This window comes from Arvicola amphibius, chromosome 8 (assembly GCF_903992535.2).
Source record: "Arvicola amphibius chromosome 8, mArvAmp1.2, whole genome shotgun sequence".
NCBI classification, from domain to species: domain Eukaryota; kingdom Metazoa; phylum Chordata; class Mammalia; order Rodentia; family Cricetidae; genus Arvicola; species Arvicola amphibius.
The window spans coordinates 54,047,499-54,119,587 of record NC_052054.1 but is presented as its reverse complement, the minus strand read 5'-3'; the positions used below and the strand labels follow the sequence as shown (position 1 = coordinate 54,119,587).

General features: G+C 44.3%; 1 protein-coding gene across 2 annotated transcripts; it reads right to left on the bottom strand.

The window, feature by feature from the left end:
* Positions 1-33,414: 33,414 nt before the first annotated feature.
* Positions 33,415-62,099, bottom strand: Ostm1 (osteoclastogenesis associated transmembrane protein 1). 2 transcript variants are annotated; one of them, XM_038340189.2, is made up of 7 exons: positions 61,922-62,099; positions 60,592-60,804; positions 55,251-55,365; positions 44,250-44,347; positions 39,772-39,939; positions 38,123-38,288; positions 33,415-35,410 (listed from the first exon to the last, which is right to left on the bottom strand). In XM_038340189.2, the coding sequence occupies exons 1-7, from the start codon at positions 61,979-61,981 to the stop codon at positions 35,355-35,357; spliced, it is 876 nt and encodes a 291-aa protein (XP_038196117.1). In that variant the 5' UTR covers positions 61,982-62,099; the 3' UTR covers positions 33,415-35,354. The 2 variants fall into 2 exon arrangements, with proteins under 2 accessions (XP_038196117.1, XP_038196116.1); XM_038340188.2 differs by lacking the exon at positions 61,922-62,099 and having other exon boundaries at positions 60,592-61,067.
* Between the last annotated feature and the right edge of the window lie 9,990 nt (positions 62,100-72,089).

Sequence of the window (72,089 nt, the reverse complement as noted above, 5' to 3'; positions counted from 1 at the left end):
GTATAATTTATCATCTCAGTAACGAAAGTACCAACTTTTATATGTTTAAAAATAATATTCCTTAAAAACTGGTTTGGAATATGCCCTTGACTGCCTCTGTCGCCTTGGCTAAGTCACTTCAAAGGCACTTCAGAGTGAGGCGTATGTGTGTTTTTTGTCTACAGAAGGATATAATACTACACACCTTATTTCCTTCAAAGGATGCCATGAAGGTCAAATCAGACTGCATTAAAATAGTTACAATTTTAATTGCTTGCATTTGCATAGTACCTTATCACCCACAGAGTGTTTCTGCATATATTATCCCATCTGCATGAGAGAGTTTTGTAAAGTTTGAGAGTGGTGTGAAAGGGTAGGACCGAGGTTTAGGCTCTGGCTCCTTTTCTCTCTTCTTCAGGGGTTCTTTAGTGGGGAAGCGGCAGAACCCAGCTCTCAGGCTGGAGAGAGGGTTATGCCATGCGCTGCATAGGAAACTGTTGGCTTGCTGGGCAGTGGTGGCACACGCCTTTAATACCAGCACTCAGGAGGCAGAGGCAGGTGGATCTCTGTGAGTTCGAGGCCAGCCTGGTCCAGGACAGGCTCCAAAGCTACACAGAGAAACCCTGTCTCAAAAAACCAAAAAGGAAAAAAGAAAGGAAGGAAGGAAGGAAGGAAGGAAGGAAGGAAGGAAGGAAGGAAGGAAGGAAGAAGAAACTGTTGGCTCAGGGTCTACATAAAGAAATATTCAGCAAGATTCACCTTGTTCAGGTTTATATGCAAAGCCTCCTCCTCAAGGCCTTCCCAGACTTCCTAGCTAACCAATGTCCTCCCTCCACATCACTTTCTCACCTTCCGCCCTAATTTATTTGGCTGGGAACTGTGTATAGACTTATTTGCTTAATGTCTCGTGCCCAAGAATGAAACCTCTACAAGGACAGGCTTTTGCCAGCCCCGGTCATCTGTCCCCAGCATCTAGTCTGTAGTAGAGGCTCACTAAATCTCTCTGGAGGGACTGAAGCCACCTGTTATAGTTGCTGCTGTCACCAACCCACTCCCATCACCACCACGTTCCCTTTGACTCTCTTCCCTCATTATGCGCGCTCAAAGTATTGTTCTCAACCAGGTTTGGTGCCCCAAGTCTGTTGTACCGGCCACTTGGGAAGCAAAAGGATCCAAATGATCCAATCTTTCAGGGTATTTCTGCTTCCAGTATGGAGACCCACCAGCAGATGGCAATCAAGGAATACAAAACCGGACCCTGCCCCATCCAGCACGATTCTTCATAAATAAATGAAAGCTGTGATAACTTTTAAGGCAAACAGGTTTGTTTTGTATTTCCAACAACCACCCAAAGATTCCCCCACAGAGAGGAAGCTGGGAAGAAACTACTGTTCAGCTGAGACTGCACGTGGCAGACTGACCCAGAATCTAGGTTAGAGAACCAATTTTCTTTAGAACGTCCCGTTTTCTGGATTCACTTCCATGTCTGTTGTGAAAGTGAGCAGGAAGCTAAAGCCCAGAGCATGCCTGACAACTAATCACAGGAGCCATAGGTAAGGGAAAGACTTCTCTTTGTCCTTAGAGAGACTGGACCCACACTGGGCAGACAGATGAAAAATAAGTTAGCGGAAGACACTAATCACGAGATGCACAAACAAGCACAAATATCTCACATTCTTGAAAATGGGTTCTCACAGGAAGGTCAAAGTCCCGTGGCATTGATTTAGGAAATATTCATAAGAGGAAATGATTACTGAGCAACATTTTTGAAGAGGAGAGGGATGTAATTTCGGAGATAGACAAAGGAGAGTGGGGTGAGGAAGGGTGAGGAGGGAGAGCAGCAGAGCAGCAGGGACGTTGTCCCTGAGGGCCAGTGAAAGAGGCGCCATCAGTTAGGTGTGGGGGTGGGAAGCAGTTAATTGGTAGAGACCCTTGAAACCCATGATTAGGACTTTTAATTTAATTCAAGAGGCAAGTGGAGCTCTTGGAGACGTCTAGAGCTACCCGTGTGATGAGGGCCATGGTTCTTGCAACTGGGAGCTGCAGAGAGGAAAATGGAAACGCTCAGGCAGGCGGGCAAGCTGAGCTGGGGCTGTTTCCAGAACCCTGTGTGAGCGAGGCTGGCCAGGGACAGAGACCTAGGAGAGGGATAGAAGGAGTAGAGCTGGAATACAGAACAGAAAGTAAACATTTGGGGGTTTTGCTATTGTTGTTTTGGTTTGGTTTTTCAAGATAGGGTTTCTCTGTAGTGCCTAACCCAGTGCCTGAGTCTAAAAAGAATGAATGTTGCAAGATGGTGGTGGCACACACCTCTAATCCTAGCACTTGGGAGGCAGATGTGGGTGGATCTCTGTGAGTTTGAGGCCAGCCTGGTCTACAAGAGCTAGTTCCAGGACAGGCCCCAGGATGCCATGGGTAACAGGCACAGAGATTGAGACAGAATTAGACAACTATACTATTTGAGACAGGTGCTGTGATATTGAATTAGACACATTTGAGAGACTCCATCAAAAGCAGCACTCAAGTATTGGGAAGGGACACAGGGTTCAGGTCGGATTTATTTATTTTTGAGGCAAGGTCTCACTAAGTACTCTGGCTGTCTATGTAGTCCAGGCTGGCCTCAAGTTTACAGTAATTACAGTAGCCCTCCTACCTCTGCCTCTTCAGTGCTGGAACCACGGGTGTGTACAGGCGAACTGGTTTTCAGGCTCGGAAATGAAGGGACAGCCATTAAGAGGAAAGAATGCAGCTGATACAGACTGCATTGGCTCCTCTTGCAGAGGACTTGATTTCAATTCTCAGCACCCATACGAGCGCTCACAACCATCTGTAACTCCAGTTCCAGGAATATGACCCGGAAAGACACCCAGATGGCCTCCACACCTCAGACATGCACACGGTACACAAACATACATGTAGGCAAAAGTCCATCACACAAGAGGGAGAAAAAGACTGAAGAGCCATTGAGAGAAATGTTCTACCAGGAAGCTTCAAGATGAAAGGACAGGAAGGTTGCACGAGGGACTCCTGCAGGGTGGAACAGATCAAGAAGGGCCCCTGGTCTCCAGTATGGAGAGTGGTGGGCTTTATTAGGCTGTAGGAGACTGCAGGAGAGAGGAGATTCAACCGGTTGTGCCAGCACACACAAGCCTGTGCAAGCTAAAGCAGGGCAAAGGTCCCAGCATGGAGGGGAAGGTGGGCATGAAGCCCGGCCCCTAGCGGAGGAGCTCTTAACAACTGAGTGCTGCTGGAGAAGAGAGTTTGGAAAGGTGCAGCTGCTCCCTTGGTGCCAACCATGCCCCAGGAGATGCCACACACCCGGGAGTATGTGTGCAACCCAATGGGACTCCATGGATTTGAAAGGGAAATGAGAACACCACGTTGGGTTGATGTAAAAGTGAGGAGGTGGATTCTGGAAGGGAAGTGGATATGATCAATGTAAAGATATGAAATTCTTGGGGCTGGAGAGATGGCTCAGTGGTTAAGAGAGCCAACTACTCTTCCAGAGGACACAGGTTCAAATCCCAGCACCCATATGGCCACTCACAACTGCCTGTAACTTCAGTTCCCTGATTAAAGAAGTTCCTACTGGGCAGTCTGTGCTCACACAGACATACATGCAGGCAAAACACCAATGCACATAAAAAAGAAATGCACATAAAAATAAAAAAAATCATTAAAAATATTTAAAAAAGAAAAAAGGAACAATCATTTTAAAAAACAAAAGGAAAAGGAGGGATGGTTTGTTTTAGAAAATTCCTCTAGCTAAATTGGAGAGAAATGGATTAGAGGTGATGGCAAGGTTTAGATTGGGAAGCTGGTGACACCATGACAGTCTAAGGGAAACATGACTGGAGAGTAAAGGTGGGAGCCAGGCAAGACAGCACATATCTGTAATCCCAGCACTCAGGAGGCAGCAAAGCATCACCCCAAGTTTAAGACCAGCTTGCTCTGCTTACAGAGCTCCAGGCCAGCCAGGGTGTGCGGTAAGACCCTATCTCAAAGACAAACCTGAAACACAGAGATCTGCCTGCGCCTGTCTCCTGAGTTCTGTGTTTACAGGCGTGTGCCAGCACCCCCAGAGGGTGTTGCTATTTTCTGAAGGTCACCTTGTCACCTTGTCACACTCAGGCCGCCCAGTGGTAACTTCTTTTATCACAGTGGTTTCTTTTCAATATTGCACTCAACATCTTTACTCTTTTGCAGATAATAGGATATGCCAGACAGATGAAGAGTTCTTTGATAAACCGTCAGCCCCTTAAGACATCCTGATTCTGAGTAGCGGAAAATCATTTCTGAGAACAAAATCTGGGTGCTGAGAATACATAAAGGCATCAATGGGAAGACAGGAGTGCCACAGTGGAGTGACTCTCACGATGGCGTGGGGAAGATGCTCCTTTTCACGTTAGGATTCGTATTACTATTGGTCAATTTAGCATGTACCTACTCTGGATTTATTTCAGTTGATTGAATTTCTCTTCATAGAGAGTCATATGTTCTTTATTACTTGCTTGAGTCAAATGAAACCTGTTTACTTCACAGCAGCCGGTATGGGGGTGAGGAGACAGAGAGAGGAGGAGAAAAGGAGAGAAGGACCGTGGTCCCAATATCTCTTCTAGGGGACACCCTCCCCACCCCTCTGCAATGGCTTAGCTTTCTTCAAGTACATCTTGTTAAAAGTTCCAACAAACTCATCAACCTTTGGGTGACATTCCAGACCAAAAGTATTGCACATGTAAAAAGAGACATAAAATGGTAAAATGTGAAATCATTCTCTGTGTAACATATACATGTGTGTACATGTCTGTGGCATGTGTGAATGTGAATGTGTACATACGATCAGTGCCAGTGTGGCAGTCAGGGTACAACTCTGGATGCTGGTACATGCCTTTCACTTAGTCTGAACAGAAACTATCTCTTGATTGCTGCTGCATTTGCAGGCTAGCTGGTCCATTAGATTTGGGGGATTCTTTTGTCTCTGTCTTGAATCTCACCATAGGAGGAGTGGGATTACACTTGTATACCCCAGCACCTGGATTAATACAGGGTCTGTAGATTTGAACTCTGATCCTCACATTTAGATGGCAAGTGTTTTACCCACTCAGCCATCTGTACAGCCCAAGACATACATACATACATTCTTACATACATACATTCTTACATACATACATTCTTACATACATACATACATACATACATGCATACATACATACCTAGAGACTTGTGTGTACCACTGATGCTTCTATGGGTTTAGCTGTATTCTACTGTGCAATCCATCTCTCCCCCCCCCCCGGGGCTGATGATTGACTTTCTCATTCTGTCTTACCTCCTCTTCCCAGTATCCTTCTCATCTCATAAGTCCTATGGCCCAAATAGTTCCTGATCCATCTGCATGTTTCCATCTCTCTTTTTGAAAAAATTACATTATACTGGGTTACCTAAGGTAACTTTTGTATAAGTATATAATGTACTCTAAAGGTTTCCCCCATACCTCTCTTCTCTCTGTCTTCTCCATTATACTCTATACTCTTTGGTTTTTATTGATTTTGATTAAAATTTATCATTCATGAGTATTATTTCCCAAACCACAGATTTATGCTTTACACTAGAAAAAGTGAGTGGAGCGGTGTTGGTGCACACCTCTAATCCCAGCACTCAGGAGGCAGAGGCAGGCGGATCTCTGAATTCAAGGCCAGCCTGGTCTATGACATAAATTCCAGGGTATCCAGGGCTACACAGAGAAGCCCTGTCTCAAAAAACCAACCAAACAATGACAAAAAGAAGGAAAGAAAGAAAGAAGGGAAAAAGGAAGGAAGGAGAAAGAGAGAGAAAGAAAAGAAAGAAGAGAAAGAAAGGAAAGAGTGGACATGGAGAAAGATATAAAGCAAACTGTCCTGAAGAACAGGTGTTCCTCTGCTGGAAAACAAGGCCAGATCAGTTTAGAAGAAGTAGAAGGAGGCCAGAGGGTCTCTCTGGAGCCAATGAGCACCTGAGTCACCTGCAGCCTCCCAGCCAGAGCCACACATTCTCCAACCAGAGTTCCCTCTGGCAGGCTGACCCAACTAGGCACTTTTAGCGACTTTCTGAGCCTCAGAGGGAATGAATGCCTTGGCCCAGTAGAAAGACATGGGTGGCTGCCACCTTACTCAATGTACGCACCAAAAACGTAACTCCAGGGAGATCTGAGAATGAAAGTAAGAGGGAGAGAAAACCGGGCAGGGAAGACGGCTCAGTAGGTAAAGTGTCTGCTGTGTGAGCCAGGCACCACAGCGTGGGTGCGCTTATAACCCCAGGACTAATGAGACAGAAACAGAACAATCCCTGGAGCTTGAGGGCCACTCAGCCTAATCCATAGATGAGCTTCAGGTTCACTGAGAGACCCTGTCTCAAAAAAATAAGGCGGAGAGTCATGGAGGAAGACACCAGACATCCGGCATCATCGTAGAGCCTCCGTGTACACACACACACACACACACACACACACACACACACACACACACACACCACATTCATAAGAGTGCATGCGCAAATGAACACATATACTCATCACACACACGCACATGTGCACACTAAGGGGCAAAGCCAAACGAGCTCTCTGGACTCCCTCCATGGCTTCCACTACCACCTGCTGAGTGTGCTTGTGCTCTGAAGCCTGTCCCCAGCAACATTTTTCAGGCAGTTTTTGCCTTCTCATGGATAATTTTATTTCACCACCAGTCGCTTCCTTCTCTCAGGTTTTGTCACTCCCTGACACATCAAGTAGTCCTTCAATAGACTCTGGGATTGGTTCCAGGCTCACCCTTCACCCCAAGGGTCGCCAGTTTCTTATACGAGATGACATCTTTTCATATAACCTTCCATAATACCTTGTATACTGTAAATCACCTCTAACTACTTATTTCTCTAATTTTTTAGTTACTTTTTTAGGTTCATTCTATTTTATGTGTATGAATGTTCACTCACATGTATGTCTATGCATCAAGTGCATCCTGGATGGTTGTGAACTACCATGTGGGTGCTAGGAATTGAACCAGGATCCTCTGCAGGAATAAGTGCTCTTAACCATCACTAGCCCATCTCTCCACAGCTCTGGTTACTTATGATACCACGTAAACACTATGTAAATAGTGGATATACAGTATTGCATAGGAACAAAAAAAATGACACTCTTCTAAAAAACGTCTCTAATGTATGATGTAGGCACAGCCATCCTAGGTCTACCTATGTAGTTGCAGAGGAAGAAGCACAGAAAGCAAAGCTCAAACCAAACATGCTGAGAGAGAGAGGGAAGGTCTGGAAATGGCGGCCTTTGCAGCAGGATGTCCCTCCATGTTGTCTGTCCTCACTCAGAGACACTAGGGGCGTTACCGCAGGATGTCCCTCCATGCTATCTGTTCTCTTGGATGCAGAACGGTGCTTTATATTGCTTTATAGAGCTTTCTGGAAAACACTTTTCCAGTTTTGGGGATGTGATGTTGCTTTGTGGTTTTCATTTTTGCTTGTTTTACAAGAGCATTTCTCTTGCAACCAAGGCTAGCCTCAAATCCGTTGTGTAGCCTAGGCTAGCTTCAAATGCATGGATTCCCATGTTTGGGCCTTCAGTGTGCTGGAATTACAGGGGTGCCTCACTATACCTACTAAGTTTATAGAATTTTATTTTACAAATTTCACTGCACGTTGTTTGAATACAAGGGTACGGAATATAAGATAGGAAGGGGCAACTCCCATGTTTACTTATTTACGTATATTTTTTGTCTCCCCACTAGTCTCCCAGCTGGACCAGTATGAGAATGTGTCTGTTCAAGTCCCAGCTCCCACCTAACACAGTGCATAAAACACTGGGGAAGGAAGGATGGATGGATAAATGAATGCGTAATTACAGAAAGATTTTAGTCATGGGATGTTTATAATCGTATTTACATTTTGGTAAGGTCTCTGCCAAGAAAACTGAGGTCAGAGCTAGCAGTCAAGCTCCAGGTAATTCAAAAAAGAGCTAAATTCCAGAAATACTTATGGTCAGGATAGATCAAGAGTAATTAACTGACCGACTTGGGTTAGAGTTCTCAATAGAGAGTAAATTCAAATTAACCCAGCAAGTACTTAGTGAGTATTTTCAGTAGGCAAGACATCATGGGACAAAGGGATGAAAGCATGGACCAGATCACACCCCAAAATGTCATGGGACAAAGGGATAAACTCATGGACCAGATCATACCCCAAGATGTCATGGGACAAAGGGATAAACTCATGGACCAGATCATACCCCAAGATGTCATGGGACAAAGGGATAAACTCATGGACCAGATCATACCCCAAGATGTCATAGGACAAAGGGATAAACTCATGGACCAGATCATACCCCAAGATGTCATGGGACAAAGGGATAAACTCATGGACCAGATCACACCCCAAGACATCATGGGACAAAGGGATGAAAGCATGGACCAGATCGTACCTCAAGATGGTTATGATGGACTGAGAAGAGGTTGAAAGAGAAGTTTGGTGTCTGGAAAAGCAGGGGAGAAAAACATTTGATTCTATCAGTCTGTGAAATCAGAGAAGGCATCATAGAGAAGAGGGTATTTAAGCTGGGTTTTGGAAAATGGGTACAATTTCAAAGGCAGAGAGTAGTGTGTGACATGATAGGGTTTGTGTTTATTTGTTTGGTTGGGTTTTTAAATTGGGTGTGGGTTTTTTTGAGACAGTGTAGCCCTGGCTGGCCCTGAACTAACAAAGATGGGTCTGTCTCTGCCTCCTGAGTGCTAATGTTAAAGGCATGCACCATCACTCCTGGCATGATAGATTTTTGCTTCCTCTCTAATCACTTTACATGAGTTTAAAAAAATAACAGATTTTTAATTAATTTTAATTATGTGTACTTCTGTGTGTGGGTGCATGTGGATGCAGGTGCACAATTGTTGAAGGAATTGCTGATGATTTGAAAAATAGGCTTTGACTGATTGATTTTAAAGACAGAGCCTTTGGCACACCAGGCTGGCCTTGAACTCCTGATCTTCCTGCCTCCACTTTCCAAGTGCTGGATTTACAGATATGTGTCACCACACCAGGCAGCAATAATGTTTCTGCCCCCCATGAAATAAAATAAAAATTAAGCATGAGGGAGAAAGTGTAATAACATCCATCCATAAACCGAATATTTTATCCAGAGAGAATGAACTACACCAATGAGATTTTAAGAAGAAAAACAAGCAAAGAACAGTTCCTCATCCAGATGTGTCATAAGGGGAACAACTAAAGACTTCCAAGCTAAGCTGCTCTGACTCCCAGCCTTCAACCTGTGAGAGCGATATTGTTTAGCAGACGCGTTAAGAGCCTTGATAAGCAGGATTCCAACATAAGGGCTGACAGTCACGTCGGCTTGCGGAGCTTGCCTACATTTTTAAGAAAACTGTCATACTAAGCCATGCTTGGCTGCATTATGTTTTTAATACAAATTCTTACCTGTCAATTAGTTAACAGGCTAGTAAAAAGAACCCAGCTTAAAAGATTGTTGCTAATGAATATAATGCTTTGTGCTCTGGCAAAACATATGCTTGGGTTATATAATTAGAAGACGGCCCCCTTCCTTTCTCCCCACTGGCAGAACATGTGCAGCCGGATAAAGGAGCTTATTATACCTGTGGAGGGTCAAAGTCTGTGGGTCTGTGGCTTATGGTATTATGACAGATTACAAAATCACTCCATTCTGTTAGTCAATCTGCTTCCAAGCACCTAGCCAAGATCTTGCTGGGCAGTAGAAACTGAAACAGGAACGCCTTTGGCAGGCCAGCTGCTGTTGGCATCCAGCAGCTCACATCAGGCAGGGCTTTTCTGTCTGACTTCTGTCTCTCTTGCTGCTGAGCTGTCCTCAGAGAGAGGCTCAGGACTCAGGCCACACCCAGATCCCAAGGAAGACCATCAGAGAAGCGGGAGTGGTGGCTCCATCCTGTAATCCCAGCTTCTGGGGCGCAGAAACAGGAAGGTTGCTGCTACAGTCTGGGCTAAAGCAAGACCCTGTTCCAATCAATCAATGAATCAGCCAATCAGTCAATCTGAAATCCTTATGGTCCTATCACTGTTCCTACTGAAACAGAAAAGAAATAAAACATTGGAGTTCAGTGTGACTTGCCCTCCCTCCTTGACCTTTCTTTTCTCTCTGGAATCCTCATCTCTCTCTCTCTCTCTCTTTTTTCACCGTGGGGACAGATTTCGTATAAAACACATTTAGGAAGACAGGAGATGCCTCTCCCTATCCCCACCAAAACCTTTATGTTGAAGTTGTTGGTCGTCGTCTCAAACCAGAGCTGTGGGAAGTTGTGTGGCTGAACAGGAAAGTCAACTTTATTTCCTCGCTTCTCTTCGGAGCTGTCCTCTCTTATGGTCTGCTTTCCCAGCAACATCTGCCATTGGTAGATGCTCCACGTGGGAGGGAGGGGATGGCTGTCCATACGCCTGCAGCCCCTGGCCTCCCTGCCTCGTTTCTTTAACTGCCCCAAACATCATGAGTTTATGAAGAGGAAATCTAATGGGGAATGGGACAAGTAAAATCACCTTCATAAAGTGTAATGAGTAAGAGTAAAGCCACAATTTCCAAGAACTGCAGTAATACCTAGGAGAAAATATAAGAAACCTATCTCCACGAGGATTTGGAGAGAGAGAGACAAAGCTGCTTCCCTGAAGTGGAGGGAGAGGCTGTCCCCAGGAGGAAGCGGAGTATTTGCAAAGTCACTCTGCTTAGAAAACACAGCCATTTCCCATCAATGACTTTGTAAGGACCAATTAGGGACCTAAAATATTTATGACAAGGCAAGAAACAAAAGAGCCCTGGGAAGACCTAGGAGATATATGGTGTCACCCAGTGGGACTCTACATTCGCAGATAAAGAACCAGATCCTGAGCCCATTGGGCAGTCATCTCTCTGATCAGGCATTATCTTTTCACACATTTTTGTATTCTCACAGCTCTTGAAACTTAGATAATTCCATCACAGCAATGTAGGCAGACGTTTCTTTCCTGCCCATCAGTTCCCAAAATAACCAACACAGGGACTTAATATTAATTATAAATGTTCAACTGATAGCTCAGGTTTATTACTAACTAGCTCTTACAACTTAAATCAACCCATTTATATTCATCTACATTTTACCACATGGCATTACCTCTCTTTCATCTTCTTTGCACCTTCTGTTCCCTCTCTGTGTCTGGTGACTCTACCTTTCTTCCCAGCATTCTCTCTGCCCCCAAAATCCTGTCTAGCTATTGGCCAATCAGTTTTTTATTAGCAATGAGAGCAACACATTTTCACAGTGTAAATAAAGATTATTCCACAGCAGGTCAACTTGCCTTTGAACTCTACACTTCTGATTTAAAAGTGTTAGCATTCCTGCAGATTTGCCTGCTATCTATATGATGGTCTCCAATGTGAGCAGAGAAGGGACAAGACTAACCATGGGCAGAAAATGAAGGAGTTGGAAGGTGTGATCTCTGTTACCACACATACCTGGACTTTACTTGTGGGTTTTGCCAACTAGCTGTGTGGTTTCAGGCACTATACTAAATTATTCCAAGTCTTGGTTTCTTCAGTGCAAAACAGAGTAATATAATTAGAATGGACAACCAAAACCATCATAAGGAATGTTCACCTGAAGAGGAGTGGGTAGCTGTCAGGCAAATCCATACCTCACAAACACGAGGACCTGACCTGATCCCCAGCACCCACATACAAAACCAGGTATGAAATGTGCACTTGGAATGCTGGGAGGCTCCTGGCACACAGTTGAAGATCCATAATGGGTGGCTCAGGGCGCGTTAGTGGAATCCAAAGGTCCTAGCTTCCAAAGGTGAAAGAATCAAAACCCTCTTCAGTATCTCACACTACAGAGCAACCTAAGTGATTGCTTCACATGCTAACCAAAGACCTACATCCGGGTAATTTAGAGCAATAGAGCACCCCACCAGAGTGGTGGTCTCCTTGTATTAACATCCCTGGAACATACCATTAATGGGTTTTAAAGCTCCCATAGCCACTTGAGCGTTCTCTCTTTGAGAGACCCAAGGTGGCATAAGAAAAAGCCCTAAGAAGGTCGTCAAACAGGGGTTAGATCCGTAGGATCTTGAGGACTTTGTTCCTGGTAGGCAATTCTGAATCCAGTTGGTGTTGTAATGACATAGTCCACTGCTATTTGAACGACAGTCCACAAGGGTACAGGTTATTTTTATTATTTGTTAATTCAGCAAATAGTTATCAAGCATTTATCATGTCAGGTGTTATCTAAGCTGCTAGGAAAATATATGATGAACCAGACAAACTTTATGTGTTTTACATTTTTTTAAATTAAAATGTAATTATATCATTTTCCCCCTTCCCTTTCTTCTCCCTAACCCCCTCCATATCCTCCCACCCCCTGCCACCCCTGCTTCGTCTCAAATTCATGGCCTGTTTTTCCTTGACTGTTGTTGTTACACACACACACACACACACACACACACACACACACTCCTTGCTCAGTCCATTTAATGTTACTTGTATGTATACGATTTCAGGGCTGACCAAATAGCATTGAATAACCAATTAGGGGACTCATCCATAGAGAGGGCTGTTTCTCCCAGTGTCAATGTTCCTTAGTGGCTTGTAGTAGTTCTTGGTTTAGGGGTGGGCCCTTATGAGAGTTGCTCCTTCAGTGTTAGCACGTCTATTGGTGCTGTCCTTATTCAAGTATTACTTAGGCAGCCACAATGTTGACAGTATCATAGGTGAAGACAGTCATCATTTCCAGAAGACACAGTCTCACAGCAGATGGTCCTCTGGATTTTACAGTCTTTCTGTCCCTTCTTCTGTGATGCTCTCTGAGCCCTAGGTACAGGAGATATGTTATAGATGTCAGCACTGGGGCTGGGCATCCCATGATCTGCATTTTGACAATTGTTCTGTTATGGGGATCTCGAATGGTCTCCTTCTATAACAAAGAGAAGTTTCTTTAAATAAGGAGTAGGGCTACACTTATCTATGAGCATTGGGGTAAATATTTAGAATACAGTTATCTATTATGCTGGTTTAGTAAAATAAAAATAATAACGTCTCCTCTAAGACCATGACTTCACGAGTTTCAGGTAGTTGACTGGGTTTCTAGTGTATGATGTCCCTCCTATTGAGTGGACCTTAAGTCCACTTACCCAGCTTTTGGTTGCCACCAAGATATAAGTACCACTATTGCACCGTTGGGGATATCTTGCCATGGTGGTCATTGTTGTGGTCATCAGCATCCCCCTGGGGTAGGACTACTGGTTGCTTTTCTCCCTTGGAAACCTGTATAGCACCTTCCAGTATTATGATAGCTAGTCATCAGGAAGGAGGCTTACAGGTCAGTTCTAGCTTGGACCTTCCAAGTCCTGTGTACAAAGTTCATGGTGTTTTCAGCAATAGAGACCTACCTTCAACCTCTGGGAGACAGCCAAGGGTGAAGGCAATAGCTTAAATTGTTTAAGGAGTCTCTTTTTATGTATTTACTTATTGGTTTTTCGAGGCATGTTTTCTCTGTGTAGCAGCTCTGGCTGTCCTGGGACTCACTGTATAGACCAGGCTGGCCTTGAAATCACAGAGTCAGCCTGTCTCTGCCTCCCAAGTGCTGGGATTAAAAGCATGCACAGTCATCTCCCAGTAAGGAGTCTCTTAGGCTCCCCTGACTAACAGCTCAAAAGGAGAGTTTCTCATGTGGCGTAGTAGAGTTTTTATTAGAAAGTCTATGACTCTGGAAGGGAGCATTGTCAGCCCAAGTGGTGCAACATCATTTAAACTATATGTGTATCCATATACACATATATGTGTTACATGTAATTTTAGGTAAATAAAAAATAATGATTCCACATGGCTTTTTCAAACATCTTAGTATTGTTTTCCCTGCTCCTCACTCTGCTTCTGTATTGGCCTCCTTAGCCCTCCTCATTTAAGCCCCGACCTGATTTTTCCCATCTCCCCTACATGTCACCTGTATCCTGCTATTCCTCTCTCTATACCTGCCCCATGGTCCTTTTATACTTTCCTGGTTTCTATGGTGACTCCAAGGACAAACAAATTCTCACAGGAAGAAATGGGCAGAGAGAGAGAGAGAGAGAGAGAGAGAGAGAGAGAGAGAGAGAGAGAGAGAGACAGAGAGAGAGGCAGAGAGAGAGAGAGAGAGAGACAGAGAGAGAGACTTAAATAAATTAACTGTTAGTTATTTCATGCCAGATGCTGTAAGGGACCAAATAAAGTAATGGAGAGGCAATGGCTCCTTCAGGCAGAGCCTCGGAAAGAGTTTCCTCAGGGGAGGAGCAGTTCCAACAGTGGGACAGCATTCCTGCTCAAGAGAACAGGTGAGGACAGGAAAGGGCCTTGAATCAGGGAGCAGGGGTGAAGTTTGTTTTGTTTTAAAATTGCAGTTTATTTACTATTGTTGTATGTGTGGAATGTGTCTTGTGAGAGCATAGCAAAAACCCTTCCTCCGTGGTGGGCCGCAAGAAAGTTTACATGACGAGTCATGGGTGCTGGTGTTAGCGAGTTTACATGCTAAGTCATAGCACCTGGAGTTAGCAAGTTTACATGCCGAGCCATGGGTCTTAGCGAGTTTACATGCCAAGTCATGACAGCCAGTGTTTTCTTTTATCTCAAAATTTAAAAATAGGGCTGAGGGGATGATGCAGGTGGTAAGGGCACTTGCCACCAAGACTGATTAATAATCCAAGTTCCATACACAGAACTGACATGATTAAAGTAGAGAACTGGCTCCAGAGTGTTGTCCTGGGACTTCCATGTGACTACACATGTGCACGCGCGCACACACACATACACACACTCATGAACACACACACACACACACACAGAGATGCTAAATAAATATATGTAAAACAGCAGCAATAAAAACATTCAATGGCTAGTGTTTCCCTTCTAACTATCCCCCCATACTTAGGACTGACTCAGAGTGCAAGCCTTGCTAGGCAAGCACTACATGGCTGCATATGCATGGCTGCATATAAGCAGCTCTCTCCTCTTCCCTAAGATTTTAGAGAAGCAGGGGAGTGCTGCATACCAAAGAGTTTGGGGCCAGGAGCCCAAAGACTGGGTCCCCAGGTAGGCGCAAGTCCTTCCACACCCCTGAGCCTCAGTTTCCCTTTTGAGAGGTAAACTAGTTTGAGAACCTGAATTTCTCAGAGCATATCTCAATCTCAAAGTGAGTCTAGAAAATGGGGACTGTTTCTGAGAAAGGATGACAGAGACAACATGAAAGCTAAGAGCTAAACCTGAGGAGAGGCAAGATTCCAGCGAGTTCTCAGCACTGCCCTGTGAAGCAGCCGGCCCTCGGTTTAATTCTTCCACAGCTAAGCTAGCTTTCCTGAGGACGTGATTGTTCCTGTGTGTAGGTGCTGGCAGGCAAGCTGCTGCGTTCTAGACTGGCGAAAAGCAGAGAACTGGACAGACTAGGCCGAGAAGGCGGACACTGCAGGATTAGCCTTTGAGTCATCAGATGTGAGCGACTGCCCCTCCTCCCCCGGCACATTGGCCCTGAAGTTCAAGAGGAGTTCACGGTCTGAAGAGACGGCTCAGCAGGGAAAAGCACTTGTGGGGTGCGGTGATTTGACTAGGAACGGCCCCCACAGACTCTTTCCTTTGAATACCTGGTCCATAGGGAGTGGCACTATTAGGAGGTGTGGCCTTCTTTGAGTAGGTGTGGCTTTGTTGGAGGAGGTGTGTCACTAGGGGGTGGGCTTTGAGGCCTCAGAAGCTCAAACCAGTTCACTTCCAGCTGCCTGTGGATCAAGATTTGGAACTCTCAGCTCCTTCTCCAGATCTCCAGCACCATGTCTGCCTGTGTGCCTCCATGCTCTCCACCATGATGATAATGGATTAAACCTCTGAACTGTAACCCAGTCCAGTTAAATGTTTTCCTTCATAAGAGTCACCATGGTCATGGTCTCTTCACAGCAATAAAACCCTAAGATAGTGGGCAATCCTGGCGATCTGAGTTCAAGGCCTATGTTCCACAATGGAAGGAAAGAACAGACTCTGAAAAGATATCCTCTGAACACCACATGGGTGGTGACATGTGTACATGTGCATACACACACACACACACACACACACACACACACTAAAAAGTCAGTAGTCCAAGAGAATTGTTTCCATTTGTGGGCCTTTCTCAGTAAGCTTTATTCAAAAGCAATGAAGTTCAATTATCCCGAAACTTCTCTTAAGCCTTTTGCATTAAAATTTTCACCAACTAAGCAAGTCAAATCATGGTGGTGCATACCTTTAATCCCAGCACTCAACAGGCAGAAGCAGGAGGATCTCTGTGAGTTCAAGCCCAGCTTGGTCTATATAGCACATTCCAGACAGTCAGAACTACATAGAAAAACCCCTTTTAAAAGAGAGAGAGAGAGAGAGAGAGAGAGAGAGAGAGAGAGAGAGAGAGAGAGAGAGAGAGAGAGAGAGAGAGAGAGAGAGAGAGAGAGAGGGCTGGAGAGTTGGTTCAGTGGTTAAGAGCACTGGCTGCTCTTCCAGAGGTCCTGATTTCAATTCCCAGCAACCATCTGTAATGAGAAATGGTGCCCTCTTCTGGCCTGCAGGGATACATGCAGGCAGAATACTGTATACATAATAAATAAATAAAATCTTTTTAAAAGGGGGGGCGGGCGGTGGTGGCGCACGCCTTTAATCCCAGCACTCGGGAGGCAGAGGCAGGCGGATCTCTGAGTTCGAGGCCAGCCTGGTCTACAAGAGCTAGTTCCGGGACAGGCTCTAGAAACTGCAGGGAAACCCTGTCTCGAAAAAACAAAAAAAAAAAAAAAAAAAAGAGGGGGGGGAGAAAGAAAGAAAGAAAGAAAGAAAGAAAGAAAGAAAGAGAGGAAGAAAGAAATTTGCCCTGGAGACACTTTGGGAAATGAAACTTAGAAAGGTTTCAAGGCTCTGAACCAATTCTTGCTGTCTACACAGGTCCAGGATCATTTCAGGGCAAGCTGTCCTTAAACATACATCTGGAGTTCGCCTCAGTGTCTAGAGGCCAGACCTAGGGAAAGAATTCACAACTTCCTGTTCCAGAAGAGATTTAGAAAAGTCTTACAAATTATTTATTTATTTATTTATTTATTTATTTATTTATTTATTTATTTATTTGCCTGTCTGTCTGTCTGTTTGTTTGTTTGTTTGTTTGAAGAAATAAAAAAGTTACTATTGGGCAGGCACGTGAGCAACAATTCCAGCAACGGGCAATAGAGGGCAGTATAGGGGTTGGGCAAGTTCACGGGCAGACTGCAAATGAGCCGTAGGGTAACTTTGAAGGGTGCTGGTGGAAGAAAAAGGGAAAAGTAGATATACTAGCAGATATCTGCTAGACTAGGGAAGTCCATACACATTAAAGGTGAGACCTGACGACTAGCCTGCAGAAGACACAGGCAAGGTGTCAAGAGCGGCCACCGGCATTGGTATCTGTTTAATGAGGTGAAACTGGAAATTCAGTTTGGCACATACTCTTAAGTTCTATCTCCTCCTGGGAAATCTGCACTTCAAAAAGAAGTCTGGCAAGAATCAACAAGGGTGAAAAGAGTCATGGATGGGTAGGCCTTTGGCCAGCATTGCAGAATCAGGGGCTTTCCGTTGCCTCTGGATAAGGTTAATTGAGGCTTAATTACAATATTTCTTAGAAAGTATGTGTGGAGAGAATCTCTGGGGCAACCACTTCTCCTCCTCTTTCTTTTTCTCCTTCAGTTTAAATCTTTTCTCACTTTGGGATGATTGCTGTCCTGTGCAGGATTTCCCCTCAGCAGATTCTGACTACATCTTGACCCAAAAGGCTGGGTAAACCTGCCATCCCCATCCCTGAGTAGTAGGTGTGGCTAAAGTCTCCACGAATAGCCAGACACTCTCCTTGAGAGAGGAGGTCAGTTCATGGTAGTACCAGTGAGAGAGAGAGAGAGAGAGAGAGAGAGAGAGAGAGAGAGAGAGAGAGAGAGAGAGAGAGAGAGAGAGAGAGAGAGAGAGAGAAGAAAACCGGAATGGGCACATTCTCACAAGGACACAAGGACATACTCACAAGGACAGAGCGAGAGAGACTTTGTCAGATTGATGTGTTTTCTGAGCTCTGAGTCTTATAATCTTCACAATTGTCCAAGCCTAGGAAAGACCCTCAGTGCCACACCAAGGAGCATTGTGAAAAGCCATCCACCCTCAGCTCAAAAGACACTGTGCCCAACTGCTCATAACAAACCCTAGTTCCTCTCCAGGGCAACACTTCCATTCACTTGGCCTCTGGAAAGTTACGAGCTCTACCAATCTATGGAGATTTCTCTTGGTTGTCACCTTTTTATGGCAATTGTACTATGCAGCCACCAAGGAAACTAGGGTATATTATCTGCATGATTGGCTAAGTTGGAGTGAAACTTGTATACTTTTGTAGTCAACCTGGCTTTCATGGAATATTACAAACATATACATAGGCATAATCATAGACATATATACATAATCATAGACAAAAGAAAATAATAACTCTATTTAAAGGAATATGGAATTCAAATTTTAAATAAAATGTAATTGCCTACATGGGATCAAGTTCCATGCTGACCAGTTATATTGGGAATTGATTTTCAGCCTGGATCCTACCGGGGTGCTTATCTGCCCGCCCCCCACTCTAATTATCACTAGATCAAAGGTCTGTAAGGTCAGGACCACTTCTGTCAGGGTCACTGCTGCAGCGCCAAGGCCTGTCACACTGCCTGTCTGTCTTAGGGGACAAATGATATTTCTTCAGGAAGCAAATAAGAGGCCATTATCTAGAACCAGGGCTTTGGCATGATCTGAATTGGGTAGGATTATTTCTGCAGTGGCTGAAAGAGATGGAATTTAAGGGATAAACTCGAATCAAAGAGTGAGAGGGAGTGAACACCACAGGAGTATCAAATGTGTTGTTTTAGTTTCCTCCCCTGGAGGGATTTCTGTAAAGCCAAAATCGGAGAACAGGGAGAAGTTCAGGAGCGGGAGGTCGTGAACTTCCCGGGAACTTCTAGAGTGTGTGGAGAGACAAGGGGAAGGACAGAAAAGCTAAGTGTGAAGCTAGGGTCTCGGTGTCACCGGAGCCATGTGATGTACAGGCAGGGTGCCTAGCTTAAAGATCTGACTATGGTCCCAGACCTCCCTGAAACCAGATTCCTTCCTGGGGTGGCTTAAAAATGTCAAAGCAATGCGAAGCTACAAGTCTGTACAGTGAGGTTCACCACGGTTTAGAGAACTCAGGTCGAGGCCACATCCCCTAAATTGTGCTTTTAACTTTTCTTGATGATTTACATGGGACATTAGCAGGGTTTTGTGGAAGAAAAATAGAAAGTGCTAGTAAGCTCCTTCTTTCTCAAAGGTTTTAGTTATTTTTTATTATGTGTGTAAGAGTGTTTTGCCTGTATATATGTATATATGTTATGCATGCAGGTGCCCTTGAAGGCCAGAAGAGGACACCAGATCCCTTGGGGATGGAAGTGGGTGCTTTTAACCACTGAGGTAGTTCTCAAACCCTGGAGGTCCTTTTTTTTTGAGACAAAGTCTCACTTTGATGTGGGATTCCCCTCTGTATGCTGTAAATACCATTGGTTATTGAAGAAACTGTCTTAGGCCTGTGATAGGGTAGAGTAGAGCTAGGCAGGGAAAACTAAACTGAATGCTAGAAGAAAGGAGGCAGAGTCAGGGAGAAGCCATGGAGCTGCCACCAGAGACAAACATGCTGAAACTTTACCAGTAAAGTCACTGTCTCGTGGTGATACACAAATGAATGGAAATGGGTTACTTTGAGATATAAGAGTTAGCCAGAAATATGCTTAAGCTACTAGCCACACAGTATTGCAAATAATATAGTTTTTGTGTGGTTATTTCAGGGCTGAGCAGCCAGGAACAAACAAGCGGCCTTACTACAACAAATTGGCGTGCCAACATAGTTGACTAAATCCATGTAAAACCTGGGAAAGCTTGGAAAGGAATTCTAGACACTAAAAAACAAAGTTTAGCTAGATTTATTTTTTCTGGAATGGGCTCTGCTTGCTGGAGGCATGCTGCAGCTCCTTTAAAAGAGGTCTTCCTGATTCAGCAGTAGCAGAAAAAAAAACACTGCTTTGAAATGGCTCCTCCTGGTCCGTGCTGCCATGAACTCTGGTTCTTTTTTGGGGTTGATGCCCACCACCCACTTCATGTCCAGATGCTTATGTGCCCACTCAGAGTTGGGAAGAAAGTAGCTGAGACCATGCCCAGGCCCAACACTCCCATCCTGGGCAGTTGGCGGGATGGAGTCTGCTAGGAGTGCACAGGCAGGAGAGCATGGCAGATTCCCACTGCCATACACAGAGATATATCCAGGCTGCACAGTGTGCTACATGGCAGATTTAGCTTTTACTCAGATAAAAAGGGTTTATATGCTGCACGGTGTTACCCAGAGTTGAGGTGGTGAGGATGGCTCCCACCTGGCAGTCCTGGAACCTGCGGTGAACTAACTCCACCATATTTAAAGCCTGAGAGAAGTGAAACCAGCACCCAGGGCCACTGAGACCAAGCTGCTTAGCACTTTAAAAAGTACTCTTTGAGGAGGAGGGAAGGAGATGGAAATCTTTAATTTAAAAAATGAGGAAAAAAAAGTACTCTTTGACAGAAAATGATTTCAGATACACAATAGGACAGAAATAGAATACTGTCGTTAGAGTCCAAGAAGGACTGAGGGGATTTGGGCAATGAGGCATCTCATCAGAAGCATCTGGTTCACCGACCCAGCTAAAGAGACAGGACGCAGTCGGTCATATCAGCTGGACTGGTTCACATCAGCTGTGAGAAAGTCTGGGGCTCTCTGGTTTTACCTGGGCCTAGCATGGTGCAGATTGCCTTTGGAGCAGGTTGCAGTCCTCAGTTGATTCCTCGGTTGATGGCGTCTGTAAGCCGAGTAGAAATCCTCTAGGACAGATATGGACTAAGGACAGAGGTTAAAGTTTGATGTGGGAGAGCCTTCTGTTTGTATTGATTTCATTTGTTAATAAAGAAAACTGCCTTGGCCCATTTAATGGGCCAGCCCTTAGGCAGGTGGAGTAAACAGAACAGGAAGAAGGAAGTGAGGTAGATGGCTCAATCAGATGCCACGCCTCTCCTAAGTGAGTCAGATGCCATGCCTCTCCTCTCTGAGACAGACACGAAGAAGTTCCGGCCCAAGATGGACATAGCTAGAATCTTCCCGGTAAGGCACCACTTTGTGGTGCTATACAGATTATTAGATATGGGTTAGTCAAGATGTGAGTAAGAGGCTGAAACTAATGGGCCAGGCAGTGTTTAAATGAATACAGTTTGTGTGTTGTTATTTCGGGGCATAAGCTAGCCGGTGGCCGGGATCCGGGTGGCAGGAACGCAGCCCGCCGCTCCCATCACTACAAAAGTTAAGTACCTTAAGGAACCTGGAGCTTAAATGAATTCTTTTACGTTACAAAAGAGATTAGTAACCTGACTGAGACTCAAACCTTTGAGTCATAGTAAAAGCTTGGAGACTCAAAAATGATTTTGAGGTAAGAAACATTAACATTTTTTGATTTGTCCAGACTACTGGATGGATATATACATATACATATATACATATATGTGTAGTATTGGTATATTAATGTTTCACAATGTATTATATATACATTACATATATGTGTGTTTGTATGTATGTATAGGTATATATATATATTGGGCAGAGATGTTTTCAGCATGATGAGAACTGTTTTTAAGTATCAGAACTCCATTGATTAATATGTTAAAACTGAATTTTTGAAGTCTTGACATCATGTATTATTTTTAAGTTCTATATTTTTAGACGAATCACTTATCATGAAATATAGTGGCTGATTATTAAGAGCAGTCGCTGCAAAGGAAGTTCCTCTAAAATTAGTAGTAAAAAGTTACATTGAAACCTGTTTTTGTCATTTAATCTTTCTCAGCTGGAGACCTAATAACTCTCGAAAAACAAAGCCTGGTTTTCATGTATGAAATGCCTTGACCACAAGTGGCTGCTGCTAAACCGGTAAAGCTACCGCCTAGCTGTCACCATCATCAGAGATCTGAGAAGGCTACATCAGAGCAGGAAGTACAAATGGCTCTGTATCGATTAATATGGCTGAGACTTACCAGCTCCCTGCACGATTACCCTAGCCTCCTATGGTGGTCTCCATGACTTCACTGGGAGGGGACAGAGCCTGTAGGCATTCGGCTCTCATACAGGACAACATTAGCTTTCGACCATCAAACAGAAAGTCTGAGAGATTTTCCTGTGGGGGAAGAATTTGGGAAAACTGACCTTCTCTGACAAAGCAGAATAGAGCAGTCAACCCCACAGTGTCCACAGTGTGGGTGGGATCTGGTGGTGGGCGGGGCCTTTGTGGGCGGGGCGTGGTGGGCGGGGCACGGTGCCCAGTGGTTAGCATTACCACAATCCAAATGGAGCTGTCTGTGCCCTATTATCTCCTTTGGAGACCTTGGGGTTGCTTCCAGGACCTGTCATTTTTATCATGGGAAGCTTTTTTATTAAATATTTTAAATGCCATATTCAGCAGATCTCTGAAGAGTTTCAGAACCATTATCTATTAAGTATACCTAATTTTAAATAAATTTTGTTTGTAGTTATTTGCTTTGGGTTTGACCTTGAAAGCACATATATAGAAGGCTAAATAAATTGCGTTTGTATTTAGCATTTACAAGTATAGGTTTGAACATATTAAAGAATTTGATCATTTATAAGGTGACTATTCACTTGCATCAGTTAATCATGACTGGCCAGTCAACATTGCATTGAGAGGAGTCTAGTATATCGAGAGCTAAGGTTTTGGTTCTGCTGGTATAATATTCATTGATTTGTAAAAATAAATAAATAAATAAATAAATAAATAAATAACAAAAAACCCCAAACAATAAAAGGCACATGCAGGAGGTCCAGTAAAGACCGCATGCTAGAACCAGGTGTGGCAGACACCTGTAATTACAGTACTCTGGAGGAGGCAGAGGTGAGGTCAGGAGGCTCTCAAGGCCAGCCTGGGCTACATAGTGATACTCTAAGAGAGACAGATTGAGAGGGAGCGGGAGGGGAGGGGAGGAAGAGAAAAGGAAGGAAGGGAGGCCAAACACACGTGTTTTATTCATTGAACACCTTACAGCTTGAAGACTTTCTAGCAGTGAGACTACAGGGAAAGCGACCCCATCCACACTACTAGAGCAGCGGCTCTCAGCCTTCCTCACGTTGCAACCCGTTAACACAGCTTCTCATGCTGTGCTGACCCCGACCATAACATTACTTCGTTGCTACTTCATATCTGTGATTTTGCTACTGTTATAAATCTTAAATTAAATATCTGTGTTTTCCAATGATCTTAGTGACCTTTGTGAAAGAATCACTCCCTCCCCAAAGGGTCATGACCCAGAGGTTGAGGACCTCTGATCCAGATGCTTCCTGTCTCAGACCTATACCTTCCCTGACAAAAAGTTGGTAAGAAAATGGAGGGTCCTGCGCCCTGAGAACCACTTTCAGTCTTGGTGGACGCCTCCGCCTCCCTCAAAGGGTTGCCTGGAGCTCACCTTCTAGAACGGTCTGAGCGGTGGCTAAAGTACAGAGTTGCGAGGCAGAGGCAGGCGGATCTCTGTGAGTTCGAGACCAGCCTGGTCTACAAGAGCTAGTTCCAGGACAGGCTCCAAAGCCACAGAGAAACCCTGTCTCGAAAAACCAAAAAAAAAAAAAAAAAAAAAGTACAGAGTTGCCATAGCACTGAGGAGGCTCTCTGCTAATTCCTTTCCTCCTAGACCTGCGCTCCATCTTTCCCCGCACCCTAGTAGATTACAGATCCCTTCGGTCTTGGGAGGCGAGGCTTTAGGAGCTGAGTCAAAGATGGTTCCCAGCAGGTGACCTGATTCGCCAGGTTCCCAAACCATTGCTTCTTCCCTTCCCTCAGCCCTGGTGGAAATAGTGGCTCTCTGAGAGCCCCAGAGCCCCTTCCTCATTTCCTTAACTCTGCGCACACGTCTGCAGGAATCCATGCCTCCATGGAGGGCTCCTCACTGAACTGCCTGAGGAAAGCTGTGTTTTCTGTGGGGAGTCTTAACAGTGCACCAATGAACATTCCTTCTCCAAACGAAGCTGTTAAGTGAGGACTTCACTTACAGCACGCCTTTTAGTCCCAATCTCAATCCATGGATTGTTAAGAAATACAAGTGTTGGGGTCATGCAGATTATTCTCGTGCGTGTGCGCGCACGCACTTGCATGCCTGTGCACATGCATAGATGGTATATGATACATGCATTGGGTGTCCTGCTTTATCACTCTCTGCCTTATCCCCTTGAGACAGGGTCTTTTAGCTGGAGCAGGGATAGTAACCAGAAAGCCCAATTACCCTCCCGTCTCTGTTTCCCCGACCCCCATCACAGCACTGTGCTACAGGCAAGAGGGGCCATGCTGGTCATTTCAGATGGGTGCTAGGATCCGAACTCATGTCCTTGTGCTTACACAGCAGGTGTTCTTACCCACTCCACCCTCCTTCCAGTCCATTATGCAGACCATTCTTAACTGTGAGGTCCTACGTGTGCCTAATATTACTCTCTGACTGGGCGGTGGTGGTGCACACCTTTAATCCGAGCACTCTGGAGGCAGAGGTAGGCAGATCTCAGTGAATTCAAGGCCAGCCTGCTCTACAAAGTGAGTTCTGAGACAGCCAGGACTGCTACACAAAGAAACCCTGTCTCAAAACAAAAACAAAAACAAAACATACATACATACATACATTACTCTCTGAGCATAATTCTTATTTAGAAAATGTTTTAACTCATGCAATCCTTGAAACCTAGAAAATTTGGTGAATTAGAGTTCTTTTTATATTTTTAGCCATAACGTCTCTCTTTCTATTAATTATTCACTGTTTCTTGCAGATTACAGACTATCATTATCATGTTAACAACATGGGCGCAGTTGGTCAAGAAATCTTGTACCGGCAGATGAATGACTCACGCAGTGATAGAAAGAAGAGTGTGCATAATCCGTGATCAAAGTTGCTTGTGGGAAATACCAGCATTCCAAACAACTCCTGCAAATTAATTCCTAGCTTTGAATCCTTCCCATGCCCAGCTACCACACACTCAAAACTCATCCTGAGCCAACGCAATAACTCCTCCCATAGTGAAAATGTCCCTATGCCTTTCATCTGCCCACCTGAATTACACTGCATCAGTTGGGGCTGGGTTTCACAGTGAATGAACAAAACCCCCAAACAACAGTAACAAAATCAAGATGGAAATGCATCCTGCCTCACATAAAAATGGAGTGAGCCTTTGGGGCGGGGGGGGGGGGAGGAGGTGGGGTCAGGGCCTTTGATAGTCCCTGACCAAGGCTCATGTTTTGTGGCTCTGTTGTGTCTGGCTCTCACCCTTTTTATCAAGATAAAAGACACAAGACCAGCCTGTCAGAGCTACTCCACGCAGCAAGGTAGAGAGGAGAGGCAAAGAACCTACATGATCTCTCTTAAGACAAGGATCCTGGAAGCGACCAATCTACATTTCTGTGCAGCATACCGATTCAGAGGCTGCCCTGTGAGCAGGAGCAGCTGGAAGGTCTGTACACCATGTGTCTAGCTGAACTTCAACCAGAGAAGATACAGGGAGTTAGTGACAGGAACAACCAGCAGACTCTGCCACAGGAAGCCCCTACTAGGCCACACCCATTCTTTCCCCACACAGCCAATAGAAAAGAGGGAAGAAAGATTTTTATTTTGTTTCGTATTTTGAAATCCATGTCATTTCCAGAAGGGGATGTTTAAGATGATTCCCAGCCTCTCAGGGGTGGTATCATGTCAAATGAAAAGAACTGGGAAGAAGCATCATGTCTCATGCAGCCCCACTTCGGCACAGAGTGCAGCATCTAAGTGTCCAGGCAGCAGACCTTGCCTTGGACTACAGCCTCGGCCTGGACACACAGAGCAGGCCAAGGCACAAACCCAGCTAACTCAAACCAGCATCAGTCATAACTGGAATAACATAACGTGCTTCCTCCTTGAGAGAGAGGAACAGCCTAGCTCAAGGGTCTGATATCCCCTTTAACTGCTAGGGCATGCTTCAGCTAGGAGCCCTGGCAGCTGTCTGGTAAGTACCTTCTATTGCACTGTGGCCACCTCACAACCCTTAAGACTGGAATGTCACCAGGTGGTGGCAGCGCATGTCTTTAATCCTGGCACCGGAGGCAGAGGCAGGCAGATTTCTGTGAGTTTGAGGCCAGCCTGGTCTACACAGTGAGTTCCAGGACAGGCTCTACAGAGAAACCCTGTCTTGAAAAACAAAAAGCAAAAGACTGGAATATCACTAAGATTCTTGAGTAGATGAGCTAGTAAGATCAGAGGTTTAGTCTTATAATCCCAGCCTGGTAAGTATTAAAAGAATGGGAAAAGAAGAAACCTAGAGGTAGCAGCATGGAGCAGACAGGCTTGGACTTAGGTGATCACAAGTGAGGGACACAATAGTGACAGAGTGACACGGAGTGCCGAAAACTGTTCTACGAGATACAGAAGCCAACACTGACTGTGGCAGGGAGAGTGACCGGGTGTTTAGAGTAGGAACCTGGGGCTGACAAGAAGGCTTAGTAGGTAGAGGAACTTGCTGCCAGGCCTCGTAGCCTGAGTTCAATCCCCAGAGCCCACATGGTGGAAGCAGAGAACCATCTCCTGCAAGCTGTCCTCTGACTGCCACATACAACTATGGCACATGGTACACACACATACTGTTATGAATTTTTGCTGCGGTTCCTGGCAGCTTGTGGAGGGTCCACAAACCAAGGTGGCTGGCCCCAGCCATGCGGTGGTGGGCAGGTCCCCACAGACAGTGAGTTCCCGGAAAGTGCAAGTTCCCAGTGAAGGTGCAAGTTCCCGGAGGCGAGCAATGTGGGGCAGGCGGCCTGTGGGAGGCACATGGACAGACACATCATACAGAATAGAATTGGATATTTATTAGTTGAATTATGGAGGGGAAGGAAAAGAGGGGAGAATGGGGGAGAGAGAGAGAGAGAGAGAGAGAGAGAGAGAGAGAGGAGAGAGAGAGAGAGAGAGAAAGAAGGGGGGAGCAGGAAAGGGAACAGAGAGAGAAGCCAAGATGGCAAGAGGAGGGAGGGGCTGCAGGGAGTGGGCGTGGCTTGTCTCTTAGAGAGAAGAACAATCATAACATTCCCAGCTCTTTTTATAATAAAAAGCGGGAGATTAGACAAGTGACAAACAATCATAACACATACAATAAAAAGGTCAGAATCTGCCAATTTCACGTTTTTCAAATTTTCCTTTTGTGGGAATTTGTTCCTATGCCAATTGTGATACTCTGTCCTCTGATCACAGAGCAGAGTCTGTATGTACACATGTGTGCATGTGTGCACATGTGTGTGTACATGTGTGTGTACACATGTGCGTGCTTTTACATGCTAACAGTAGTATCAACAGTTCTTCATTCTCCTGAGCACAGGAGTTGATGCAGGAACGAGGACGTGCCCCAATCTAGGCCAACCCGTGCCCTTCTATGGGCTTCCACTTAGAGACTGAAGCAGGGAAGACTTGGTATTTGGAACATGTGCAAGCAAACCAACAGCCACTGTTCGTTTGTCCTCTCGTCCTCTCTCTCTCTCTCTCTCTCTCTCTCTCTCTCTCTCTCTCTCTCTCTCTCTCTCTCTCGTTTTTCAAGACAGGATTTCTCTACGTAGCCCTGGCTGTCCTGGAACTTGTTCTGTAGACCAGGCTGGCCTCGAACTCAGAGATCCACCTGCCTCTGCCTCCCTAGAGCTGGAACTACAGGAGTGCGCCACCATGGCCAGGCTCGGCCATTGCTGGTAAAGCATGGAAAGAGAGTGTGTGCCTATAGGTGGGGTAAGTCCCACTCACTCAGAAGTGGGGTTGTGTGGGAAACAACGGATGCAATGCAGACAAGGGGACAGACAAGGGGGAGCAGTCTAAAAATCTAGAAACTGGATACATTCTCAGACTTCCCAATACAGCTCCTTTGTAATCAAGCTAGTCTGAGTTGGGTTTCTGCCACTTGTAACCAAAACAAGTCTGAACAACAAGAAAAACAAAAGTAAGAAGAAAAGGAATGAAAAAGAAAAAAAAAACACAAGCAGCAAGTTGCCAATGCTTTTCCTCTTGGAAAAGGGCTTAATAAACTTCTCCGAGTTCAGTCAATTTAGTGGGAACAGACGGGGTCTAAGAAATGCATATTTATTAGTGAACTATAGACAAGTCACGTGTTTAGGTGTGGGTGTGGTGGTACACACTCTAGTCCCAGCACTCTGGAGACAGAGGCAGGTGGATCTCTGTGGATTCAATGCCAGCCTCATCTATATTCTGAGTTCCAGGCTAGCCAAGGCTACACGGTGAGATCCTGTTTCCAAGAAAACCAAAAACCAAATCAAAACAAAATGTAAAAAGTTTAGGTGAGTGTTGGAAAAACAAGTGCACTTTCTTATTTTGGTCTTTGGTTTCCTTCGTTGGTGTTAAGTTTTGCTTTTGAAGTTGTTAAGAGGAAGAGAATTAAGTGAGCTGAGTCAGTCAAGGGAGATGGAATAGCTTACTAGAGAGGAGTAGGGAGAAAGGGTGAGCGATGCCACCATGAATGACAGAGGCCTAGCTTGGGCCTTGTGTGGCTTTGCCACTGATGTCCTACTACTTAGATAGCTCATTGTCACCGTTACCGTTTCTACACATGAGAAATTGGACTGGAAAAACGTGTGTGCAATGTTTCTCTTCCTGACAGGATATGGACATTATTCTAGTATGTTCTCTAAGTCTAGCAGACAATTGAAGGCAGCAAGGACATGGGATCCTCACTGCTTAGTTCACAACTATCCAAAGCATAACTCAGGTTTTCTCAAGAGGTCCAACTCAGAAGGAACTGGCTAGACTCAAGTTATCCTGCAGGAGGCAGACACAACCTATCATTTGAAGACAGTCTTGCCGAGATGTGGCACCCAAGGCAAGTGAAATTGTTTTGCCAAATCATTCAGCTCCCTAAGCAGAAATGGTAATGCCAGTGTCCCCCTCTTCCCTCCTCACCCACTGAAAGAGTCCCAGCCCAAACTCAACCTTAGCTAGATGTGCACACCTGGACTCCATCCATCCCGGCAAGGGTGCCTGCCTTGTGGAGACCGGAACAAACTGGTTTCCCACAGCAAAATCCTACAGCTTAATCTCTCGGCTGAAAAGGCAGGGTACAGTGTGACTGAGAAGCTATGAATGAGAAAGCCCACCGAGAAGCTGTTAGAGAAAGCCCACCAGGAAGTCAAGTCGACCGAAGCTGCTTCTCCACAGCTGGGTTCAAAGGACAGAGTAAGAGAGTGCAGCCCTTCCTTTCGTGCTTCTAAACTTCGCTTCATTTCTCCCAAGTTATTTTCATTATGATTTTATGTTATGTTTTGTTTACATGTATTTCTGTACACCAGGTGGGTGCTGGGAATCAAACCCAGGTCCTCTGTAAGAAGAGCCAGTGCTCTTAACTTCCAGACATCTCTCCAACCCAAAATGTTACTGCTTTTATTTCATGTGCAAGAGTGTTTGCCCGGCATGTTCATGATGTGGGTGCAGGAGCCCACAAAGGCCAGAGAGGGGTACCAAATTCCTTGGAACGCGAGTTACAGATGGTGATAAGCCACTATGTGGGTGCTGGGAACTGAACCCAGCTCCTCTGCAAAAGCAGGCAGTGCTCTTAACCTCTGAACCCTCTCTACAGCCCTACTTTGCTTCATTTTTGCCAAAATGGTCAATGAGGAGCTTGCCAGTTTACTTTTGACAATCCAGACTCCCCCACAGAGTAGGTATTTAATAAAGTTTTATTGAAGTAATAAACCAACAAGTGCATGAACACATCTGCTGATGTGTGGTCCTGAATGCTATGAGCCACAAGGATACCACATGCTCCTTAGGAGAGACAGCATCTCTGGGACAGGAACGCCATCCACGCAACCGGAACAGCTTTCCCACTACAGAGCCTCTCAGGAAGAGTGGTAACGGATCACACGGAGGTGCTTCCTCAGGTAAGACACACAGGAGCATGCATGGTTTGCCCATGATTTCTGAGAGCTTGTAGTCGAACTGAAGGAAAGCGTGTCCATGTAGAACACTAAGAATCAGATAAGTCGGTAAATAACCAATCTTAAATTAACTGAGAGGGAAGTCTGATTAGAATCAGAATTCAAAGAAGGAAGAAGAGTGGGACTGGACCAGTCCAGAGGGCTGCACTGGAGACGAGGACCTTGACGTTGGTGAATAGAACAGGTATGGGGGCTTGTGTTGACTTTCTGGGCCCTGCTTCATCTGGAGCATCACAGTGCTATTGTCCAGATATATGCCCAAATCCTCCCCTCAGCTGCATGGTGGGCAAATCTCCCATCAGCACTAGAGCAGAGAAGGGTTTGAGAGTGGCTGGGGTCAATGGGCTCTGTTCTGGGGTGACTAGTGCTTCGGGCTGCACCCGAGACATAAACTGGCTGTTTCAGGTGAGCCTTCAGGAGACTCAGCTGCGGAGCGCTAATCCCAAGTGAAACCGCCTTGATTACAATGGAAGACGTGGCGAGGCGATATCATTTAACTGCTGCAGCTTCCAACAAAACACAAAGCGGCATTGGTGTTCTCTGCCTGCGATGCTGAGGTTTAAGCAGTTAATCTCATTTCGGCTGAATGGCATGTTCATTACAGCAAATAAGGAAGTAATGTGTGGGATTACTGAAGCGGAAAGATGAATTAAAGCAGCTCTGGGCATCGGGTTGATATTTTCCTCACTGTCTGCTAGAATTTGGCATTTTTCAACAGCTGGATCTCATCAACACTCACTTAGCAGAGATCAGGTGACAGGACTGAGAAGGATGGTGCCTGACTTAGGATGCTAGGTCTAAGGACAACGACACATGCTACCTGGCACTCACTGAGGCCTGGAACTGTTGGTGCAGAAGGGGAAGTTTCTTTAATGCAAGGCAGCATGTCCCACTACCCACTGCAAAGCTACGCTTCTGCCATTTACGCTTTTCACAGCAGCTGAAGGACTCACTCAAGAACCCTAAACATCCTTTTAGATCAGTCATTCTCAACCTGTGGGTCTTGACCCCTTTGTGGTTGAATATCAGAGATCCCACATATCAGATATTTATATTATGATTGATAACAGTAGCAAAATTACAGTTATGAAATATCAGTGAAATAACTTTATGTTTGGGGGTCACCACAACATGGAGAACTTTACTAAAGGGTCACAGCATTAGGAAGGTTGACCACTGTTTCACATGAACCTGCTACAGAGACATTTCACAGCCTGGTTCAATACATTTGAGCAATGATACTTTGTCATCTTCCATCAAATAACCATTACACTGACTGCAAACCCATTCATCAAACTGAGGGCACAAGAGACAAAGGAGATGAAGTCCCTAAAGTGGAAGACGTTACTATGTAGCCAGAAGATAATGCAATCACAGAGATAAAGACTCTGGGGAGCAACCAGGTGGGTATATGTCAAGAGCCAAAGCACAGCTTGCAGGAGGCAGAGGCAAATGCATCTGGTCTGTGTGGAGGCTGCATTGTGGGACGCTGTCCCAAACGAGAGAAGAAAGAAAAAGCTCAATTGTGTGGTGCAATTTGTGCACAGAGTGTTCCTCAAGGGAAACCACGGGCAAATGCTTTTGAGCACTACTGAGCACTATTGGGTGCTTACTTAGTATTTGTATATTTAATCTTAATAGGAGTTTATATTTAGGTGTGATTTCAAAGTTCTTGCCCCCCTCACATGGCAATTTGCATCCTTAAGAAATATAAGGGAGGAAGTGGGGTTGGAGAGATGGCTTAGCAGTTAAGCGCATTTACTGATTATTCAGGACCTGAATTTGGTTCCTGGCACCCATATTGAGCAGCTCCAGGGATCTAATGACATTGACCTCCTTAGGCACCTGTGCTCATATGCACATGTCCACATGCAGATACACATACATATATGTAATTAAAAATAATGAAAGTAGATTCTTAAGCAAATTGCTGTATGCGTATGTTTGCCTGGATATATTTATGTGCACCATATGCATATTTGGAGCCAGCTGAGGTCAGAAGAGGGCATCCAATCCATTAGAACTGCATGACAGACGGCTGTGAGCCACCCTGTGGCTGCTGGGCACTGACCCTCAGTCCTCTGCAAGAACAATGAGCAGCCATAACCACTGAGCCACATCTCCAGCCCTACATTCTTCCTTTCTCTTTAAAGAAATATGAAGCAGGACCTGGAAGATAGTTCGGTGACTAAAAGACCTAGCTCTAAAGTAAAAGGACCTGAATTCGAATGTTCAACATCCATGGCAGAGACTCTCGGGTTTCAGGGGGCGGGGGAGAGCAATGAAAGGGGGAGGGAAAGCGGGGGAGGGTGCAGGAGAGTTAACAGGGGGTGGATTTGATCAAAGCAAATTATATACATATATGAAAGCCTCAATTTACACCCGAACATCAGGTTTAGCATTGGTGTGATCAATAATTTTTAAACCAAAATATTGTATGCGTAAGTCTGTGTGCTTTGTTTTTGTGGGTGGTTTGAGGTAAATACCTATCTTGTCTTCTCTTAATAAAGTCATCCATTTATTAAGTCAAAAAGAAAAAAGAAAAAAAAAGAAAAAGTCTCAGTTTAGAGCTGTCTATTAGGGCCAGCAAGATGGCTCAGCAGGCAAAGGCACTGCCACCACACCTGATGCCCTGACTCCAATCCCCAAGACCCACATGGTGGGAGAAAACCTACGAGGTGTCCTCCAGCCTTCATGCATGTGTGGCATGTGTCCCTCCCAACCCCCCAAAACAGATTTTTTAAAAAGTATATTAAGAATAAAAAATTAAAGTATAGCACTTCCAAAAAACATGAGAAAATACTGGCTATAACAATAGTAATATTTACCAACTAAATCCTTGGGTTATTCACTTGTTTGGAGTTGTGCTCCAGGCTGGAGTGCAGTTTAGGGAAGAGCACCTGCTCAGCACACACACGGCCTCCAGCTCAATCTTCGTCTGCCACTACACTGACTTTTAGATAATGTGTGTTAGACTCTGAAAAATGTTATTTTACCCCCCCAAATCCAGCACCAAAAATTCCAAGGTATACTTTATTTTCAGTAAAAGTATTAATTAGGTAAGTAACAAAACTCAAATCTAGAAAAGCTAAAGAGTGATGTTCTATCTCAAGTCATTTCAATGAATTAAGAAATCAATTACAGTCGTTTGTAGTGGTGCACGCCTTTAATCCCAGCACTTGGGAGGCAGAGGCAGGTGGATCCCTGTGAGTTCAAGGCCAGCCTGGTCTACAGAGTGAGTTCCAGGGCAGGCAGGGCTACACAGTGAGACCTTGTCTCAATAATAATAATAAATTAAGAGAATAAAAATCAATTACAGCACTACAATTTCCTTGGCATTTTCTTTATTGTAAAGCATAAGGAAAAAGGTTTTCTCATCATATACATAGCCCTGTGTGTACATTTTTCACGACCATAAGATGAAATTCTTATGCACTTCAGAACACTTAACATATGTTTTTCAAATCTATTTCTAATGCAGCTTACAGCGAGCGAAGACCTTGCTGAAGTGCTCGTTAGCTTTTTATCCAAAAGAGATGGTTTGCACACAGCACTGAAAGGTGCCCAAGGAGCCACTACTCACCCTTCAAATGTGTCACCTTGCTAACATGTAAACTGGTTTTGTCTGCATTAATGAAGATTGCCTTCAATGGCCCTCAGCCACGGGCTTCCAATCCAGACAGCGTCCTTAGTAACAGCAGCAGGAACAGTGACAGCACAACAAACGGCAGCAGCACACCGGAGCGCGTCCCGGCTGGTGAGAAAAGCTGGACAGCATCGTAGGATGAGCCTGCTCTCGAGAACACGCTGCACGTGCGGTAAAACAGAAACCACGAAACACTCCCGTCTCCTCCTAGAGTGTACCACAGTCTGGAAGGGCCTTCAGACTCAGCCGTCAGCCAGGGGAGCCTCCAAATTTACAACCTGTCCCCACCCAGAAACAGAATTAACAAGCAAGATCATCAGCTCTTATATCCCAAGAAATAAAACCGAATGATACTGAAGCAAAGCATTGTTTGAAAAGTTAATGGAAATATTCCACAGCAGACCTTGTTTCCTGACAGGGAGATGTGTAATTTCATTTCCGTTATACCGCTTCCATCCTTTACGTAATCGGAGGGGACATCCCCTTGACTGGAGAGCTTCCGGTGTGAGACTGTCATCTGGCTCACCTCCCACATAAACTGCAGTGCCTGCTCAGTGAGCACACCCCCCCCCCCATCTGCTCCCTCAACTTTAGGCTTCTCAGTGAGCACCCCCTCCTCCCTGTCCGTTCCCTCAACTTTAGGCTTCTCAGTGAGCACCCCCTCCTCCCTGTCCGCTCCCTCAACTTTAGGCTTCTCAGTGAGCACCCCTCGGTCCCTGTCCATTCTCTGAACTTTAGGCTCCGGTATTCCTCCTTCACCTCTCCCCAACTCTTCAAATATTCCAAGATGAAATTTTCATTAAAAAACACAATTTAAATACAGTGTGACACACTTGTACTACATTTCATTTAAAGAATAAGTTACAAGTCACCAAATAATTTAATGAAATTCACAATGTAAATCCATGTCATAAAATAAACCCATCCTGTCCTGAAGCTAATAGAGCAGTCCAGTGATTTTTAAATTACTTATGAAATAAAGGAAAAAATAAGATGTAAAATACTATTTATAAAAGTCAAGTAAGAAAACCAGTTACCATAAATCTTTTAACAAAGACAAATGTATGATGTGGCTCATCACGTCTGAAAATTGTTAAGGAGGTTTATAATTAGTGGTTTCAAAAATGACTTCAGGGAAACTAGAGAGTACATTATTTCAATCTATAATATATTAAATATTTATATATATATACATAAACAATAATACTGCAATGGGAAGTCATTTATGTTACTCCTTGGGCCAGTTGCCATCTGGGTCAGCTATAGTGGCTAATGTGTATATATGGCAGTCTCCAGTGACTTGGGTTCTGTGTATTTCTGTCAACGAGGAGATATCAGAAGTGCCAAGTAGTCATATGCCCGCAAAAACAAAGTCGTCGCTTGCTACTCTAACACATACACCTTAGGATATGTAACATTACTGTATCTGAAAATTAAAAATACAGCAATCTTTACAAATGGGTGGGCAGGGAAAGGAAAGGTGGAAAATAAATTATAAATATGCAGTGCTGGCATTTCATAAGAAGGTGATGTGTCAGATCCTGGTTCATCGTCTCCTGACCACACGGTGGTCCAACCACCCACTCACGCCATGTGAGGTCGAGTCCCCGTCTTGCAGGTTTCAGGTGGAATTTTCTTGAATGTTGGCAAAACTGGTACTTGACTTGAGACGTTTGGCTGGGGAGACACAAGCATTGTCAGTCCAGGCGCCCTCACAGTCTACGTGCAAACCACTGGATCTGTCTATTTACTGGCTGAATCTGACTTGATCCAGTGTTTTAGAATTAAATCTAACACATAAAATTAAGCTAAGTAGAAATTACCCACGACTTGGTTAAAAGCAGTCGAGGAAAACCGGCACCCACACCCTCTCGAGCATTGCAATCTTAAACGTGTGGATAAAGAGCAACAGCAAAAGTCCAGGCCAGAAATCTGACCCTAAACACCCCTTAGGAGACAAAAATGTCGGCAAAGCCTCTACAGCAGATACATTTACGTATGAAGCCTGAGGAGTTTTCCCTAACATCTGGAACGAGGCGACGCCCACTTATGGAGCACCGTGTACTAAAGTAAGCCACGCAATGTGGCGACACAAGGAAAGGGAAAGTACACGCAGAAGGAACATTTCCTCAAGCAAGGCACACGGTACGAGCCTGTAATCCCAGCACTCGGGAGACTGAGACTGGAGGATTGTGGGTTTAAAGGCAGCCGGGACGACATAGCAAGTTCCAGGTCAACCTCTGCTACACACAAAACCCTAAGACGTGCATGCAAGCACTTTTTGGGGGGACTAGGGAACTAGCTCAGTGGTAAAGGGTATTTAGTACCCAGCACCAAACGAGAATAGCAACAAAACTCCACCATTGTGTGTGCGTGTGTGTGAAAATGTCACCATGAAACACATTATGTTGTATAATTAATACCATATGCTATAAATAAGGATAAAATTCAGTCAAGGGACTCTCTAAAAAAGAAGAGATTTACAAAGAAAACTGAGTTGTACATCACATGTACATGCAAAAATAGACAGATCATTAACAAAATGGTACAACCAGCCATGATTATGATGCTCATAGGACTGAGCCACTAGTTTAAAACAATCATGGCTCCCTGGCTAGGTAAAGTGTTTAGAACGGTTAAGTGTGAATGTTTCTCATGCTCCAGTGTTGCATGCTGAGATCCAAGAATGGCTGGCCTTGAAGGCTTGTAGCCCAGAGCAGGGCTGCAGCAGGGCCCTGGCACCTCTGTTCCTGTCTTGTTTAAACCCATAGCCAAAGGTAAGAATCACAGCCCTAGCATGGCTTCCTGGACCAGTGGGCAGCTTTTTAGTCTATTGAGCCTGGGGTGGATTTGGAAAGCAAATGAAATCAGTAGTTCGGGTTTTTGTTTTGGCTTGGTTTTTACTTACTTTACTAAAAACTGCTTCTTACTAATTATCAAATTACTTAATAAACTGGCAAGGTAGTAAGACCTGGAAATCCAAGGACTTGAAACTTGCTGGCCTCTCTCGTCTAGTTGGCAAGGCCCCACGTCCTCTAAACTCCTACCCAAAGCATCATCTGTCGGTGTGTCCCAGTGTCCCTCACTCTGTGATGCAGTCACACTATGTGCCTCCACATCTGCACAGCTGTCATGACCAGGGTAGGGCCACCACACTGTGAGGCACGCACTGTGCCTTCTTCCTTTATCAAATTTCATTACAATATGTTTGGTTAACAGTGAGTAACTGCTTATTGAACAGAAGCATATTAGAACTAAATGAGCCAGACCTCATGGGGAAGACCTGCAATCCCGGCATGGGGGAAGCTGAGGCAGGGGGACTGCTGTGAGTTCAAGGTCAGCCTGGGTGCTCTTCCCCTACCCCAACCTGATCTGCTCTGCTTCTCTTCACTATGTTTTTCTATTCTCTATCTCCTGATATCCCCCGCACCTCTAGCCCTGGTCATGTCTACTTTTTTCTTTCCCTGCTCTGGACTCTTCCAGATGCTTCTGGCTGCTCTCTCCTTCATGTTTACAATAAAAACTGTTCCCTCAAACATACCATGGAACATCACATCGTCAGCTTATGGAGGGAGAAAGGGAAAAGGGAAGAGAAGGAGAATAAAAGGTGGAAGGGGAGAGAGGTGTCCACGAGGGCATTCTGCACACTAGCGCTTGTGGGGATTTGTCGGGCATGGTTTTCCCACCCCTTTTCCTTTCTCTCGTTTTTTGTTGTTTGTTTGCTTTCCTTTTGGTTTTTTATTTAATGTTTGTTTTTGAGATAGGGTTGGACTGTGAAGCTGAGGCTGGCTTAGAACTGCTCCGGAGCCCAGACTGGCCTAGAACACAACGATCCACCTGCTTCTGCCTCCTGAAGGCAGAATTGCCTGACATTATTTGATCCAGTATTTTCCCCATAAGAATTTTCACAGGAATAGTATTTTGAGGAGCAATATCAATATGAAATAGACGACAATACTATTTTGTTTAACAAATGCTCGTGAGCACTCACTACAGCCAGGCACTTTCTAGGTTCTGGTGAGACGATGAGAAACAAGGAGACTTTCTTCTGACGAGCTTTACAGTCCAATCAAGGAAGACGAATCGATCAGGCAAACAAGGAAATGAAAGTTAAGCAGCCTACATTATTCAGCTCACACCAGCTTACTGACTGAATGCCATTAAGAAAAGACCACATGGGGCGAGGAAGACGGCTTGGCAGGCAAAGGTGCACGCCATACTCTTTCTAAAACAGACCTATCTATTTCTTCCTACTGTACAGGGCTGAATGTTGAGCGACTTGGGCGTGCAGGCCAGTGGTTTAACACCGTCCTCCCAACTCCTCAATCCCCAAATCTTCTCTCAGAGGCCATTAACTAAACAGGAGAAAAGCTACAGAGAGGAACTTACGTAGAATGAGTTTGCGTTTCTTTTGTTCCGAGTGAAGGAAGCTACTAAGGTAGAAGACAACGGGCAGAAAGAGGATGAACACAGAGACAGCGACTACGGACACCGTGTCACTGTAGCTGACCGAACAGTTGAAGGTCCGACTCCAGAGCTTTCGGGTGATGTTCATCTGGAAAAATGCACATTATCGTATTATCTGATATCACACTTGTCTTTAGTAGATCTATATATATAATCTTTTAGAACAGCCTTAAAAATCCACTGATAGTTGAGAATAATTTTTTCTGCCAAGGAAAGAAACTGGTTTACAATTAGTCACTGTATAAATTTATAGCCACACAAAACGTAATATTCTAAACATATAATAATCACCAAGATATACTAGAATGTGAACCACTTTATCTCCCAGAGAATGTATAGCTATAAAAATAGAGTTACGATTCTGTTTCCTTGTTTAAAGTTTATTTATTACTGAGAGCCTACCATTAACCAAGTACAATCCTAGGACAGAGATAAAAGATCGAAGTCCTATTAGAAGCAGCCATGTTAAGTGGTTTTTGCTATCCTCAGCACTACTGTCCAGGAACAGTTCTCTCTAAGTTGTTTGATATTCACACTTATTCTTAACAAGTAAGCTTAACCATTTTGACCTTGAGTTTTCTACTCTGAGCTAAAGATTTGTTTTCCCAAACAACTAATTCTCAGGCATCATATTGCCTGGGGGCACGACTGCCACCTAGTGGTGATGTGTGAAAAGACAGGCTATACAGTGGAGGAGAGCTTTCCCATCCCCCAACATTTGCTCTACCAACACTATTAACAAAAGCAGCACTAAACGCCATCCTGGGCATGGTGGCATGTGCCTGTAATTCCAGTACTAAGGAGAGGAGGCAGGAGGATCACTTCAAGTTCAAAGCTCACCTGGGCTTCATAGTGAGACTTCCTTTTAAAAGAAAGTGTGCATAGAGCATGCATGCATGCATGCATGCATGCGCGCGCGCGCACACACACACACACACACACACACACACACACACACACACACACTCTATTCTGTTCTTTGTCCTACCTACTAAATGGTAAATTAAAAAACACTAAGTCAAACCAGGCAGTGGTGGTGCACGCCTTTAATCCCTTGGGAGGCAGAGGCAGACGATTTCTGTGAGTTCGAAGCCAGCCTGGTCTACAAAAGTAAGTTCTAGGACAACCAGGACACAGAAACTTATCTCAAAAACCGGAAAAGAAGCACTTGGTCCTTGTCCTCATGTGGCTTTTATTTCAGTGAGGAGACAGCCATGAGAAAATGTTTTCAGGTTATCACATATAGAAAGAAATTAATCAACAATTAAGTGACTAAGATCTCTGAAAACACGGCGGTAAAACGTCAAACCTCTTTAACCAGCACCACTGGACAAAAGCACCACGCCCCTGAAAACCACACCCACTTTCTATTTTAAAATCAAAACGTGCTGAATTAACTCATCCTCCAGGAGCCTGGTTAATGGCTGTCCTGGTTTGATACTTTATAACTACTGCAGTTCCTTCTGGGTGAAGATGCCATGCATATTCCAGCGCACCCCCAAAGGGACTAGGTCACTGAAAGTGCACCCAACAACTGCAACCATGAGCTATTCCAGAAGTGAGGTACTTACTGCATCTTCCACATCAATGCACAAGTGCGTGCCCGGTTCGGCCTTATTCTCAAGCCCGTTCATTTTCTGCAGCTCATTGTACAGGGTGCTCAGATTTTTGTATGCACCATTGCAGTTTTTACACACTTCGGAGTAATTTTTTGGTGAGAGAAGATTGTATGCGCGCCCCTGAAATGACAAAGGTAGATAGATGTAAGACACACAGTACATATTGGACATGGCATCCCTGCATGTCAACTGCCTGACACCTCCCTCCAAGCCCGGATAGAAGACAATATGGTGTGTTAAAGTACTAGACTTGACTGTAGAAACAAACCCACAGCCTTAGGCACCAGACAGATGAGACAGCACACCCTGGGGAAAGAGCCTCTTTTAACAAATGGTACAGGGAACTGGATATCTGTGTCAGGACTGGAACCAGATCCCAGCCCTCACCCCGGCAAATATCAATGGAAAAACGGATTAAAAACCTTAATTTAAGACCTGAAACTTTGAAACTACTGGAAGAAAACTTGCAGAAAACACAAATTTGATATAAGACTGGGCAATGAATGCAGCTGATGGCTAGGGTAGGGGTGGGGGTTAGGGTGCAGTCCTTGGAACCCACATGCAAGCTGTCCTCTGACTTCCTCATGTATCCCCAAGTAAATATATGAAAATCATTCTTAAAAAAATACAGAGAGAGAAAAAGAAAGGGGGGAGGGAGGGAGAAAAGGAGGGAGGGAGGGAAGGAGTCAGGTGAACCTCTGTGAGTTCTAGCCAAGATTGGTCTACAGAGTGGGTTCCAGGACAGCCAGGGCTACACAGTGAAGCCCTCTTTAGAGAAACCAAACCAACCCAATCCCACAAAACTCTAACAGCTCAGGGAACAGGCATGAATCACAAATACAACTGCACAGGACTGCAAAGCCCTGCCCAGCAAAGGTGAAAGTTCTAGAAGGAGGAGGTGACCTACAGAAAATTCCCCTGCCAGCTGTTTCCCGACATCTCTGTAGACAGAGAATGCAAGAAATACACACAGAACTGAAATCACTGAACTCTAAAGGAACAAATAATCCAATCAATAAATGGACAGATGAATTGAAAGATCTTAAAAGAAATACAAGTGGCAATAAATACCTGAAAAAATGGCCATCAGATGAATGCGAATCAAAGCCACAATTCCATGCAGTCAGAATGGCCATCATCAAGAGAATAGTCAGCAGCTACCTGTCACAGCCAAGAGGTTCCACACACCTGCGGCTTTCCTGTCGCTCAGAGAAGTGTAGCTTCCCCCTCCTATCTCTGCTCTACAGGCTTTCCTTTACACTTTGGCCTACACCAGCATCTCAGGCTTCATTCCCTACGCTTCCTCGAAAGCCTCCCTCCCTGCTGCGTGGCTGCTGGTCCACCGCGAGTCTGACCTCCATCACAGTTTCAATGGCAGAGCTGTCCTTCCTCCTCTCACGGAGATTAGCCTGCCTCTGCCTCCACGCCCCAGCTGGGAGAACACACACAGGGTTTGGAAGTTAGAGGACCGATGGGGGGGTGGAAGAGAGATGAAGGCCAAAGGGTCTGTGAGCATGATCAAGGCATAGTTTATATACATGCAAGAAAATAAAAACGCCATAATAAAACCCATTACCATTCACAATTAACATACATTAATAAAAAGGAAGAGAAGAAATGCACAAAAGTCATTGTCAACCCAAGGAGGAGATAGCGATGGGCTGTTATGAGCACGGGGCGATGAGTCCTGAGGACTTGAGGGCACAGGGCAAGGGTCTAGAACTTTCTAGATCTGGTATGCAGGCACAAAGCAAAGGTATCTAGCACTCTCTAGGTGTCTCTTAATCTTAAAAACCACTACACAGGTCTCTGATGAATGCTGAAGAGGATGCTGGAGACATCAGTAGTTTATATGCCATGGAGCTTCACTGTGTATGCACACACATGCACACACAAACATACATGCATGCATGCACGTAGGCACACACACACATACCACACACACACACACACACACACACACAGAGAGAGAGAGAGAGAGAGAGTAAAGTTCCATGCCAGCAACCCTCAAGTTCCGGCTTCTAGGCAGATGCCTGTCTATTCAACACACCCTTACCTTTGCTCTCTACTCTTTTTAATTATTTACCATGGAGCATGAGCAAAGGACATCTACTGATCATGGGGATGAAAAAGAGGAAAAATCAGAGCAACTGGACCTACAATGTGACCTTTACCATCCAGTTGACACACTGTCTCCCCTTAAACTCCTCCAAGAAAGCGCACATTGAAGGCTTTGCACAGAACGATTGCGCTAAACCACAGACCCAGCACAGAATCCTGGTGGCGGTGATGTGGGGCGGGGATAATACAGTTCCTTTTAATAAAATTAAAAATGCACACACTTTTGGTTACGGCATTCCACTCCTAGGAATCCACTAAACACATTCTTAAAAGAACTCCCGGTGATATGCAAAAAGGCTGTGAGTGGCAGTTTTTTGTAACCGTCAAATATTAAAACAAACAGCATCTGACCCACTACAAGGAGGGACTAATTAAATAAACAGCACAGCTTCTGAAGGTGAGGGAGGGAGTGGGATCTAGGAAGATGGGAGGCGATGGCACACGTGTGGGCCCACTTCAGCTCAGGAAGCCCCCTAAACCCACAGCACCCCAGGAAGGTGCTACACCCTTCTGCCCACGACTACCCACAGACTCGGGACACAGGAGGCTGTCACAGTAGCCTGGCCTGTTCTCTCTGTGCTGTCACCAGGACAGGCTGGGATTCGAGAGCATCCACTGCTCAAGGTGGATCTGGTACAGCCTGTGACCCTCCTCCCTGACCATTCGCCCATGCTGAAAGCCGCTGTGCCACCTGTCACATGTCTGTTTGCTGCGCCCCATCACACAGTCCCTGCTACCCTATAAAATGCTGACCTGTCCCTGGACTCAGCCCATAGAGCCATTTTACCCTCATTCTTAATCTAGCCTCGCCAGTGTCAGATGATACCCAACCCGGCAGCCCCGCCCACCTCACGGGGACTGTGTCAGATGATACCCAACCCGGCAGCCCCGCCCACCTCACGGGGACTGTGTCAGATGATACCCAACCTGGCAGCCCCGCCCACCTCACGGGGACTGTGTCAGATGATACCCAACCTGGCAGCCCCGCCCACCTCACGATTAGCATCATCTGAGTTGGATGTCTAATAGGAGCATAAGAGTATCATACGTAACATGTTCAAAGCAGAATTCTTTTAAAATTGTATTGCATTTATTTATTGACTATTTATATGTGCATGTGCATACATGTGCAAGAATGCACAGGCACACACTTGCTGTGCTGTGTGAGTAGTGGTCAGAGGACAACCTGTTGGGGTGAGTTCCTACCTTCCACCATGTGGGTCCTAAGATTTAAGTCACCAGGCTTGACAGCCAGTGCCTGTACATCTCTCTGGCTCCAAACATTCTCCTCAAGGCCCTCCCCCTGCATCGCCCTGCAGCCTGACCTCACGCAAGTCCCGTTACCCCTGTGCCTCAGTACCCTCTCAGTGAGGACGTCTGAAAACGGGGACATGAGTGGAGCTGTGTGGGAACTTCTGGAGAACCTTTGTTCTCACTGAGTGAACCAGTGACTAACACCTGCTGGTTCTACAATGTTTACCTGAGTTTTTTTTAATTAAAAATTATTCCAATTTAAAAAAGAAATGTTTTTCAAAATCTATTTTATGTGCATGGGTGTTTTCTGCATGTATGCATGTGTACCATGTGTGTGCCTGGAGTCTACAGAAGCCAAAGATATTCAGTTCTCATTGAGATAGAGCTGCCATGTGGGTACTGGGAACTGAACCCAGGTCCTCTGCAAGAGCGGCCAGTGCTCTTAGCCACTGAGCCATCGCTCCAGCCCCTATTTCCTTTATTATTATTATTATTATTATTATTATTATTATTATTATTATTATTATTATTTTGCTTTGTTTGTTTTTTTGAGACAGGGTTTCTCTATGTAACAGTTCTGGCTGTCCTGGAACTTGCTTTGTAGACCAGGCTGACCTCGAACTCACAGAGATCCACCTGCCTCTGCCTCCCAAGTGCTGAGATTAAAGGTATGCACCACCACACCTGGTATTTTTTAACCACTGAGTCACCTCCTCAACCCCCAACCCTTCGTTCCCTTTCCTTTTTCTCCTCCCACCTTTTTATTTATTTATTTATTAAGGCAATCTCACTGTGTAGCCCCGGCTAGCCTGGAAGTGGCTTTGTGTAGCAGTGGCCTTAAACTCTCAGAGATTCGCTTGCCTCTCTGCCTGCCAACTACTGGGTGGGGGCTACCACACTTGGTCCTGAGCTTAAGCACTAGTATTTCCAAGTGGAAATAATCTAAGCACAGAAATAAAAGCTCGCTAATTCCTTTATGAGTCGAAATAAATACCACAATTGATGCTGCGAACAGTTACAATCACACATTACTGCACGGAGTTTATATAACTCACCTGAAGGTTGTGTTCAAAGCAGGCCAGAGTCTTGTTAAACAGACTGAGGAAATACTCGGTATTATTTGACAAAGCTTCACTGTCGTTCGTTAAGCAATCTGTAAAGACAATGAAACAGAGCGGGGTATGTGAAGGGGTCACCGCTAACAACAGCATGCTGTCACTTATCTCTGGGGACTGTTCAGCTTGGCCTACAACCGCTGCCAAACAAACAAGCATGAAATCTTCCACACAGCACAAGTTTCCAAATACTCAAAGGTTTTTTTTTTTTTTTTTTTTTTTTTTTGGTTTTTCGAGACAGGGTTTCCCTGTAGTTTCTAGAGCCTGTCCTGGAACTAGCTCTTGTAGACAGGCTGGCCTCGAACTCACAGAGATCCAACAAATACTCAAAGTTTTTAGCCCTCTTAACTTCCAAACTTATTTTTTAAACTTCTCTTGAAAGTCTTAAAATAACTGTACATTCTCTTCTTACAAAAACAATTAAAATTAAAAACTGGCGGTTAGAGCCAGGTGGTGGTGGCGAGCGTCTTTAATCCCAGCACTCAGGAGGCAGAGACAGGCAGATCTCTGTGAGTTCGAGGACAGCCTGGTCTACAAGAGAGAGTTCCAGGACAGGCTCCAAAGCTACAGAAAAACCTTGTCTTGAAAAAATTAATTAATAAATAAATAAATAAATAAAATTAAAAAAAAAAAAAAAAAACAACAAAACCTGGCTGTTAATGGTGAAAGTTAGTGAATGCTCAGCTCTCGGTGCTCAGTGTGCTATTCAGAAAACTTTACCTTGTATTAACTTTGCCTAGATCCTTCCTTGTCTTGGTACCTAGGTGTCAGATTCAGTGGCTCTCTTTTAACCTCCCAGACCTCTTTCTGTCCCTAGCAGGATGGCCTTTTCCCTTAATTTTTTCTGAACGGACCATGAGCTGGGGAACCCAGAGAGACAGCCTGCTGGGAATGTGGTCTAAAAACCTGACAGAAACTGTTTCGTGTGTTTCTGCAAATTCCCTATCTATGGTATTCATCGCAGCTGCTGGCCCTGCTTTAGCGTGACCTCTCGTTCTTCTGTCCCCTCCACTTCCTGTGAAGACCTTGACTCTCTACCCTGATCCTGCCCACAGACATGAGGCATGAGATATGCCCGTCTGCTTTCTATACTCTAACTTACAATGGAAGAACTTGATTCAAACTCATTGCTTTCTGGTTTCAGGGTCATCCTTATAGATGCCCCAGCAACTAGCCCACAAGGGGTGTTTCAAACACCTATTCCCTAGTGCTTGGCCCACTCCTGTGTTCTTAATTTTCACACATAGTTTTATTCTGTATCCACTTGACTTAGAGAATCAGAACCATCTAGAAGGAGTGAAGACACCCAACAGGAAGCTGTGGCTGTGACATGGGAAGAACTGGGTGGACACAAACAAGGACAAGCCACAAGACAACTCACACACAGGGATCACTGCCATCATGCAAGCTGGCGCTGCTGAATATTATGCTGGATATTATGTATGAATATTACACCTACGACACACGGACTCCTTTCATTCCTAAAGCGAGTCTATGAGGCAAGAGCTATTAACTCCACCTTAAAAATAAGCAGCAAGGCAAAAGCACTTGCCACACAAGCCTGACCGCTTGAGCTAGATTCCTGGAACCCACGATGGAAGGCAAGAACTGAGCTCTGAGAGTTGCCCTGTGATCTCCACGGGTGCCCTGTGGTACACACACACCACAAAAGAAAAGCAAACTCTTTAAAAATTGGGAGTGGAGAGATGGCTCAGCAGTTAAGAGCTTTTGCTGCTCTTGCAGGGGACCTGGGTTTGGTTCCCAGCACCCACCTGGAGGTTCCCAACTATTTGTAACTCACTCCAGAGGATCCAATGCTCTCTTCTGGCCTCCTCCAACAACAGGTGCATGAATGTGGTACACAGACAAATACGTGCAGACAGAACACTTGTGCACATAAAATAAATAAATTCCTAAAAAATATTTTTTTTAATTTTTGAGACAAGGTCCATGCTGGCCTGGAACACATCATGCAGTCCAGGCTTGCCTACAAATTTATAGACATCATCTGCCTCTGTCTCCTCAGTGCTGGGATTAAAGGTGTATATCACCACACTAAGCAAATAGCTAAAATTTTTAAGTAAAAATGAAAAATAAGAAACAGTTTAGAGAAATAAAGGAGCAGGCCCAAGGACACAAAAGGGATACACAGAAAGCTGGATTTTGTGATCCGTCTGCCGCTGAGCCAGCACTTTCAGACGCTGCAGGGTAACACACGCGTGCGCAGGCGTGGACATCTAAGTCTAAACAGTTAACTCAGCACTCAAGAGTCGAGAGCTGCAGGCTAAGGATCCTCCTCCAGCACCCACAAGAACCTGACACCACCAGGGACTAAGGAACTCACTGTCACCTGGTCAGACAGAAGGACCCTGAACCTGGGAAAGAGGACAGGAGAGCCAGCACTTTAACTTCTCTGTCGTAAACTCCGAGACAGTGGAAGCCGACACTCACATAACTAGGATTATGTAAAGACACTCCTGAGTCCAGAAGTCAGATGGAATCCAGGAGATTCACAGACAGGCAGAGAGACACTCCCGCACACACTTGGGCAGGCCCCTCTGCACCGGTGAATATGGATGGGGTCCTCTTGGTGAGCCTGTCCTAAATGTCTGGCCTCTTTGAGCCCATGAATCTATGGTCTCTGAAGTCCAGCTCTATCTGCTTGTCAATCATTTACAAAGAGATGGCTCCCTTTAGCAATGAGCATACTACACCAGAGAAAGAAGGTGTGCACCAAGACTACATACAAGTCAGTAAGTCAAAATGCCAGATGTTTCTCCACACACTTGTATTTCCTGAAGCACAGCATTCTTCTTTACTAATTAAGTACTCATTATTCCACATGTCAGCATCCATAAAGCTTAAATACTAAAATCTTTTTGTTGTTGTTGCTGTTGTTTTTTGTTGAGACAGGGTTTCCCCTATGTAGACCAGGCTATCCTGGAACTCACTCTGTAGACCAGGCTGGCCTTGAACTCAGAGATCCACCCGCTTCCTGAGTGCTGGGATTAAAGCTGTGGGCTCCCAGGCCTTGTCTACTAAATTCTTTTTAAAGTAATAAAATATATAAGCTCTTTTTACATGCTATGTTGTTAACATGAAGTAGCCTTGGTTCCTTTTAGGGATCAGGTAAAACAGATAAAAATAAAAATAAGCACAATTGAAGTCAGAGAACATTCAAATATCCAGCTAACCGTCTTCAGCTTGGGGATTAGTATCCACAGCAAGTGAACACCAGTGTCACGAGTCTTGCTGTGCCTGGCATGCACAGCAAAGATGGCAGGAGGGTGGCCCTGTGCACACATAGCAGCAGCACAGCTGCTCTGAGAGTTCTGGCAACTTCTTCTGTGCAAGAAACACAAATGCATAATTTCGTTAGGGCTGGGGAGATGACTCAGGGATTAGGAGCACTGGCTGTTCTCTCAGAGGTCCTGAGTTCAATTCCCCGCAACCACATGGCAGCTCACAACCATATGTTCTGAGCTCACCATCTATAATGAGATCTGATGCACTCTTGGCATGCAGACATGTATGCAGACAGAACACTGTATACATAATAAAAATAAATAAATCTTTAAAAAATAACTTCTTTATAAAATTATTTATGAAGAAAGCCTCTCTGAGGAACAAAAGGATCTAAACTTTTCTGTTTTACAGCCATTTTCTTTTCACTTAAAATAATTGGGAAATTAAACGAAAAGCTAATCTAGATGGATGGTCTGATTAAGTGCTGCGTTGGCACAGTATGGTTTTCCCAGTGACTGGTAGGCAGTGGTGTTACAAAACACGAAGGAGTTCACTTCTACAAGGGGGTTAAACATGCCTTCATTATCAGAAGCACCCTGACTTTCTGACTCGAAACAAAGGAACTCTAGTAAATCCCCTTATCTACTGGGTGAATGGGGAGCCTAAGGCTGTACACAGTTTAGAAACTAGGAAGCTAGCGAAGGTGGGATGACAAAGCTCTCTGTGAGCACTAAGTGAAGTGGTCATTGTGCTTCTGCCTCATCTCAGATAATCAAAGGAGCCTCATCAAGAGCAGATTAACACAGCTTCTGTCTCCATGAGGACGTGGGTATCAGCTCAAGAGGCCTTCTTCAGGGCGCTGAGGATTCCAGTCAAAACCTCATACAGAAATTGGCTAAATTACTACAACAGGATTGTGTGGCTTCTGTCTTCCATCCCCAGGGCAAGGCACTCTGTCACGGAGCTATGCCTCTAGTCCTGAGCACCTTAGGGGCAGGGACCGCACTCCCTTTACCTCCCTGTCCCAGCCTTCTGAGTGCTGAGATCCCAGGTGTGTTCCACCAAGACCACTCACCTTTACAGATGTGGTATCTACTAGGAGCTTGCCTCCAGATCTCTAATGATTTGCAATAATTTTCCAAGATTTATTTACGTATACAATTGTTTTGCATTGTGTACGTGTGTGTGTGTGTGTGTGTGTGTGTGTGTGTGTGTTGCCCAAGGAGTTTAGGAGAAGATGTCAGATTCTGTGGCAGAAAGCTGTGTGCTACCTGTGAATGCTGGGAACCAAACCCAGGTCCTGAGAACTGAACTGGGCCCTCTACAAGAGCAGCAAGGGCTCTTAACCTCTGAGCCACCTCTTCAGCCCATCCCTGCTGCTTTAAAAGCTGGTTTTATGTTGGCACATCCCTATAAGGCCAGCATTCAGGGGACCAAAACAGGAGGAGCACGAATTAATTCTGGGAAGCTGAGACAGGAGGCTTGTGAGCCCATGCCCAAGGCCAGCCTGAGTCACACAGACACCTGACTCACTACAAACAATGCAGGTTGCCCATGGAGAAAGGGTACATTTGCAGGGGCTGGTGACATGGCTGAGAAGGTAAAGGTGCCTGCCGCCAAGCCTGATGACTGAGTTGGGGTCCCATGCACCCTCAGGATGGAAGGAGAGGATGAACTTTATGGAGAACAATGATCCACACTTTCTGAAAAGTTGAGCAGGCTTCAGAAAACACAGAATAAACAGTGAGAGTTTTGTAATTAAGTTTAAAAATATGAAAACTATCTAAAAATTATACAAAGAAGGGCATTTCCACATAGACAGTACGTGACAAAGAAGGGTTCTGCCTGGCGGCCCTCTGCTCCAGCAGCAGGTTTACTGCTGATGTTTCCATCACGAACACTTAAGTTAGATGCACAGCTGAAAGCTAGTTTCCCTTTGATGAATCAGAATGCTCTTCAAGATCACAGGGCGCTTCAGTGGCAACGTCATGCTCATAATATACCAGCCAGGGCACTGGAATTACAGGCTGCCTCTGAAGAAAGAGTGCATTTCCAAGGGCTGGCGACGTGGCTTGAGAGGGTAAAGGTGACCTGAGTTGGGTCCAAGGGACCCGCGTGATGGACGGAGAGAACTGACTCCTTATTCAGACTGCAGGTGAGTAAAGGTTCGGCTCAGGAACTTGCTATAGCTTTTACTTCGCACATGTTTAACATTTTGGCTTGAGGACTCTTTAGCAGGAACACTCTGCTTCCAGCAGGTTTACACCCTACACAGCAGGATGGAGAAGAACACTTGCAACCCCTCCCACCCCACCCACATCTGTTCCTGACTCTTCACCTGCCATTCATGCATGCCCTCACCTTCTCACCTCACACACGGGGCTCTGTGTGAAGCTCACATGGGAATGGAGTAAGAGACCCTTTCTAGACCCTGCTCACTCCCATTTCCCTCTTCATCCAGATTCGCAGTGTCTCGCTAGACTGTGGAACACAAGCAAGAATGCTTTGCGGCATTCTGATAAGTGAGATTTTTCTCTTGGAGCTGGAGACCGAACCCTGTGCCTCAAGCAAGCACGCTGCCGCTTGGCTAAGCCCTAACCACTATAAATATCTTTAAACTTTCTAAAAATTCTTTTAAAATGTTTCAGATATCTTCATGAGGTAGGTGTGCAAAGAGCATAATTAGAAGTGCTTATACACTTGGCCAAGAGTCTAGTTTAAAATGACTACACAAGATGCAAACCACCACAAAAACAGAAAGCAGTAAAAAAAAATTTAAGGAATTAATCTGGGACCAGATAACATAATAACAACCAAAAAAAAAAAAAAAAAAGAAAGAAAGAAAAAGGAAAAGGAAAAGAAAAAAAAAGAGGAAAAAAGAATGCTACTGTTGAATAAAGCAAAACAAACAAAAAGAATAAAATTTATTGGGCCCAATCTCTTATAGCTATTTCAATTCCATTTAAAAGTCATTCTAAAAATTGTGAAACATTTTAAAATAGGATTAAAACAATGAATAGGAAATCAGTTTTAAGGCACAATCCTGGAAAAGAAAACATTTGGTCCTTCTGACTGTATCTGACACAGAAATACCATAATCTGGACATCCTGAGGAGCTTTTAAGTATTCTAGATAGTTCTGAATGGGAATTAGACACATGTGGCATACAGTTGAAAGCAGGTAAATGTCTCTCGGCTGTCCTAATTCCCTTTCCCTCAAACACATCTGCACTTTTAGTTCCTTCGCCCCAGCTTGTTAATTAATTCTAATTAGGCAATAATAACCTCTTGGAACAACTTGTTTCTAACAGCTTAGTGGTGCACTCCTCAGAAGTCCAGTCAAAGCAATATTTTCAAGATAGGATGGTTTAGAGAACAAAAGGACACACAGCTGCGACCCCAGCACCTGGGAGGGGGGCAGAGAACCAGGAGTTCACGTGCACACAACTGTGACCCCAGCACGGGGGGGGGGGGGGGGGGCAGGAGGACCAGGAGGTCACGAGCACACAACTGTGACCTCAGCACCTGGGTGGGGACAGAAGACCAGGAGTTCAAAGCCGGCTGTGAACACACAGTGAGTTTGAGACCACCGTGGACTCCATGAAACCCTGTCTCAAAAAACAAATTGTTTTAAATCTCATCCAGAAGCTAGAGATTTAGCATTTAAGAACATTGGCTGCTTTTCCTTCTAGAGGACCCAGTTCTGATTCCCAACACTCACGTGGTGGCTTACAAGCATCTTTAACTCTTGTCCCAGGAGACCTAATGCCTTCCTCTGGCCTCCTGGGACACCAGGCACAACATGTGGTGTATGTACATATGAGCAGGCAAAAACTTGGTGTGGGAAGTCCTTCTGTATATGTGTTGTTTTTATTGGTTAAAAAAGAAGCTGCTTTCAACCAATGACTTAACAGAATTTAACCAGGCTGGAAGAGATATATAGGAAGAGAGTAGGCAGAGTCAGGGAGAAGCCATATAGCCTCTCCCAGAGATAGATGTGCCAGAACCTTGCTGATAAGCCACAGCCATGTGGTGATACACAGATTAATCGAAATGGGTTAGTTTAGGATATAAGAGCTAGATAAAAATATGCTTAAGCTATTGGCCAAACACTATTGCAAATAATATAGTTTCTGTGTCCTTATTGAGGGACCAGGTGGGACAGAAACCCCTGCCAACAAAAACTCATATACATAAAATAAAAATAATTTTTAAAAGTCCTGTTTAAAAACAGTTCTAGTGTTCTGTGTGTGTTTACATATGTGTGCAGGTGTACACACATGGAGGCTATCAGGTGTCTATCACTATCCCCCTTCTTTTTTGACACAGTCTCTCACTGATCCTAGAGATCACTGATTGGCTAGTTTGCTGACTCATGAGCTCCTAGGATCCTGATGTATTTGCCTCCCTGAGCCTCCAAGCGCCTCCCATGGCCTCCCAGAGCCCCCAAGCGCCTCCCAGAGCCTCCCAGGGCCCCCAAGCGCCTCCCAGAGCTTTGAGAGCACAGAGTCATAAAAAAGAGCCTGTTTTTTTCACACGGGCACTGACATTTGAGCTCAGGTCTTTATATTTGCAGAGCAAACATTTTGCCAACTGAGCCATCTCCCCAGCCTCCTACAGATACTTTGTTTGTCTGTCCACTATTTTGAGACCTCTCATGTAGCCCAGGCTGGCCTTAAACTCGCTATGTAGATGAGGATGACTTTGATCTTCTGATCTTCCTGCCTCCACACCCATGTGCTAGGGTCACGGGCATGTGTCACCATGCTCAAACTATGTAGCGCTGGAGAAGGAGTCCAGGACTCCTTAGGCAAGCACTCTGCCGAGCTAGCTACATCTTCAATCCCTAGATGATTTTTAAAAAGGCTCTTAAATCTGTTTATTTAGGAATTTTCAACTTTAGCTGTGGTGGTGACAAATACCTATGACCCAAACATTTGGGAGGTGAATGCAAGAGAACAACATTGAGCCCAGGCTAGCCCAGTGACATCACATGAAGCTGTTGCTAAAATTAACAGCATGGTGCTTCACGCCTGTGATCCAGGATGTGGGCAGTGGAAGCATGGGGATCTGGAGTTCAAGGTCATCCATACACACACACACATACACACACATGTGTATATATATATATATACATATATACATATACATATATACCAAGCTCAAGGTCAGCCTGGCCTATATAAGAAATAGCTAAAAAGAAAAAAAAATTCTGTCAGCTAAGCCCTTTTTTATCAGTTTCCAGAAGCAAGGACATAATACAAAATGAAGAACCAGCAGTCAGCACAGCAGGATATACTGACAAGGGGGAAGACAAGGAGAGTGATGGTATAAACGATGCTTTGGGGTTTGTTTTGTTTTTAAGCTGGGTCCAGTGGCACATGCTGTTATGTTAATTCTAGTTCTCTGAAGGCTGAAACAGGGAGATCTTGAGTTTGAGGGTAGCCTGGGCTACAATAGCAAATTCAAGGCCAGCCTAGGTTACATAGCAAGACCCTGTCTCAAAAGAACCAAACAAAAACAACAAAAAATTTTTTAGCCAGGCATGTTTGTTGGGAGACAGGAGCCAGCCTGGCTTATACAGTGAATTCCAGTCTAGCCAGGGCTACGTAATGAAACCTGTCTGAGAAGAAAAAACATTTTTTTTTAAACCTGATATTACAGGTTTGAATCTAAATGCTCTTCATAAGCTCATGTCAACACTTGATCCCTATTTACAGAAGGAATTTTCACTCAAAAAAAGTACAGTTTGGGGGCCACGGAATACTTAAGAGGTGGGGCCTGGCTGGTAGACTTAGGGGCTGGCCTTTGAAGGTTATTCCAGGACAGTTCTTTGCTGCCCATCTGCAATCACATGACACCTGCCTGCAGTCTCCTTACTGAAGGGCTAACAGGCCCAAGTATTGCAAACATGGCGCCAGCAGGTTTTGTCCTCTCCCCTCCCCCTCTCCCTTGCTAAACTGTTCCAGTCCTAAGGCTAGCCCCCAAGGTCTATTCCCTTATTTGGCCACTTCCTTAAGCCTAACTAAAACTTCATGGTACAGCTACTAAATTCTTTACATGGCTACGCTGGCTAACCTGTCCAACTAGGACTTACCAACTCACCTCAAAGACTTCCCTCCTCCTCCGTAAAATCCTCTCCTGCAGAGACACCTGCTGTCTGCCTTTGCCCGCTCCAGAGGCAGCGCCCCACCTCCACCCCATCCTCTAGGCCAATAAGTCTCCTCTGTGCTGAGAACCTGGTGTCTGGGTGTGTCTGCCCACTCTGAGACCCCTACAGTGATGACCTGTCACCTCACATTCTGGTCCCATAGCCAAAGCCATCCTGCCACTCCTCCCCTCCAGGATGGAGTAAAACCTCTCTGCAACCGTGAACCAAAACAGACCTTTCTCGTTACCGCCTGCTTCTGCCAGGCATCGTCACAACAACGAGAGGCGGCGAATACACGTGCACTTCTCGCTGCCTTTGATACTGTACATGTATTGCTAATGTCCACGTTTTATAGTAGATAACTCTCTCTCATAGCGTGCTAGAGTTCAAAGAAGGGAAATGTTGGTCCATGTGATAAACTACCGTATTCATGAAAGTTCTGCCCTCCCCGTATGACTTCACCTCCCTGTGGGCTTCCAGGACCCCAGAATGCCCACTTTTCCCTTCTCTGTGCTCTCCTGCCGTGTCTTTTACCTCAACTGCACCCAGTGAGACCACAACTGTCCTCCGTGAAGAACCCTCAGCTCCTAAAATGCTCCCAGATGACTTCTCCTTCTTTCGAAAATTTCCCCTGAAATTTTATTGTCTACTTTTCTAAGCTATATTTGTAACATATCTTTCTCACTAAGTTATAGACAGTGGAAGGTAAGGGCATAGAACTTAGTTGGTATTCAAGGCATGTCTAAGTTGAAATAATGATTTAAGTTGTTACAAAGATACCTCAAATGGGTGTCACTTTATTACCCAGAAACACAAGAGCTTGCGAAGCTGGCAAAACTGATGTCCTCTCTCCCTCCCCCTCTCTCACAATATTCTCTTCCTTCTTCCCTCCTCCCTTTGCTCCCTCTCCAAAAATCCCTCTCCCTTGCTCTGGGAGATTATTACAAATATCACTTAATATAGGTTTGGCTATTTTCTCCAACTTACTGATGAAGAAACTAGAGTTTCACAAAATGGTGTGAACTGTCCCAAACCTGACAGCAAGCAAACACCCGTCTGACCTCAGAGCTCGGAGATCTGCTACAAAATTCTAACTACTAGAACTCACCCTGGCAGCGATGTCTAATACACCGTGGCACCAGTGACAGCGCCTTCAAACCTAGTGACAACACACTGCCTGGTTTCAGCCACCCTAAAGCTCAGCGAGATCAAATGTGACATTTATCACTGCAGCAGAGACACGGAACACTAGATCAGAGACACGGAGCACCACAGCAGAGACACAGATTCCCACAGCAGACACGGAGCACCGCAGCAGAGACATGGAGCACCGTAGCAGAGACACGGAACACTAGAGCAGAGACACAGAGCATTGCGGCAGAGACACGGAGCACTGCAGCAGAGACACGGAGCACCGCAGCAGAGACACGGAGCACCGCAGCAGAGACACGGAGCACCGCAGCAGAGACACGGAGCACCGCAGCAAAGACACGGAGCACCGCAGCAAAGACACGGAGCACCGCAACAGAGACACGGAGCACTCACTTGCACAGTTCGCCTCCTGCCACGTGGTACTGAAAAACTCAGAGACAGTCAGGACTATTTGCATTCTGTCTGCCATCAGGAGACTTCTGGCACAGTTCGGGCTCTCTGAGGAGTTCTGGAACAATAACAAAGGAAAAAACGGGAAGAAATACTCTGAGGATTTAGACTTTCCAACAACTCCAAAAGTCATAAAACAATTAAAATACACATTATAAACCATTTAAGATCTTGTCTGATAGGACCTGATGATAACAGCAGTAATAATAAAAATGGCAGGGAGACAAGTTTCTATCTAACATTTATTTTTTGCTGGGTCCATGTAGAAAGGAAGAAACACCTGTGTAACTGCTGAGCCGTCTCTCCAGCCCCCTTTGCTTCTGTGATCGAGCTCAACTTCTTCATTCCAGCTTGTGACTGTGTCACAATCTCTTACTTTGCACAGGAAAAATTCCAGAATGTGAAAAATGAAATGTAGCAATGGGTGTCAATGGATGATGGAGCATGACAAATTTGATTTTCACTTTTGCTTCTCTTCAACTGTCTAAGTTTTTTCTACAGTAAATGAGTTTTTAAAAATCTGTGAGCAAATGTTCACAAATCCTTTGGCTTCACATTTTGGGAGATGTTTTGGTCCAAAGGCTAGTAATCCAGTGATTCACCCATATAACATCCTAGAGTTTGTACTCGAATAGAAGAACATGTCTTCCAAGGACAATTTATCATGAAAGAAACTCGTGCTATGCAGATAATAAAGCCAGGACCCTGATGTCTTGAACCTCAACTATTTCCTGTCTCTGTTGCCTCATGTGGGGCACTGAGTGCTAGCCCCTCCCTCCTTTCAAAGCCACTTGACTCCCACTGTTTACAGGCACCCACATACTTACATATATACACAACAGAAAGAAAGATTTATTTGTTTAATTATTATGTATACAGTGTCTGCCTGCATGTCAGAAGAGGTCACCAGATCTCATTATAGATGATTGTGAGTCACCATGCGGTTGCTGGGAATTGAACTCAGGACCTCTGGAAGAGCGGTCAGTGCTCTTAATCTCTGAGTCCCCTCCCTCTCAAGCCCTGACAGATGCAGTGCTTCTATAGCTGGGGAAACCAGGACTTGAATGGAACCCCGAGTTGGGGAAGGAAAGAGAACCCTAAGATGGAGTAAACTGATCACAGGGTGAAATGCAGCTGACCTTCAGTGTGCAGGCACTGTTCGGAAGCAGTGGGCACACTCTGAACGTGGCAGCTGACCTTCAGTGTGCAGGCACTGTTCGGAAGCAGTGGGCACACTCTGAACGTGGCAGCACTATGGATACGCTGGGACAAGGTTGGGAAAGTCCTTAAGACTCAGCCAAAAGAAAAACACTTTCTCAAGACTGGAAAGAGGCTTATGTAGTGTGAAGCGGCGGGGCTGCGTCCCGCCGCCCAGTTCCCAGCAACCGGCTAACTTTATCCGAAATAATTACACGGAAACTGTATTCTTTTAAAACACTGCCTGGCCCATAGTTTCAGCCTCTTATTAGTTAATTCTCACATCTTCCTTTAACCCATATTTAGTAATCTGGGTAGCACCACGAGGTGTGCCTTACCAGGAGAGATCTTAACCTGCGTCCATCTCGGAGAGGAGCAGCATGGAGACTCGTATGGCGATTCCTGAAGCGTCTCCCCCACTCTACTTCCTTGTTCCCACAATTCTGTTCTGTCTACTCCACCTACCTAATTTTCTCTTAAAGGGCCAAGGCAGTTTTCTTTATTAATAATGAAAGTAACACATAAACACTCCTCCATCAGGCTTAGCAATTGAGAGCACTGGCTGCTCCTCCAGAGAACCAGCACCCACACAGTGGCTCACAACCTTCTGTCAGTCCAGTTCTAGGAGATCTGGGGTCTCCATAGGCACCAGGCAGCTGTAGGTGGTGCACAGGCCGAACACCCACACATGTAAAAGTGTCTAAAAATTTTCTTTTAGAAAAATACTTTTGCTTTTCCTTTTTTCTTTTTCTTGACAGTAGAAAGTTCTTGAAGATTTTTGGAAAGGGTGATACAAAAAGCAGTCTGGGAACATACTTTCAGATAATGATACTCAGAGAATGTGGCAGGAAGACTGATTAGACACTTGCCCTAGTGTGAGCGTGAGGAAGAGCTGAAGGCGAAAGCGAGGGTGGAGAGGAAGTGACAGCAACCCCGGAGATGATGCCGGTGTGGGTCTCAGGGTCCTGTAGTAGTACCCCACTCGCCCCCTCACACCTCAGACAGGTAGTGCCAACCGAGAGCCTGCTTCTCCCACCATGCAACCTTCCGTACGGTACTTAACTTCTCCGAGGCTCAGTTTCTTAAAGCATGGTATCTCCCTGCGGTTACCTAGATTTCCCATCTGGAAATCAACTCCTGCAGGACGGAAACTTCACGTGTCTTTGTATTCTCAGCACACAGCATAATGGCCCAAACAAGCTGGCCCTTGATTTGTACTTGAAAATATGAGTATCCTGATCTGTCATAACCAGAACCATCTGGCCAAAGCCTAGATACCAGGAATGCAACCACCCACTCTCATCATGGCTGCTCCTGAGAAGTGGGATGAAGGCATCAAAACACACATGGGGGGGTATCAGATTTTACTTCATAAAAATCTACAACCCCATCTACATACCTTTTTTAACACCATTTCGAATCTCTGCATTCCCTGAGATGTAGGTAACAATACCATCCTTACAAGAGAATTAAAACCTGCCAGCACAATCATACTGGTTTCAGACTCTAAAATCCACGGCATTCCCTACAAAGCTCAGAGCCCCTAGCTCCTGACCAATGCAGACTTCTGGTCACAGGCTGCCTTGCTCAATTCTTTCTAGCCTTCACTACAACAAACTCTCTCGTCACAGAGTTCTTTTTTTTTTTTTTTTTTTTTTTTTGGTTTTTCGAGACAGGGTTTCCCTGTAGTTTCTAGAGCCTGTCCTGGAACTAGCTCTTGTAGACCAGGCTGGCCTCGAACTCAGAGATCCGCCTGCCTCTGCCTCCCGAGTGCTGGGATTAAAGGCGTGCGCCACCACCGCCCGGCCGTCACAGAGTTCTTTAAACACACACATTTCCTGGTAGGACACAAGGTTCAACTCCCAAACTACCCCCCAGAAACCTACTAAATCCTGAGGTACACCGCAGAAACCGGCCTTCTGAGTATGCAGGCAGGGGAAGGCTTTCCCACCTGTTGTGACTACTTTACTCCTTCTTTACGTTAGGGTGAGGGGATCCGGGGTCCCACATTACTGCTAGTACCTGAGGGCCAGGTGGGTGAAGGAAGCGCCTGCAACCCTGGTCTGGAAATCTTCAGCTGGGCAGTGGGGGTTCACTCATGCATCTATTGGGTGACGGCCACAATTCTAATGACTAGAACTCGGGATTGCCTGTTTTTGTTTTTGTGTTTTCCTCCTAACTTCGCAGCATCTGCATACATGAGAAAAACTTCTGCAGCCTCAAAGACCCAGGGCTAGCATCGTGATTCAGGGGCACTGCGCCAACAACAGGTCAACAGGTCTTGTTATTTAAGACAAAAAAAAGGCAACTGGAAATTATGAAGTTTGCAGAAAAACTGACGAAACTGAAAATCCAGATCTCAAGTGAGGCAACCAAGGCACAAAAAGACAAACGTCCCATGTTCTCTCTTGGATACATAGCCTGGCTTTTAATGTTGATATATGTACATTAATGTGGAGTAGGTGTTGAGTAGGGGCCGGGGAATAGGAGAGGAGGCCACAAGAAGAGTTACAAAAAGAAGCTGAAGGGGGGGAGGGAGCAGGCACTGGACCACAGGTGACACAAGAGTACAAAGGGGACACACAGAGAGTGAGCGGTGGATGTAAAGGTTAGGAGGGTGGACCAACCATGACTATGTGGGGAAACGCTAACCTGCTATTCTGTATGCTAATTTAAAAATTAACTCAGGGGTTGGGCTCAGTAGCTTGACAAGCCTGGACAAGGCACGGGTTTGAGCCCCTGCACTGCATGAAACCGGATCATAATGACCCATACCTGTGATCTCAGCACCTGGGAGGTGAAAGCGGGGGAAATCAAGAGTTCAAGGTCATCCTGGGCCACCCAGTAAGTTCAGGGTCAGTTGGGGGGCATGAAACTTCATCACAAATTAATTAATTAATTTAATTAAAATAGAATGAAAAGGCATCCTAAAGACAACTTAATGAAACTGCTCAAAACCAAATATAACGCTGCTGAGGGCAGGGACTTTAAAGTCACAGAGAAAAAAGTGAACCTGAAAAATTCTGCACCTAAGCCTATTTCCACAAAGACTGACTCTGGAATTTACCTAATGCAAATGAACCCATTACAAAAACTACAGATTCTGTGAAGTAACATCAGACTGGATGAAAACAAGAGGAAGCTATAGGCAAATTTCTATTTAGTCAAGTCAATTTCGACTTACAAAACAACTAAAATCACCTTTTCAGGAGACTACTGGGCCCCTCAGTAGAAAAGGAACTTTTCCACCTCCCAGTCCGGGGTCATTCCTAGTCTTCCTTTACCAGGCAACCCGTGACTCTCAACTGGGCTGACAGTCTAATCCTTTCCTAGAGCATACAGAATTTAGAGGCAAAAAAACGCGTCTTCCTCTTTTTGTTTGCTTTCATTAAACCCTTCACATTACCTTCCAAGAGACCAGAAAAGCTCTCAACGCATCTAGAACAGACCTAGCATGTCCTAAAATGTCAACCTCACTGACCACAAGCTATTACTATGTGCCAGCTTTCTGTGGCTCCCTTTATACCCACTTTACGGATGAGAAAACAAGCAGAGTGTGTCACTAACTTGTCCAGAGTACAAGCTAATAAACGGTGGAACTGGACACCTCGCCAGCAGGCTCCAGACTGTCTTAATAAAAATTAATTCCCATACCTCAACATGCAGCAACTGAGATTTTTTTGGGGGGGAGGGTAGCATTTAATAGAGAAGAAACTGATGTTTTGAAAAAATAGTGGTCACAGTGCTAGAAACTGGTGGCTCTGGGTATGTCCGCTGCAATGCTCAAACTTCTAATGACTAAGTTTCGAAAGGGTCGTTTCTTGGAACTACGAACTGAGATGGGGAAGGAGGGAGCTGAAAAATGAGATAAGGGTAGGAGTGTTGGACTCTTTGCCCCCAAGAAAGCCATTCATATCTAACTGCAAAACAGTCCCAAAAAGACGTCCGCTGTTAGCATCGAGGGACGGAGCATTCTAAATCCCAGGCCCCTAAAGCCACCCGCCTGCTTCTGATCCCCCAACTCCACAGACAGTCCTTACTTTCCCAGCCCCCAAGCCACAGGCGCCTGGGCTGCTCCTCTACCCACCCCGATGTTTCGGTTGATGTTGTCCATCTTGCTGGCGACCTGTTGGAAGAGCGGGTAGCAGGTCTGGCAGAGGCGCACGGGCCGAGCGCTGCGCACCAGACACCCGGTCAGCTCGGCGCTGCTATTGGCGAAGTCCATCAGCAGCTCCCGGCACTCTGGCTCCAGATCCGGCAGGTCGGGGGGCAGCAGCGACAGCGGCCCGAGACCGCCACCCTGCAGCAGAGACAGGGTCAAGTCCTGCACCTCCAACAGCTGCGGCTCCGACAGGAGGTCCGCAAAGCCCGGGTGGCGACTGCTGCCGAAAGGGAGCGCGCCCAGGGCGTACCTCCACCGCAGCAGTTGCAGCAGCAGCAGCGCCCGCAGCCACCGCGATGGCCACCCGCTGCGCCGCTCCAGCACCGCTGCCCGAGCCATCCCCCGGCCGACCAGCACTAGATCGCTCACCGGGTTCCTCCGACTGCAGCCGCTTCCGGCTTCGGCCGGCGCAGGCCCCGACTGGGGTCACGAGGTGCGTGCGTCACGGCCCCGCCCACCTGCCGCCGAAGGCGCGCCAGAGCGAGCGAGCCAGGCGGGGGACGTCAGCTGAGATGCGGGTTCTGCTGGTCATCTCGGGGCTCTCTCCGGTACCCTCCCGGAGTTCTAGAAGCCTGAGGAGATTGTTCTGGTGGCTGGGCCCGCGGCCAGGGAGATTACTGACGAATGAGCTCGACAGAGAAACCCCCGTAGGCAGGAGGGTTAGGGCAGGTGTTTATTTGCGGTCGGTTAGTATGTTTTTCTTCATCCTCTCTAGAGAGTGGCTAACATCTTTTGGCAGTTACTGGTTTTGGAAATTGAGGCTACCAGGCCTTAATTTTTTGAATTCTCAACTGTCTATCTGGACAGAACTTCCTGCATTGATGAATATAGTCCGCCTCTTAGGAGTAGGGCGACCAACTGGGCACATGTGGCTGCTGAGCCCTTGAACTGTAGTTACTACGATTATAGAACTGATTTTTCAATTTCACTTAATTAAATGTAAATATCTGACTGGTGTCAGCTGTGCTCGATGCGGATCTGGGTAGGAATCATCAAGTTTGCTTGGAACTGAAAGGATTTCAGGGTGCCTCACTTTAGTGTTGGAAATCCTGGGAAATCCTGGGCAAGCCACTCAACTTGAGACCCTCTTTCATTTGATTGCATGCTTGAGAAGATTTTATGGACCGCTCTAGCAGTGCAGGGCTGCAAAAACAATTTATGCTCATAAAAGATAAGATCTCACTTAAGTAACCCTTACTGGCCCATAAACCACTATGTAGACCTACTTGGCCTCAAACCCACAGAATCCACCTACCTCTTCCTCATGAGTGCTGGAATTAAAAGCATGCACCACCGTGCTGAGTTGGAAACCCATTTTCTAACAAGTGTCTGATGAACAACTGAAGACTTTGGTAGAAGACTTCCTCCCCTGCCGTTCTGTCACACAACTTTCCAGGCTGAGATTATTGTTCTGTAAGTACTAACAATAACAGCCACTGCACCAGCCTCCATGGTGGCTTAGCATCTTGGCTTGTTTCTGAAGGGCCTTGGACTTTTTACCCCCATCTGTTTGGTTAACATTTTGTGTTCCTAAGTTTGGTTATGATTGCTAAATTTTGTTTCATGCTTTCATAACCCATAAACTAATGCTTTGTGTAACAGTAAATGGACTTCCAAACCAAAAACTAAGCTGTGTTCATTTCCTCCAATATCGTTACATAACTTTTATGTGTTTTTCCATGTATATAGCAATTACTTTTCTGATGCTGTAATAAAACGTCATGACCAAGGCAACTTATAGAAGCATTTACTTTGGTTTATGGTTCCAGACGGCTAGAGTCTACAAGGGTGGAGCAAAGGCCCAGCTGCAGGAGGAGGAACTGAGGGCTCACATGTTAAACCGCAAGCACAGAGTGAGGGGAAGCTTTGAAACCTCAGAGCCTGCCCCTGCCCCCATGTGACACACTTCCTCCAGCAAGGCCAGAACTCCTAAATGTAGGCCTTTTTCTTTGGGTCGCCAGACATGGAAATTTATTATTAATTATGCGAGCGTGGCCTTAGCTAAGTCTTGTTCCTAACTGGTTATCTGTTAATTTGCGTTCTTTTATGTGGCTTGGTACCTTTACCTACCCTGTACTCCCATCCTGCATCCCCTCTGTCTGTCAGGGAACTCTCCTCATCTCCACCTTTCTTCCCAGCATCCTTTCTGCCCCCCAAATCTTGCCTTGCTCTTGACCATTCAGTTTTTCATTAAACCAATCAGAAAGTGCCTATTCCATAATACCTAAACCTACCCAAACAGCACCACCAATTAAGTACCAACTATTCAAAGGTCTGAGACTATGGAGAACCTTCTCATTTAAATCACTGCGCTGCCTTGGAAGCACCACCACGACTTGCTGGGAGATTACATGTTTTGTTAAACTCCTATAGGAAACAAATTAGCATAACAAATATTAAAAATGCATATATTCATTGACCTGCCAAATTTCAATTTTGTTTATAACAGCAAGGAATTTCTTAAAGAAATCAGGGGGTTTTACCCTTCCCATTCTTTTCATTCCCTTCCTGGAACCATTTAGCCCTAAAGGTCAGGAGGAGCAAAGCACTCGGCTGTGCTTGGTGAGCTGAGGTATCCAAGGCCTGGGAGACATCAGGGAAAGGTAAGGTGACATGAAAGAGGGAGGCAGTATCAGTCTGATGCAGATACGGGATCCTGAATAGGGTAAAAGGGTTCTCATGCAGAGGAGGGGGTGCTGCTTCCATTCAGAGCAAGTAAGTATTTTAAGAATAATGAGTGGCTTGTGCCATTGTTATCCCCACCTGTCACATGATAGACCAGGGTTTGATTCCCTAAATGGGATGGGGGCTGGACGTGGGGTTGACAGATAGGCCACATGCTGGATTGCCTTGCCCAGGTGGTGGTGGTATATACCTTTAATCCCAACACTTGGGAGGCTGAGGCAGGCAGATCTCTGAGTTCAAGTCCAGCCTGGTCTACAAAGTAAGTTCCAGGACAGCCAGGGTTACACAAAGAAAAAACAAAAAACAAAACAAACTAATAACAACAAAAAGAATAATGGGAGTCTGGTTTCCTTTTTTATTTTAATTTTATTATGTGTGTGGGTGTTTTGCCTGCATATATGTCTGTGCCCTGCATGCATGCCTGTTGACCACAGAAGCCAGGCAAGGATATCAGCTTTCTGGAACTGGAGTTACAGATGGGTGTGAGCCATCATAGGGTTGCTGGAAATCAAACCCAGGTCCTCTGCAAGAGCAGCTAGTACTTTTAACCACTGAGCCATCTCTGCATCCCCAGGAATCTAGTTTCTTACTATCAGAAAAGAATTACTGTGGTGATATCTTATTTGTACAAATAAAGCTTGCCTGAAGATTAGAGGGCAGAGCTAGCCACTAGCTAACCAAAGAGATCTGGAGGTCTGTACAGACAGACAGAAAGTGATAAAGCAGGAAAATTCAAAAGAATGTCCTACCCTGTCTTGACAAGATTCAGCAGTCATTTTCCTTGAATACTGCTTGTCCAGTTTGGACAGTGTGCTTACTGTCAGCAGTTGAAGCAAGGGCAGTTCTTTGCCCAAAAGGCCAGTTATGCCAAGAAAAAGAGAAGCTTCAAATGGAGTGTCTTTGGTGCCCAGCACATTCTCTCAAGAGGAGATCAGTGCTGCCAGGAGCATTTGTGTCTCACATCAACAGAATTCTAAATTATTGAAACATTTAAATACCATATTCTGAAGGTCTTCGAAGTGTTTGAAGATCACATATCTATGAGGAGTACGTCTTTGTGCATCTAGAGAACCTAACTAACATAAGTATGACAAGCATGAGTGGCTATTAACCTGTAATTCTTAATAACTTATATGGCTTAAAGCATGAGGACAATGACCTCAAAATTGTAACAATATATAAAAATATCTTGATCATAAGTAGAAAAGTATAGTGAAATATGACAAAAGTATCTTTAAATTGTATCAATATACAAAATATCTTAAGCAGATATAGAAACATATACATACAATAGAACAAAAATAATTTTACATTTGTGTACAAAAACATTCTAAACAGAGATAGGAACACACAATATAACAATATAATTTTGAATTTGTATCAATATACAAATTATCTTAGGAATGCAAAAATAATTTTACATATGTACCAATATGCAAGAATCTATATCAATATGAATTGTCTATAAAATAGTTCATATATACTTCCTATTTATCCTAGTCTATTTCCCCTTTTTTCTCTTCCAAAAGATATTCTCAAGTCTAAACTTCATTGTTCCATTCCCAACCCATTACAACTTATAACCAACCCTTAACAGATGACAATTATTCATAACCATGAGAAAACAAAATCTGTTGGAAGAGGGGGCATGGTTTTCTTAAACTTCCTTCCAGCTATCTTGGGGGTGACAATATCTCTACAGAATCCTGTAAAAACAAACAAACAAACATAAAACCTAAAACAATGGTTAAGTCTCGAGAGCACTAACTGTAATATTGTAGCCAGTCTCTGAGTAGCTGGGAAGGTTTATCTGAGGTTCTGGCCAGAGTGTTGTGATAAGGTTGACCATCTCAGCTAGCCAATTTGGAACTATCTTGAACAGTTTGTAGTCCAAGATGATCTTTGAGTGGTGTTTATCAGTTCGTCAGCATCATTTAGAACCAGGTAGAATCATTGTTGTGGGGTTCATTTTCTTTCTGGAGACTTCAGAGATTGCTAAATGTTAGGAAATCTATTGTTCATTGTAGAAAACTTAAACATTATTAATATCAAGATAAAAAGTTTAAATTTTTAATAGATAAGTATCTAAGGAAAGATACCAAAGGGACGGAATTAAATATGGGGAGAAATAGAATTTTGAGGAGGTAGCAGAGTTTCAACAACAGTAGTCCCTAAATTTCTGCTTTTCTTCTGTTCCATACCAGGTGGCTCTTCTGACAAGAGACAGAACTCTGAAGTTTTCTTATAACAACATGCTTGGACTTAGAGAAGGAATGAGCCATGCTCCATCTCCAAAGTCAGTTTTGATTTTTAATTGAGTCAAGACTATAACTTTTCTGAGAAGTAAAGAGATATAGATGTTTATGTAGTGAGATTTTTAGTCTGCAGAGAATATTGATACCATAGATCATAGTTTTCTTTGCTTGGTAATTTTTTTCTGTATAGCTTTCCTTTCTTCTTAAGATGTCTAGATGTTCAATGTCATTTGAGTTCTTGAAGATGGGTATTTCTATTTTCCTGTAAAGACAAAAACAGAATCCTGCCCTGACCCTTGTGAGTTTTCCTTACAGCTTGCAGGATTGTCACATTGGTGAATGAGCTATCATTTCTCCTTGTCAAGAGGTTTCTCCTGTTTGGATTGAATTTTAATTAATTTTGATGGTATCCATAGCTTTTTTTTCTCCTGTGGAAACAAAAGTGAAACCCCTTCCTCAACATAGCACATATCCTGGTTTCCATTCTGAGGTTAACACATCTTTGAAGTACTCAGGCTGATTTAACTCAGAAGTTTTTATCTATTGTCCAATGTCTCTCCATAGCTGTTGTTCCTTTCTCATTAGCTTTAAGAAAATTCAGTGTTATACAATCTATCTCTGGTGCTCTGGGTTCCCCTATCTGCTTATTAAGCATTTCTTTTAGAGTGTGATTGGGGGGCTGGAGAGATGGCTCAGAGGTTAAGAGCACTGACTGCTCTTCCAGAGGTCCTGAGGTCAATTCCCAGCAACCACATGGTGGCTCACAACCATCTATAATGAAATCCGGTGCCCTCTTCTGGCATGCAAGCATACAGGGAAGGAATGTTGTATACATAATAAATAAATAAATCTTTAAAAAAATAAAGTATGATTGGATCTTTCAACAATCACTTGTCCTGTAGGACTGTGTGGTATACCTGTAATATGCTTTTTATTATAATATTCAAAAAACTGTTTCATTTTACTAGATACATATGCTAAAGCATTGTCAGTTTTAACTTGTGCAGGTATACACTTAATGGCCATAACTTCTAACAGGTGTGTAATTACAGAATCAGCCTTTTCAGAACTCAAAGCAGTTGCCCATTGAAATCCTGAAAACATTTCAATTGCATGGTGTACATATTTTAATTTTCCAAATTCTGCAAAATTAAACACATCCATTGCCAAATTTCATGTCTTTACATACATTTAGGATTACTTCCTGCAGGTAAAGGAGTTTGGTTGTAGAAGGAGCAAGTAGGACATTTGTCACAATTTCCTTGGCTTGTTGCCAAGTGAAGAAAAAAATCCGTTTTGGGTCCTTTGCTACTGACATGGTGGGGTTTTATGAAATTCTGAGCCCTCCAGTATATTTTCAATCAATAATTGATCGATTTCTATATTGCCTTGTGCTAGAGGACCTAGCAGACCATTATGGTATCTGATGTATGTTATATATGTGGGATGATTCCTATTCCTGATTATTTTCTGTAATTGTATAAAAATTGAAGTTCATTCTGTTTCATCAGGAATAAATTCAGCAGTTTCAATGTGTTAAACAACTCTTTCTGTGTGTATTGAGAGTCAGTAACTATATTGAGAGGTTCTGTAAAACCCATTAGTACATAAGAATGGCATAAAATTCTAACTTTTCCCAGAGTTATAAGGGCTTTGAATCACTTTACTTAAGTTTCCTGATTTATATCCTTGATTTATTTGCATCAGTGTAGAACATAGAGAATCCATAGATTGGTGTTTTTCTTACAACGCGCAGAAGGACCCAACTGGTTCTTCTTATGATTTTAATTCTCTCACTTTTGGGACAATTGTAGCTAATCTTTCCCAAAAAATTACTGCAAGCCGGGCGGTGGTGGCGCATGCATTTAATCCCAGCACTCGGGAGGCAGAGGCACGCGGATCTCTGTGAGTTTGAGACCAGCCTGGTCTACAAGAGCTAGTTCCAGGACAGGCTCCAAAGCCACAGAGAAACCCTGCCTCGAAAAACCAAAAATAAATAAATAAATAAATAAATAAATAAATAAATAAATAAATAAATAAAAAATAAAAAAATAAAAAAAATTACTGCAAACTCTTTGCCAATATTCATTATCTTTCTATAAAGAGGAAATTTCCTTACTAGTTAAAGGTACTACAATTTCCTCCTGGGTCCATTCCTGTCAGTTGACAAAGTAGTACTCTTACTTTTAAAATCAAATCAGAAATCTTTTCCATGTAACTTTCTAATTTCTTATTTTGTTTATGTGATAAAACTATCAATTTCAATATAATATCTTCTCTCAGCATCAAAACCCCTGAAGGGGATTGCCTAGAAGGTGATATAACCAGATGCAGTTAAGCTGCGAATTCACATGATCCACATGTGCATCTCCTATTTTCTTTTCCACCAAAGCCAATTCTCTTTCACATAAGCTGATAATTATCTTGGACCATTTAAGCCCTTGTCCCCTTCTGGGATCTTGGCCAAATTATTCAGTTCATATTTTCCTACTTCAATAGTGGATGTCTCCTAACAATCTTTGAAAATCATTAAGAGTCCGCAGTTGATCTCTCCTGATCTGTACCTTTTGTGGTTTAACTTTTGAGAAACCTATTTTATATCCTAAAAAATTAGTAGAATCTCCTCTCTGTATTTTTTCAAGAGCAATTTTTAATCCCCAGTGAGGCAAAACTTTCTTTTCTTCTTCAAACATTTTTTTCCTAAAGTGTCTACTTTTGAATCAGCCAATAAGATAGCATCCATATAATGGTAAATTATAGATTGTAGAAACTGTACACAAATATTCCCAATGGTCTTTGCACAAAATATTGGCACAGGGTGGTTCTATTTAACATTCCCTATGGGAGGACCTTCCATTAACATCTCTCAGCTGGCTGAGAATTATTATAAGTAGACACTATGAAGGCAAATTTTTCTCTATCTTTTTCTTGTAAGGATATAGGGAAGAAACAGTCTTTTAAGTCAGTAACTATAATAGGCAATTCTTTAGGTAACAGAGAAGGCAAAGGCATTCCAGGCTGTAGAGAGCCCATCAACTGAATTACTTTATTTACGGCTCTCAGGTCTGTCCACATTCACCATTTTCCAGATTTCTTTTTAATAATAAGTACAAGAGAATTTCAAGGGCTGGTAGGTTCTTCATTATGGCCAGCATTTAACTGCTCCTGAAACAGCTGTTCAAAACCTATAGCTTCTCTGAAGTCATAGGCCATTGCCCAACCCAGACAGGTTTGCCAGATAACCATTTTAAGGATAGGGCCATTGGTACCTCTGAGAGTTCGACAGCTGTTGTGCCCTGTTTTTGTACATCCTAAATGGTCAGTGGCTTTTTAAAATAGTGTCTCATAATGTGCTTCCCAAAAGCATGAGTTGGTTTATGGTCCATTTCTGAGACTGCAGGAATGTTAATCTGGGTCTTCCATTATTGCAACAGATCAGAGTCCCATAGATTCACTGCTATATTAACCACATATGGTCTCAGTCTTCCTCTCTGTCCTTCTGGCTGTGTGCATTCAACCAATTTAGTGCTCTGTTTTACCTGAGATAAAGTTCCAGTCCCTAAAAACTGAACATTTACATCTTGAAGAGGCCAATTCGGATGCCAAGATTCTGGAGTAATAATAGTCACATCTGCACCTGTGCCCAAGAATCCCTCAATTTTAATGTTATTGATTCGTACTCCTAGCTTTGGTCTTTGGTCATTTATAGAAGTCTGACAAAATATACATTTTCTAGTTCCTTCTAGAATTTTTGATTCATCCTCCAAAGCTATTCTATCATCCAGAGAAGTATGGGATTTTGTTTGTTTGTTTGTTTTTCAATAGGCACTGGATTTTCTAATTATTCTGGGGAATGACTGGACCATATTCAACATGGGGTCTGTGAGATCCACTCCCAAGGAGTTTCCCAATAGTAAAGGGTTGTCTTGTTTTTCTCTTATTGATCTGCATTCATTGGTCCAATGTCAGCCTTTACTGTATCTTCTACATATTCCAAAAGATTGGGATCTTCTATTTTGGTGATTCCCAGAAGAATCATTATTTCTAGGAACACCTGTCTACAATTTCTTCTCAGATGGCCTATTCTACCACAATTAAAACATTTGGTATTTTGATGTCTCTTCAAGCCTTCAGAAATTGCCTCTCCTACCTGGTCTCATCATTAGAATTAAGAGACTCAACAATGGTTGTGTGCAAGATTCATTTGTTCATGGGTGCTGATCTGATATTTAAATGCCCAATTATCTTTTTGCATTCTAAATTAGCATTTTCAAAAGCCAGAGATTCAATGAGTACTCTAGCTTCTGAATCTAATACCCCTATATGTACAGCTTTAGTCAATCTTTGCAAAAAGTCACTGAAGGTTCTTTTGGACCCTGTACAACTTTAGTGTATGACTCAATTATTTTTCCTAGTTCTTGAATTCTGTCCTAAGCATTCAAGGCTGCTGTATGGCATAGGAATGTACCTATGCTGTACAGATCAGGTTCAATGTATGTAACCTGACTATTTACATCAGCATGACAGTTCTCACCAAGAACTTGAAATTGGGAAACTTCACAGCCTCTGATTTTGCCTTGACATTCAAGGGCTTCATCTCTCCAATAGCTCTTCCATTGTCACTGAGGACAATGTTCTAAAATTGCTAAGACTAGTTGAAGCCAGTCACTTGGGGTAATCCTATTTCCTGAAGACTATGTATTTAACAACTGCCTCACATATGGTGAATGCATACCATAAGAAACTATTGCTTCCTTAATATCTTTTAAATCTTTCATATGTATAGGCTCCCATATGTGTATATTCATATTTGCTGGCTTTTTAGAAATAGTAACAGAATAGATCATAGCAGGTGAAGTTACAACCCTTGGTAAGTCATCTCTGACTCTGAGAGGTACTGGTGATGCTAAGTCCCCTCTAATCTCTTTCGTTTGTGACCCAAGACTCTATATATCAGTTATAACAAGTTTTTCTAAAGGTCAAAATCTATTAGTCACTGCTTTCTGTAGCGTTTGAACTTCATGAACTGTGAATGATTCCAGTGATTTCACTAGATTGATTGGCTTCTTGTTTTCATCATCCACACATGATTCTAAGGATTTCATTTCATTTTATCTGCCAATAATGCCTTCTCATCCTTAGAGACTATCTGGATGACATGCAGATCACCTTCCAAAAATGATGTTCTATCTGCTAATTTGTCATAACCGTTTGACATGGAAAGAATTTTTCTGTTAATTTTTTCATTTCCATGGTCTGTGGAGTGAATTTTGCCTGTCAAATGATAATTATCATTTTCAATGGAATGAATCCTTTTAGCTAATCTCTCATTTCCTCTCTGTAAAGTCTGTATCATTTCCATAAGTTTCTCATTTTTGGCTCTGTTGTCAGACCATTTTTTAAGAATATGATATGAATTACCAAGCTAATAGCAACTATGCCTAAGAATGTATACATCCCAGGTAGGTCACATATCTCTTTAAAAATTCCATCCATAGTTCATTCCACCAATGCCTGCCCTTTCCTGGATGGAGACAGAAGAGCAGGAGATTGGGGAAGAGGGGCTTGAAGGGGAGGATGGGGGAGGCTGCAGCCAGGATGTAAAATAAATAGATGAATAAAAAATGTTATGTAAATATAACAGTGTAGGACCATTCAGCAAGAAGGCTCAGCAGGTATTGTAGTGATAAAATACCATAACCAAGACAACTAATAGAAGAGTTTATTTAGGCTATGGTTCCAAGGATTAAAGTCCAGAATGGGCAGGGGGAAAGGGGGTCGCAGGCAGGCTGGAACAGGATGCTGAGAGCTCATATCTTTTGTTTTGTTTTTCAAGACAGAGTTTCCCCGTGTAAAAACACTAACTGTCATGGAACTCACTTTGCAGACCAGGCTGGCCTCAAACCCACAAAGATCCATCTGACCCTGCCTCCCAAGTACTGGGATTAAAGGTATGCACCACCACACCACCCAGCCAGAGCTCACATCTTAAACAGCAAGCACAAGCCGAGAGTGTGAACTTGGAATGGCAGGAGTTTTCACATTCAAAGTCCACCTTCACTGACATACTCCAGCGAGGTCGTGCCTCCCAAATCTCTCCAAACAGTGCCACCATCTGGGAACCAAGTATTCAAAGGTCTGAGACTATGGAGGTTATTCTCATGTGGTGGTTTAAATGGCCCCCATAGGCACATATGTTTGTATGCCTAGTCCCTCGTTAGTGTACTGCTTATGGAAGATTTAGGAGGTGTGGCTTGTTGGAGGAGATGTGCCACGGAAGTGAGGCAAGGCCTATCTGTCTGTCTGTCTGTCTATCTATCTATCTATCTATCTATCTGGATCAAGATGTAAAGCGCTTAGTCATGCCTGTCTACTTCTTGCCATGATGTAATGAACTAACCCTCTAAAATTGTAAGTAAGCCCCCAATAAAATCCTTTCTTCTATATTTTGCCTTGGTCATGGTGTCTCCTCAAAGCAATAGA

What these genes read in the sequence shown, in the direction of transcription:
- Ostm1 (XM_038340188.2), bottom strand. Translation starts at nt 61,005, where the DNA reads ATGGCTCGGGCAGCGGTGCTGGAGCGGCGCAGCGGGTGGCCATCGCGG. An exon ending in GCAGGAGGCGAACTGTGCAA is followed by an intron (nt 44,348 to 55,250) that starts GTGAGTGCTCCG and finishes TTGTCTTTACAG; the next exon opens with ATTGCTTAACGAACGACAGT. An exon ending in GAAACGCAAACTCATTCTAC is followed by an intron (nt 35,411 to 38,122) that starts GTAAGTTCCTCT and finishes GTGTCTCCCCAG; the next exon opens with CCAAACGTCTCAAGTCAAGT.